The sequence below is a fragment of the Ptychodera flava genome, chromosome 15, assembly GCF_041260155.1.
Source record: "Ptychodera flava strain L36383 chromosome 15, AS_Pfla_20210202, whole genome shotgun sequence".
NCBI lineage: Eukaryota > Metazoa > Hemichordata > Enteropneusta > Ptychoderidae > Ptychodera > Ptychodera flava.
In genome coordinates, this window is record NC_091942.1 from 23,077,769 (window position 1) to 23,149,857 (window position 72,089).

A 72,089-nucleotide genomic window follows, 5' to 3' on the forward strand; every position below is an offset into this window, starting at 1 on the left:
CACTCACAACATTCCTTTCGATTAGTTAGTTGGTGAGTGTTACAAAAAAATGGAAGGGGATGGGGCAATGGGCGACCAAGTCAATTGAAATACAATTCACACTGTTTGTCATCCAACTATCCTCAAATCGATCAATACAATACAAAGACGAAAAGCAATGCCTTGATCAACGTTACGGAGATAAATCTAATACGCGCAAGACACTTTACAACCAAATTTTCGTGTTCCGCCGGAAGCAATGGGTAAATTGACACTGGCTGTTCCGAGCTCGGACTCACCTGGCGGAGGCGGGGCGAGCACGGCTAGGGAAAAAACCCGTCAGGATGATAAATCGTGTACTGCGCGATCAAGAATAAGGTAACACACCGATCTGTACACAATTTGCATCCGTGAGTTGTTGGCTCTTGCAGAAGCTCGCAAATCCCTTCCTTGATAGTCTTAATGCGTCCAGACGCATTTTCCAGCTACACAGGTTATGAATAAAATGCATTTTCTTTCCTCTGCCCGCCCCTTTTCGGTGAACTTCCATCGAAATGTTCGCCGACAAAATCACTCCAGTTGTTAAAACGGTTCGCGCCTTACCCATGTGAGAGATTAAACTAATGATAGCCGTCAGCAACGGTGACGCAGAAAAGTGTTGAGAAGATGAAAAAAACCTTTCGGAGGATTGAAGTCGCCGAGAATCTCTTTCAGGGAGACATTCTTTCTTTTCCTTTATGCAACACCGTGCACCAGAGATTGTTTAGTCCGTTTGCCTTCGGTAGAATGTAATGCATTATTCGCCATCTTATTTTGTCCAAAAAATCACGTGACAGGAACAGAAGTAAATCCAGTCCCGGACTAACGTTCAGTCACGTAGACTGAAAATCAACCTGTAACTCTAGGTGTAAGCGGGATAACATTTCGTCTGATTGATAGACTCTTGTAGCATATTTGTGCCCATTAAATCTCGACGATTTTCCATATAAGACACATTTATGAGATTTGCTTCAGTAACGATGTCGTTATTTCTTAAACGCTATGCCGGTGCACATTCTCACCATGGTGCGACCGTTTGAAATTTGTACGTCTTTGAAAGCGATTTTCTCAAAACCAGGCCTGGCGAATTTTGAGTTTTCATCGACGTCACGTTTCTACCAAACTATGACAGATTTTGACATTTAAAAAATCTGGAAGTCAATTCCATAGTCACTGTACAGCTGCATGGTATAACCAGAATTAAGTACTTGAATATTCGTTACCTGCGTTTAAATAATTGTTTCCAATGGTGTTAGCGCATGGTTACGAACTGAAACCCAAAACCAATTTCGTACGGCGAAGACCGTTCGGGGGGGGGGGGATTGGTCGTCATGGAAACTAGAGCGGGCTTGGCAATATGACACCTTGAACGTGACTGTGAATCTAGAAGGTCAAGCTGTGGGGAACAGATGATTGCATTGCACTTATGAAATTCAAGAATGTAATCACCAGTCCTGTTCTTCACCGACAATCTCAACTACGGATGACTAAATGTATATTGTCGCCCACATACCACAGGAAAACATTTATTGGTCGCATTATAAATTTGGTTTCAAAGAACACACCATCAAATAGAAAATCGAACATGGATCAACAATTGTAAATATCCTTACTTTGTCGATTTGTTACATTAAACAATGTCTTTTTACAGGCTGTCGGCGTTCAAATAAATCGATTCGTGTCACGACCTTTGTAGCATATAGTTAAACTCATATCCGTTCGTCTGAGAGGCATTGTAAGCGTGACACTTGTGGGATTCCCTCTGCCCTCGCCACATTCACCCACTGTGCGTAGTCTAAAGTACATGTGGGTATTAAAAGCAAGTTGCTTAATTGCCTGACTCGTGAACAAGAGAAACACGTGTGGGAGGGCTATGTACCTGTACAATTTTGACTGAAAATGCGTGGTATAGTGGTTTAAAATAAACGCACAAGATGAACAGTGAAAATTTTCACAATCGCTGAATCTTTGCTTTTGTATGTATGTATCATCCGAGCTTTCTGTTGCCATGGCAACACCACGCATACACTTGGTAAGTCTCTCTCTCTCTCTCTCTCTCTCTCTCTCTCTCTCTCTCTCTCTCTCTCTCTCTCTCTCTCTCTCTCTCTCTCTCTCTCTCTCTCCGTATATGGGCTCTCTTTGTCATAAAACTTCTGCGTCGAAGTGTAATGAAAAGGAAAATAAAGGTCGGCTTTCATATTCGTGTTCCTTCTCGAGGGCTCCTTGGAGACAGAGTGAAGTACATATACAACAATGTCAATGATGAAATAAATAAATAATACCTCGTGTTCTTCTTCTTTGAAATGCACTTCACTACGATGACTTCAAGTAAAACAGTATTTCAATAGCTGAACTAATAAATAAATAAATAAATAAATAAATAAATAAATAAATAAAAAAAAAACCAGCAGCATTATCTTGACGAAAATCTGTTTTCTTGTAATATGAAAATTGTTCAGCGGATTTCGATACTTACGACGGGGAAGGTTGACAATTCAACAGCAGGTACTTAATTAGCCAGCATTAGGTTTTATGACATTGAATATGTAATATAATATGATATATCGCAGGGTGAAGCGAACCCAGATATAATGTAGCGACTTGGTACTAACAACTTAAAAAAACATGACGCGTTTATCAAATACTACGTGGTCTATATATCCAGTACATAACTTATCTGAACGTACAAGGCGATGAAACGTAGACACTACGCCAAACGTACACACGTGGCCTTTTTTCTGACGTCATAACAAAGGCAGTTTTTTTAAAACAAAAAATGTATTGCGATAAACATGCTTCACTAAGCTCGACGAAAAGCACGGCACATTAGGCCGAACAAAAAAAATATGCTGTTCCGATAAACCGACCTACCCTATTTTTTACCTGCCGACGCTAAACTTTTAGAGCTACGTAAACATGGAAGTAAATGTAAGAAAGAAAAAAAAACCGAAAAATCACTTATTCGTTACTTGGCATTTGATTTTTGCTTTGATTTTTGCTTGATTTGCTTGAACGAGGATGTATTTTATGGGTTTTTTTCCTTTATGTGTAAGATACATTTTTCTGGAAATGTTGTGGCCAGTGTTTCACCCTGAAACCCTGAAAATGCATATTTAAAAATAAAAAAAATTGAAAAAAAAATTCCTGTCGACCTACCTACCCTATTTTTGAAAACCACAATTTATTTATTTTTCCCTTATGACGACACACAGATTTCGCGATTGAATGTTTAGTGTGTCAGAGTCAAGAGCACAGGCTATAACAACATTTTATCTTTGTCGTGCACAGAGAACGGGACGTTTTGTTGTTCTGGTTCTTGAAACATTTTCACAAACCTCCATTTCTAGGATGACCCAAACGTGTTAGGATGTACTAAACCTGAAAACTTCAAATTCAGCCATGAATTCGAATAACGTTCATATGTGATATATCGCATATAAAACACAGCACTGCTACACTGAAAGCAACATTTTAAAGTTTGCAAGGATAACCATTGCCTCATCAGCGTATTTTTGGTAGATACCAGAAAATAATTTAGGTATGGACGATCAGATCTTTTGTTAAAGGGAGTAGTCAGTACACTGACATAATATTTATTCATGCTTTATGTAGTATGCGTGCTACCTTTTGCCAAATTGACACTCTTTTAAATAGGCCCAATCTCTTTTTTTCAAATATTAGCATGTTTGCAAAAACTCTTGAAAAGCAATTTTCGCTTCACTTTTTTTCTAGCTTTGATCATCCCCCGTGATCTAATGATCCGTCCCTTACTGCTCTCATTAAGTCATCCGTATATTAGTGGGGCTGAATAAATGTTTCGTCAACCACTCTTCAAGTATGGTTAAGATGCTGAAAAACACGATCAACCTCTCATGTAACACTCAGCTGGTGAGACAGCAATTTTTTCCTGTCAATATCCAAGCTATCACAGTAGCTGTTTCAATGTGAAGTCCCACGACTTTATAGGTGTTCTGAACTTGAAAACTGAAACTAAATGAGATTGCATAATTTGTGCCACTGTCAGTGGAATATTGATGTTAAATGTCAATTTCAAACGTCTTTTAGACTCATTTGTGCCACTTTATTGCAATCTGTACACTCCATTACCTTTGCATATGCGATTAAAGATTAATATGTATGCTACATACATATTCAGGTATGTATGAAAACACGTGTGTATGTACGTGTACGTTAGCATATACATAATATAGATAGGTAGATAGATAGATAGATAGATAGATATACATATATGTACGCACACACAAACACACACACACACATATATCTTTATCTTAGATATAGATATATAGATATATTTATATATATATATGTCAGTGGCATATATATATATATATATATATATATATATATATATATATATATATATATATATATATATATATATATATATATATATATATATATATATATATATGATCAGTGGCTTGGTGTCAATTCAGGCAATGTATAGTGCTCGATGCGTTTCGAAGGGCATAGGTATTGCTAGACGTGGAACTTGTCGTGATTACTCTACAGACTGTTTCATGCGCTTGGCAACTCCTGACGATTGCCAAGTGCATGAAACAGACTATAGAGTAATCACGACAAGTTCCACGTCTAGCAATATATATATATATATATATATATATATATATATATATATATATATATATATATATATATATATATATATATATATATATCTTTACCTGTCATAATTACACAAAAGTCAGGGAAACGTTTATCGCGTGCATTATACACACTAAATACTACTCAAGTGGTTGGTTGTAGGCCTACTTGTGGTCGGCAACGAACGAGGTACATTTAAGTTTGTTTAAATTTTACACAATTTGTCGTCCTTTTTGAGCACATGAATATAAGAGGATCGGGTTATGATGTGAAAGCATGGATTGCATCAATTATTCCTTTGCCGAGAACCAATTTCAAGCGTTTCCGTCAACGAACTACCTGAGGAGCTTTGCGCAGGTATTGGAGTTTGACGTCAGACGAGTTCTATTTTTAGTGAGGCCATATCCGGCGACTGTGCCTCAGACAGTCGGAGTGCTCTCTTTTGTGTGACCTTCTCTTCTGGTTGCTGTTGACGTGATCAAGGTACACACTTGTAATCACTCTACATTTCCATATATGGCAAAACGATAAAACAACGCACATCAGCTGGGCTACAGCGTTGAAGTAACCCTTGCCATGGCAACTTCACCCTTTCATTTTAATAAATGAATTTCAATTAAAGTAGAACGCGCCTAGAAATACAAAGACTTAAACTTTTGCTCAAACTTTCCACAGGGAAACTTTCAACTATTCTCTTTCGAAATCGCGAATAAAAATCAGGGGGTCGCCCTGCAAAATATCGTACTAGGGAAATTAATTACCCAATGTTTAAATTAATTTTTCGACTTTAGCAAACGTTAGAACGAAAAGTGTATTAACTCTGAGAACAATTGCACGAACCCCCACAAGTGGTAGACCGAAAAAGTATTGCAAAAGTTTGAGAGTCTGAATATCTGTCCCCTAGGCGCGTTCTACCTCAACCAATAAAGAGACTGTCCTGGGCGAATAAAATCAACGCAGATGGAAATCTTGCAAAGCGGTCAATGCTGATACGGGAGTAGCATGAGAACAAAGTGAGATTGTTTGAGATCCGTCGTACACTAGCAAGAGATTCTAGATCTTAACAGGCGTAGAAAAGAAAACCAACATTATACATTCTTATTGATTAAATAACATTGAACATTATTCTGTAAAGTTAACACAGAAAAAAACAGTGGCAGAATTCCAAGATTTTGATTGCTCGTTTATCATTATCATCATCATCATCATCATCATCATCATCATCATCTCATCATTAGCATTCTAATGACTATTTTACGACTAATATTTCGGCTCATTTTAAATCTTGCGGCAAACTTCGTATCTGTTAATCAACGATGACAAATGTCAAATGAATTCCTTGTAAATCACGTGACAGAGTCAGCACGAAAAGACCACATGTGTGGGATACAAGCAGTTGTCAACCCTGGTCAGTGCCCCCCTCCCCATCCCCCACCTGTGTATCGTAGTCACTCAGTCATATTGAGACAGCAGAGGAATATCGCCGACGAGTTAGCAGTTCGATTCAATTATTCCACCAAGAATGTTTCTAGATAAAGTGCTTGCGGTTGTAACACAGATCAAAGAGACAGTGTCGAGACAAGCTATCTAGCTGTTTTGTCTTGAGTCGTATGCTCTCCGACTCGGACTGATTTAAAATTTATTGTATCCGTCAAGACGTGAGATTAACAATCTGAAATCGACACAGACGGGCATTTTATCTCCTCCTACAGTCTGGTATTTTTAACAACCCAGGGGAATACAGCTTTTTCGTTTTTTTTCTTTCCCCCAGACAGGCTAGAGATGTCATTTTTTACATTGTTTTGGCCAAGGAACAATCAGTTATATTTCGATCGAGGTAGTGATTGAAACCTTGAATCGATACGCCTACATCATCGATGTGCCTTACAACGACCCACGAGCTCCGAGGCGCCCATGCAACAGCCGTGTGGTCTCGTCACCCTCTATTGGCGATGGGTTTTCACTTCGTGTTTGAGCACACCGAAACAATGACCGGCTTTTCGTGTCATACAGTGTATCAGAGCACCGAATGTGCGTAATTCACTATCTCAGTATCATTTGCCGTATCAAAATATAAACACTTTATTTATTTATTTATTTTGGCAAAACTAGGCTATTGTGGATCTGGCTCTAGCACCTGCATACTGCGGTCATCTGACCTCGAACCCGTACCAACCTCCCAAGTTGAAATCCAGCAGCTTAACTTTCATGTTGCGCTTACAGAGACTATAAGATTTTGCGCGCTGGACATAGCCGAGACGAAAAAACTGTCGAGTGATGACGAAAATTTGTGATTCCAGTCATGCAAAGATATCTTGCGTATCGATATCTGTATAAAAATAACCACCGAACCACTGTGTGTGTGCAGTATCTATCTAACCTGATGGTTATGTTGATAATTTATAAATTATGTTTCCTGTTTTTTTGAAAAGGTTAAAGGCGGTGACAATAAGTCGATGAAATAATGTTTCAGAGCGGGAACGCAACGTGGGAGTAAATTTGTCGACTAAGGGATGGACAATAGGTCAATGCTCAGGGTTGAGCAGAGACCTATGGTTCGTTCCTTATTCGACAACGGAAAAATCGACCCAGCTCAGCTGTATTTTCTGTTAATTAAGTTGACGTACCTATGACGGAGCCCATGGTCCGAGTACTCGGTCTGTAGATGATCTGTGTCTAGTTCTTTCATAATTTGCAATTATTATTTTGTCGAGCTATCGTGTCTGTCGATTTGCTAACCTCGAGTTTAATTTAAACTTAATTCCCACACTTGATTAAGGAATCATTACAGAGGTTTATTTGGCAAGTTTTAGGATTAAAAATGTGATGCTCTTACAAAATTACATAATTGTATATGCAAAATGCAACTAGCTCTAACTCCTGGCTGTTGTTGTTGTTTTTCAATTACCCTAGTTAAAGTTTGTAAAATACAGTCTCTTGTTCTGCGACACTACCAACAAAATCGTGACGAAATACCCATGCTTTAACCTGTCATCACAACCTGCGTGTGTAGTGTTCACCGTTATCGTTGACAACTGAATTCTAGGCCAAAATCCAAGTCATTTGCCAACAATGAGAATGCATATCGTACACACTGGGCCATATCATTTGTATTTCAGCATGGAGACGAAGAAAGAAAATATCATACAAAGAAACAAAATCCCCTTTGTCTCGGACCCTGACCATGACAAAAAGTGCTATATATATAATCCTAATTTGGCCCCACGAGAGATGAAGTCTGAATAGTGCCGATTTAATGATCCTATTTCTATTGTGCGGAGGAAATGAAATAATCTGTAAAACAGATGATAATACAGAAAATTGACCACTTTGGAAAAGCACTTGTTGTTTCCGGGAAACTCCGTGAAATTGACACGGCATGGAAGAGTGATCATTAGGAGATATAGCAATCCGTGACGTAAGACGTGGAACCGTGAATACAATTAGCGTTTAGTATATGCCGTGTGATTACCCGAAAAAAAGTGATCGCTTCCAGAGATTGACTAGGAAAACACGTTTTTTTTAGGATGAAAATTAGCACAGTGTTGGTTTTCGAGTGCGGTAAATGCAATGACGGGTTCCACGGCCAGTAATCGCGATAATTGCCTTTTAAAATTCGAACCATATTTCATACAGAGGGGATGAATGGCAGGTGATTAAATTACGTCGGCGTAACTCCCGCTGCTCTGAAAAAAATGATTTAGTATCCGCTATCCCGTCGACACAAAGAAATGACGGCTATGGCGGAGCTGATTGATTCTGCTTTTTCTTCCGATGAAATCTGGTCGTCTGCCAGTCTGACATGGCGCGCGAAATTCATCAAATGTCCATTAGGGAACAGGCACAGTTATTGTGGGACGTCTAGGAGAGCCCACAAATACAGACGCTGTAGAACTGTCTGCCCGAAAGGAACCAGTCGTGGGGCAAACCGGTCACGGCGAACGTTTTCTCCAGGTCGTGTTCGTGCAATGACAAGAACCTCCGGAAAGGGGGAGGGGGGGGAATCACCGGCGTTCGTCAACTGAAATCCAGCGGAAGTGTCTTCTGTCGGATAACCGAGTTCAAAGATCATGTTTGTCGTCAAACGCTTCTCCTTTGTGATCTGTAGTTTCCATGAGAGACCAAAAGGTTTAATCCTCTTGCTTTCATTTCATATTTCAAAAGTTTTGTGGACGTCACCCGTTACGGTATAATTGACCTCCTTTTTTTTCAAGGAGCTCGCCCACGTTTCTCTTTCCACAGCATAGGTGCACTCAATAATGATCCATTAGGACAATGGCAAATTCGCGTCAACTGTTTCTAGGGAAATGGATATAATTTTGATTACGGGGAGATGGAGACAATACAAGTTTTTGTTAGTGTTTTTGTTTTGTTTTTGTCTTTGTTTGTTTTTTCAGACGACCGGATCAATTAGAGGGTTGAAATTTTCAGTGTTTGGTGCTGAATGTAACGATCATATTATTAAGTAAGTCTAGTCTGTACGTGTGTGAGGGTGCCTTCATTTGTCACGTGATGAGCTTCGTCAATAAAGCGTTGAAAGAATCACTGGCAGAGTACAAGAAAGTGTATTTGAAGTTGACAAATGGGCTGTACCCCCCTGGCAGTTTGACACACGATCAAATTCGCAACCCATTACCGCTACGAATGCCCGGGGTGCTCATTAACTTTCGAGCTGTCCACACACACATGCCTGCTTTCTGTGCGGTCAACTTAAAATGTATAATGATAAATTGTGCAAATGGTTATCATTTTATCAAAGGTCGAAAAGCGAGAATAATATTCATTTCCTCAAAACTAATGGTTTCCACTGTGTCGCGGTTTGCCAATCGCATTTATGCTGTGTCGTCCTTATCTTCGTAACCTCCCGGTGAAAGAAAAAAGCGCGCCTAAAACCCCGACAGTCAGAGAGAGACAGAGTTTTTCTTCTTCTTCGCTATTTACCGAGCGCAGCATTTCTCAATTATGTAAAAGTCTAAGGTACACACTTTGTGTTACCCCTATTTTTTCATGTCTATTTTACACCTCTATTATTCTTATTTATCTACAGAATTCCCACAGTAGAACAAAAGTATGCCGAGTTTTCCCCCCAATTATGGCGTCTTTATTTGCATTACCATACAACTGTAATATTATGGTCGAGTTTTAAAGGCGGGCTTCCGATTACAACACGATTGAGAAATGGCCGAATGGCGTGCGTGCGGCGTCTCGCGAGAATCTCATTCACTTGCAAGCTTGCTCACGACCTATCTGGAACATCGTGAGAGAGAGAGAGAGAGAGGACACAAACAATCAACAAAACACACATGCGCATATTGCGGCAGTACTTCAACCGGTAGGAATTCTAAAATTAAAACACGTGAAAGAAAACTGAACAAAGGGAAATATGTTTTGCTGCTTGTCGAGAAGGGGTTTTAAACTGGGCTATACAATAGATTCATCGACAGCAGCATTACGCAGACTGTGTCTATATATTACTCAAAAGCATAAAACTGTGTGCGTCACGCGCTGTGAAAACTGAATATGAAGTAATTTTGGTTGCGTATGGTCACTGAGACGACAAAACGAAATGCTGGTTCTTTTGAGAGGACACTGTGACCCCTTACGTGTCTACCGTTTAATGTTCCGACAATGCTGTCGCCGGGTTGTGGAATGGCGAACAAACATCCAAACGGAAAACCAATTAACCCTAATTGAAGCAGGTTTTACCGAGAGGAAACGAAAGCAGACATGTTTTAAGTTGTCATGTAAAAAGACGGTCCGACATTATTTATTTCAGCGGACCGGGTGGCCAACATGTGGTCAATAAAATCCGTTAAAATTCTGAAAGCATTATAAAATGTCATACCGCATTCTAGGTTTTTGAATCATTAAAAGACAGCTCGACTACCGAATTTTTTTTTGCCATAAGAATTGCCCATTAAATCATAACAGACAGGTATTTTTCTTGTCTTCGATTTCTATAAATAGGTATTTAATGACTGGCAGATTTATAGTTTGAATATCCAACGAACAATGACGAGCAGGCATAACACTTGTTTCAAGGGGCCAAGGTAATTGAAATCTGAAGAATACACTGGGATCGGTTTGCTTACTCCGATTCATTTATATGGAGATAGTACTTTAATATTTTATGGCACGTCCATAAAGATTTACATTCTCTGTCGTACAAAATGCATAAATTCAAGTAATCGAGTTGTTCTCTGACACCTAGAAGTAAATAACATAGATACTAACTTCAGTTTAAATTGATGTTTATTCAAAACGAGCATATCGCTTTGCCCGTAGACAGACGTAGTGGTCGTAACGTTTTCTGTGTAAAACAACTTCCAACCGAGAAAAGACAAGAAAAGTAGTGAAATGGGAATTCAGACTGGGCGTCAATAATTCTATCTCGTGAATTAACATTTGCATAAATCACTCTCTTTCCTATCTAACATTAATACAAGACACTTTTCATACTAAAACATACAAATCCACAATAACCGATTTTCCACTTGTAGGATTCTCTTTAAGAATTTTACAGCTTTATAAAATCGAAATTACTATTTTGTGCACTTTTCTTCAACTGTTGTCATATGCAAGCGTGATAGAACGTGAAGAAGCAGCAGTGTCGAAATTTTGGCGGGAAAATGCAGACGATAGAAGAACCGACATTTCCGTGTCGCTTAAAATTCATCAATTTCACATCAGTTGGCGGGAAATGCCGCATAATATCGACATCACTGGGCTCGGTGTACGACCGGAAATCAATCATCACTTAATATGCTCCAACTGAACGCCGTAAGCTCACATGAATAGATCCGTATGTCGGGTTTTCTGAGGAGAACTGCCATTGGCATGCGGCCTTTACTTTGCGACGTCGATCAGTCCGCCGCGCTGATGACCAGGAAGAAAACAGAAGTAACAGAGGTCACTGACATCGCACTGAGAGACAGGTGGAAATTGGACAATTGATCGATCTCTGTGTTTAGCCATATTTAGCTGCAGTAAAACAAATTCAAACGTTTCAGCACGTTGGTGAACCATGCTATCTGTAAATCTGTAAAAACAGTGCCATAGAAGGTCACTTTATCCTGTTCAAATTTTAACGTGACTCGACAAGCTAGGTAAACATGTCTGCAATGATGTTGACGCTTCCATAATTTGTGTAAAAATCATGCCTGCCTACACTGTGATTTTTTTCACTTTTTTCGACATTACGCTAAATGTTTTCCAAACAATATTGTACCGTGTATTCATGATAATGGTATCAAATGTAAATAACATGAGCGAGCAGGCACGGAAATGATAATGATTGCCTGGTAAAATATAACCAAACAGTTTTTTAAAATGTGAAATCAAGAGGGAGACAGATAGACAGACAGATATATGATGGAGGAAATATCGTAACAACCTCAAAGGGAAATGGGAAACGTTTCTCTAATATTTCAGTCATGAAAAGGGCAACATGCGCAGCGTGGGTCCATCGGTCAAAGGTCATCGTGTGAACAACGCATGAGTACATAGTAAATTAATTTCCAACACAAATTTTCAAGAATTGCAGATGTTATTACTGTAACTTATAGTCGACTTACAACTAGTATTTTATGAGAAACATTGCCAATTTACTTAATAACGACAAACAAACAAACACATGAACCTGTCGATGTGCTGTTATTGTGGTTAGAGTATTACAGAGTGATGGACAGTAGAAACGGGCTTTATGCCAGAAAAATTAAAATAATCAATTAAACATTGGTTCCGAACTCAAAACATAACATTCACGTCAATGCCCACGTTAAAGGGACAAAGTCGGCCATTTTTCATGGATTTTGTTTGATACGAGATACTACGTATATTGTTTGACATGTTGGACTATACTGGATCAATTGGTGACCATGCATATATTCGACCCCGGTTTTACACACGATACATGAAACCATCGCGAAAGTGATGGTCTCAGCACAGGGTTTTCCTTGCTATGGTTTATTTTATTTTAATACATTTGACTATGATATGTTTTGTCAATAAAGAATACTGCCAACCTTTGGTTTCTTGGTCTTACGTTAGCACTGGTTTTGTAACAATTTCTTTTTCTTCTTCGCTGTGTCACGTATTTGTACTTTCACAATCTTATGGCAAGTTTTGTCACTGTGTTGCGTCTATTATCTGATGCGTTTGCGCCAAAGCAAGCAAGGGTAAATTACTAATCTGTGGACGCTGTCACCAGATTATCGCCGGATTAACTCCGGCAAAGTCGACAACGAACATACCTGCAAGGTATAATAGAAGATACCTTGCCGGTGCGTTCGTTATTGACGGACAGATACGCTGTGAGAGTCATGTCGCTCGCAACACCTGTTGACATCATATGGGGTATAAACAAGCAAAGTGTCGCCTCTCTCCGCCATGCCATCGAAATGGGGAGGGTTTTGACGTAGGGAATAGCTTTTCAGTGATGACTATGTAATATCATATTGTATCATAAACAGTTCTTCCCTTGGATGGTGTACATTGAAATGTCGCACATGGCATTGACTTCTGTGGAAACGTTGTCTAGTCACTCGAGTGAGACCTGTTTACATGATGATGATGATGATGATGATGATGATGATGATGATGATGATGATGATCGTGATGATGATGACAATGATGATTACTATTGTCGTTATTGTTGTTGTTGTTGTTGTCGTTTTTTTCTTTTATCAGCCGTGATTATCCTTTGTTTTCTCATGATGACTCTAGAGACATCGAGTTTGACGACATCGTAATAACCTTACACGAAAAGAGCCTTCGTTCCTCAGAGCGCAAGGAAGATTATCCGCTGCTTGAGTGGGGACGTTGCTTCGATGCATGTATTAATAAATGATTTTACCTCGCACCTATACGTATGGCCCTACTCCTAGTCTCTGATCTAGTTGGTGTCCTCTGGAGCCAAAATTACTTGACAAATAGCATTTTTGTTTCGAAAATGTAACTTTGAAACAAAAGCAGTAAAATTCGATGTAAAATGCTGTCCTAGCAGAATCCGTCACATTTTGCGGCCAAATATATATATATATATATATAATATATATATATATATATATATATATATATATAATATATATATATATATTATATATATATATATCCATTGAATAGATTTTGTTAGCGCTCGTACCTCGTTATTTACCTTAATGGGGTCACTAGACTAGGCGAGCTATGGTCTACATAATCATTGCCATCGAAATCACACACACAACACACACACACACACACACACCACACACACACACACACATATACATACATACATATATATACATACATACATACAGACAGACAGACAGACAGACAGACAGACAGACAGACAGACAGACATACATACATACATACATACATACATACATACATACATACATACATACATACATACATACATACATACATACATACATACATACAGGTTACCTTGACAAACATCGTTGTTTGTCCCCACAACAGTGATGGCGTGCTTGGGCGGCCATTTTCACAAAGAACAATAAGAACAAACAAACACTTCAAAATTTAGGGGTGCGTCAGCTTGTCTTGTGGTCCAATTTAGATTAAGTTCATTTGATGTCGATTATTTATGATATTGAGGTGACCGACGCATGCAAAATAGGGAGTTTCAACTGGGCTCTACTGACATCGTAGAACTCGGAGCTGGAACACTGTGACGTGAATACTTGGATTGCGTGTCATCGTTTAATTTCTGATTGTGAATGACATCAAATTATAGCGTTTTTATATGCTTTATTTATTTACTAGCTGCTGGGTCGTACTAATGGTGTTCTTTCGGCCGATGGTTCAGTGCGTTCTAAATTGATAAATCAGTCGGATGGCTGCCTGCAAAAAATAAACAAGTGGTCAAACTTAACGCTAAAATCGTTATGGTGTCGTCCAAAATGGCGTAATCTTATCCATTAAGATCAGTCAGCGAGCGTCGTGTGTAACGACAACCGGCGCATACTATTTTTGTGATATCAGCAAAACTGTCGTATCTTTACATGTCTGTACACGCAATGAAGACCTTTGTAAACATCCGATGTTTGTGACCTTATATTTTTGCCCAACCATTGTACATTGTTTCCACGCAGCATGACACGTAAAAAGGGTATATTACCCCTGAACACGCGAAGAAAACATGATCCACGCAGGTGAGTAAAAACGAATAAATGGGGACTTTCATAGTAGCAGTGTGAAAATGATGCGAAATTCTGTTAATTCTGAATCGCCTTGCACTTTTGCTGCCGGCTACAGTTCAATGAAACTTTGAACTCGACGAGGAATGAAATACAGCAATAGAATGAGTCCCGTTAAAGCGTTCTTAAACACATTTATGACAGGTACGGCACGCATTCAAGATATACACCGTGGCGAGTCCAAGAGCAGGTTCAACAATGAACAGTTTTTTTCTCTACTGTCTATGGTTCAACAGCGTCGGTTGTTATTTCATTGTCGACCGCCAGCTTTGAATATGAAAACAAAGGTTATTGAGTATGTGTTTCGACAGGGCGACAGCCTATCGACACAAAATGCACAATAGAGGGGGGGGGGCTCATTTTTGTTTAATTACGTATTCAACAGCACATCATAAGCGAATTTTTTCATGGACAAACGAACAACATCCGATTCGACGAAAAATTATTCTGTTAAAACGCAGTATAAAGTCACAAAGGGATTTTTAACTGGGAGGTTTTTTTATCAGACTAATTCATCGTCTGACCCCATGAGACGATACTAGGTAAAACAGAATGACTATTTATCCTAGAGAAACACACAAAGGAAATACGGCTGGTAAAAATAACCTTAAATTGCATCGGCAATAATTCATTTGGGAGAAGGATATAGAAAAATAGAAAATAAAAATAACTTTAAAATAAGATATACCGGCAGTGTGTAGAGTAAAAGCGCCCCAATAATTCTGAACGTTTATGTGAACGAAACGTATTACAACAAAAACGGCAATTGAGACGTTGTTCTGACTGGCGGCAAAATACAACCACGGGCCACATATAAGAACGAAAGTCCGCATGGCGCCTTTTTTACATGATGGTAGAAGAACCGGCGTTGGTCTTGCTATAGGTCCCACACACAGAACGACAAAACGTAGTATGTGGCATAAAAAATATCTGGGCTTGTAAACATAAAGAGAAAGCGAACTTCGAAAGCGATACGCAAGTCTGTATCGTCCATACATGAGTCCGAAAATGAACAAGTTCGCTCGAACTCGAGTAAGTAGGAGGTCTCGCAGACGGATTCTCACGATTTATACCATCGATTTGACAGTTAAAGGGGTCGTCGGGCCAGGGGTCAGAGCCGCAGAGGTCATCTGCATCATCATCCAGACCGACGAGTTCATTCAGGCTCTCCGACTTTTCGTCGTGGTAAATGTGTGTACAGCAAATTCTATCCCACACATTGCTACCTGTGTAAAAGTAAAAGTCGAATTTTAAAATAGTCACGTGTCTTTTTTTTTCTCAAAGTCTCATGACAACGGCAACCATGCGAAGAGAAAACTCACACGCGTTGCACGTGACAATGCGCGGTGGTCATGTGTCTGAATCCATGCTACCCGTGCTAAAAATAACGGCCAGACTCGACTCGCGCGCTACACCAGGTTGAATATCTTGTCCGCTGCCCAAGATATACATTCACGCCAATCTATCAGATTATAGTCATATGACATGGCGATAGTCTCAGCCAAAAAAAACCAAACACATACAACAGATAACGATGAAACTTATGCTGTACATTTAATCTTCTTCAATTATAGCTTACGATAGATACAAGCCACCTGTTGATATCAACAAGCAGAACGGACAATATCAGGCATACAAAGACGGGTGATTATAAAAAGGACACTAAAAGCAACCTGCGTTTCGCGGCTGCTGTTTTAACACCTCTCGCAATGCTAGCTGCTGATAGGTCGAATATGTCAGCAGCTTGTATGGTTATTTTACAGCGACATTTGACCCGAGAACGCGTGGTAGCCATGCTGCGTAAAAAAACACCTGTTGACACCCGTTCAATGGATTAAACACAATTGGTAATCGTAAATTAGCCACAAGTGTCAAGGCAAAAACCTGTTAGAGGTCTCTAAACTTTGACTAGCTCCAAAGCCTTATTTCTCGGGTTAGCACCAGTTTGATTTTTTTTTCTCAAACGCCTTCAAAACCCAACAATCCTTTCGAGCACGATTGCTCAGTCTGAGAATGGGCCCCAGTCTATACTTACGAATTTACTCCCAAGCTAAGCAGGTTATAATTTACATATACCTCAGATACCCGTAAAGCCATTCCCCGACGATGAACCACAGATAATGTACTTTTGTCTGCGGATGGAATTACCCCTGAGAATATTTGCCAATGTCATTCACTGAATGCCTTATTCGTTTAATCTCGCTCTACAAGTGCGCCCAGTGATATTTTTCCCACACGTACTTAAATGAGCTAAATAATTGATCGTATCAGATATATGTCAAGGTATGTATGAGTGTATTTGACGAGTGTGTGTTATATAAAATCATGTAAAATGTTTACTATTATTATCAACTGTATTTATTTCTTATTTGATCCAGGTGAATGGTGTCCTTTTGCGCTCAGTAACGCCGGGTGTTCTAAATCGACCACCCCTATCCAAAAACGGAAACGACTATCTTGTAAATTTATCTTATTTTTAGCTTCTTCGATGGCGGCGAGCGACTGACCCAGCCTCCTTCTGACTGCCGGGCGCCTCAGGTGCGCAGTTCTCACGAGATAGCCTTTCAGGCTGTGTGCATAGGTGATTCCGATATTGAGATCTACAGGGGTCACCGGGCGGGTCAAGCTTCATCAATTCCGACGGGGGACAGATGCTACAACTCCCCTTAACGTCCAAACAATGGAATATTAATGCGGGGAAGCATATGTGCCTTTTGCATAGACTGTAGTCTCCCCTTTTTTAACAGCCACAGAACATATGTGTTAGCGTGGCATTTCTGATGAAGCTCATCTTGGAGTCCCCTGATCGAACAAAAAACCCATTTCCGCGTCAATCCGACATTCGCTGTCAAGCTGCTTGAAAATGATACATCCGCCCCGCCACTCAATCGATTCCCATGCCGCTTACGCTATTTTCTGCTCCAACCGGGCGGATTATAATTTGACCAGGTACTCGCTTCTAGCAGGCCGGTTAAAATTACAACCGAGGTATGCAAATCATTGGTTTAACACGCGTCCAATGTGAGTTTACTGGTGGATGAGTTACCTGCCACGCACACACGCTTACAGGACCCGTGCGATCATTGTCTCACCCCCCCCCCCATGTTCATGCATAGCGTATTACAATAACTTATTGTCAGATTATGCTAACAAAGCGGGATAAAACGTCAATTTTGTGAAGGCATGTCCCATTTGATCCCTTTCCACAATGAATAACAAATTATGCCCCAAGTGACGACGAAATTATCAAAGACAATTGCACCGTAGAAAAATTGAATCATCAAAAATGCAATTAAAATTGCATGTCTTTTCACACGGATCGAACAGAAATTATCATACTACTCTTAATGTAATCTGTTTGTTCTGAAATTGTCTGAAGTAATAACTATCTGTGTCATTTGGCCCTTTGAGACCAATTGGGCTATTTAATGATTGGCGGGCCTAGTTGACCATATTATGGCATGCGTGTACAGACCGCTTGACGAGAGAGAGCGGGGGGGGGGGGGGGCAGGGCCGAAATAAAGAGCCCCCGGTTTTGAGTAAGCGGGGAATAAAATGGCACGAATAATATAAAAATGCATTAACGCATAAGTGTGACAAAGCGTGCGTATTTGCTTTATTACAGGAAAATGCTCAAATAATTTCGTGATAAATACAGGCGCTTTTAAGTGCATTAACTAGCACATTACGTTGTGTTAAAACATGTTTAGGGACGTCGGATCATGTGTTATTTCGCGCCTCAGCCTTTTTGTGTCCTTTATTTGCCTACATCGCTCACATTCAGGTATATTTCCTTTTTGCACAATTCAGCTCTGTGATAAAACTACTATTCGTTCTACTTTTGTGTTTTTTCCCCTCCAAAATAGAAACGGAACAACACATTTGTGGGTACCCGCGACGTTCTGCGTCTAAATTACCGGCAACTTCGTCACGTGACCTTCTTTTCCCACGTTAATTCGCTCTCGCTGAGACCCGCAGTCGAGTTTGAGAAGGGGGAGTTTCCCTTTAAAGTGAATGAAATGTGTTTACAACCGAAAGCGGAATTCCGCGGTCAAGCCTCAGCTCGTGACTGATTTTTATGTCAAGGCTGTCAAACTGGACATGGTCGAATGAAGAACATTAAAGCATCGGTTTTGAATCATGAGAACACTCTTCACTGCATGCCTTTTACTAAAAAAAAATTAAGCGAGCAATTAGAAAGATAGCGTGTGGTGCAGTGCTGTGTATATTATGTAATTTAAAATGAAGCTCCAGCTTTTTGTAATTTAACATGATCCCTGCTCACGCAAGATGAATGATTGTATGGCCTCTGTCACCTATCCTCGCGTAGTTCACGGTTCTACAACACACACTTTCCTTTCACATCCTCGGCGATTCCGGTCAAAATCTTTGACAGTGCATCAATTAGAGAAATGTTTCCCTCAGCCGGTATTAGTGGTCAGTCATAAAAAAAGAACATTCATAAAAATCTCTGCTTTTCTGCCAGAATTTCAAGAATGTCTCAAATTTTGCCCCATTAACTTAGTATATATACCGCTTTAATAGGACACATTATAAAATATTTTCAAGATTGAAATATTTGAATGTTTAAGCAACTTAACTCACCTACGGCTAGTTCACCCCGGTTGATTCTATTACTCGGAGACTGTGAATTCCACTAAGTTTGGTGTGAAAAGTCTGGTTCGCTAATTCACGATCATTCAAAGTCAATCAAAAGCGCCTTCTTAACAAAAAAACGTAGTGTTTGACGTCATCATGGAGTATGGACCCAGTTAGCATGTCCATCCACGATGAATACAAACGAACGCTTCGATTAAAACCACTAGAGTATTTTTAGATCAACGTGAATCAAATTAGAGAGAGGATTTAAAAAAATATATTTAAAAAACAGCAGTTTGCATCTCTGCCACCTGTGCCCCATTTCCTCTTTATTCATAAACCCGACATCGACCATGGTTTATCATTTTATGAATATTTTGAACAAAAAAAGGGTGATCAGTTAGAGACTAGGCAGACTGGGTAATTAGATGCCAATATTATTAAAATTGCCTCGTTTTGGTTATCCAAAGAGAAGACCACACACTGTATTAACGTATGTCACGTGACTACGCTCCGTCAATGGGATTGGTGGAATTAATAGATATCAATGGGATATGAATATTTTTCCGTTCGATCGGTAGAGTGGTTTATTTACGTCCATCAGGCCGCTGGCTTACGTAGACGACACACGCCTACCCCACCTACACATGGCATTTTCGTCTCATTTAGTGCTCTTTTCCCATTCCGCCTAGAATTCCCCTGTTCTTTCAGCGTTGCGAACACTGCCCTGTCTGCTTCGCCCTGACTGCGTCGGACGACACAAACTGAGCTCCGCCGCCGTGGACAAAAGATACTAACATCGCTAAAAAAAGGTAGGTTGCCCTAGCCAGGCACACTTTCGAAAAAAACGCTCTTCTGCTAGTCTCACAGTTCTGTAGGAAACGCGTCTTACTGCGATTTGCAAGAGCTGGAGAGGCCGTTTTACGAAGCGGAAAAGCCATGAATTTCTAAAACACCGCAAACCGACGTCACGGAAGGCCCGATATTGCGTCATTCGGGTTTTTTATTTTCTTTCCATTGGATGATATTAGAATATCCTCAAGCAGTCCAGCTTTCCTTATGACAGCGTAAAACTGCCTCAGTATACAACAACGCCTTTTGCGCCTATTTATAAACTCGTTTTGGTACGATTGACACTTAGAATTATTGCTGCCGAAAAGTTGTATTCCATCACACCATTACTTGGCACAGAAGACATAACTACCCGAACAGATCGTTATTTAAGCAACTCAGAAAGAAGCGAATTGTTTTGTCGAGAATTTCAAGGTAAATTTTGTTCATCTACTTCTGTGTTACACTCTGACACGGGGATACCTTTTGCACTTTCGACACAGGTCACTTTGAAATGGTTAGCGCTATGAAATCCAAGGCCGACATGATGGATCATAATTTAGAGGAAAGCCTTTACGACGTCGCCGACAACGATGTCTGGGAAGCGCTCATGGAAGACGAGATGCCGGCCAAGCGGCGTCGCACCTCGCGCCGGCAGCAGATACAACGATCAAACTCTACCGAAGACGCCGCTTTTGACAGTTCCGTGGACCGAGCTAGCTCGACGGCCAGCTCGGAGTCGGTCAGCGGCGATATACAAGACACGAAGAGCGCCAGGTCGACGAGAAAGCACACGAGAAGACGCCGCCCTGTCAACGCGCGGGAGAGAAACCTGAGGCGGCTTGAGAGTAACGAGCGAGAAAGGATGCGGATGCACTCGCTGAATGACGCGTTCCAGAGTCTACGGAATGTGATTCCTCACGTGAAGTGCGAAAGGAAATTATCCAAAATTGAAACACTGACACTAGCGAAGAACTACATCACGGCCCTGACCGATGTCATCACGGACATGAAATCCGAGTTGGAAAAACTGAAGGGGCACTTTGGAATCCCCTGCTCGCCCGACGGCGCCGATAACAACAACAGTATTGTGGAGAGTGTACTCAACGACATGCCCCGCATGGCATGGCAAGAAGCGGAAGCAGATGACAATGCGCGCAAGGTGCCGACGAATTCACACCTTGAAAGACATATCGAAACACTACAGTGAATGTGACTTTGTGATTTCGCAGTGCCAAGACAATAAAGTCCTGTGAAATCAACATATCGCCTGAAGCAAAGTAAAAAAAAACAGGAACTATGTACATTATAATCAGCACTGTGAAAAACGGACTGGACAGTCAGCTGTTCAGCTGAGATGATAGCGTTCTGCGATAGCTCATCGGCAACTCGGCTTTCAAAGTATATGAATAGGAACACTTATCGGAGCACTCAAGAGGAAACAATGGTTCCCATAGAAACCACACCTGCCCAATTAGATCCCTGAAGATAGACTCGCGCTGAGAAACCCCGACGTAGTCACGTGACCATCGAAATGTACAATTTTGACAGGTTCATCAATTACACCCACACCCATCGCCTGTTTCAAACAGTCGAATTTCTTGGCTTCCAAGATATGTAATTTAACTTAAATTTTTCAGGTTCATCTCTACAGGTAGTTTTCGGTCCAACTGCACAGGATAGTGCCCTATTTAGGCACGCTGACAAAAAAACAACTATTTCCTATCCCCATCAATGAAACAACCGCATTTGTTGCAGGTATATGCAACAGCAGGAAAAAGATGTTATTAATATTACATTACAGAAACCCCCTGTTTTTCACTTGCCATGCGAAACCCGCATGTATGCTAAGCTTACTAAATATAATGCTAGAGTCTCGCTTCCATAATGCAATTTTTCCCCATTCAGGTCAGTGAATTCTCCGCGCCCCGAAAGTTTCCCCCTTGGGGTTTGAATGACCTGTTACGTCAATAGCTGTCTTCCGTGGCAAGACATAATATAACCTAGTCAAGTGCATCGTAGGTACGGAATATTTGTACGTAACAATTAGATAGGTAGATCTTCTACGGATTTACGCGCAGTGCAGATGGACCGTCACTTTTAGTTGCCATTGTCAAGGTCGTTTTCTTTTCATCATCAATCTTCTAAATGCCATAGAATGGAGGGGGGGCAAAAATTACATTGAAAGCATAATTTTTCCCAAAGTCGTCATATCAAGTGCATCCCGGGCACTTTGTTTACTCCTTTTTCGTTGGAGTCTGAAATATCGGCGTACAGTCTTACGTTTTTGTTTGTTTGTTTGTTTTTAATTTCACCAAAATGTCAGGGCTACCTGTTTGAATACATGATCGCGTGTCTTCCATTTGACCCTTCAGGAATAAGTCAGTCTTTATATCATCGCGTATCAAGATCGAGCGTGACCGTTCAGACAACAAGGACTCGACTAAGAGTAAAAAGCCACCGTTCTCCATAGGGTTAGGCAGCAAAACTATGTACGGGCGTATCTTATCATGAACTTATGGTCTTGCGACGAACAGCGAGATCAATTTTAAAGAAGATACGTACAGATATTTATAAAAAAATAAGTTTAGACTAAATAGGGGTCGAACTCTCCACAATTCCAGTACCGTCACTGAAATGAGTTCACGTGAACGCCAAAATGGGCAAATACTGCTTGTAATTTTATCATCCAAAGAGCCAAAGACAGGGAGACACTCCGGATTTCCTATTACTGTGAATAGATGAACATATTGATAACCTAAAATGCCAGCCGACGTGCCTTCCAGTTTTTATGTTATCACCATACAGAGCCAAGGTTCAAAGAAAAAAAGTGCCTTCTTAAGCAATGAGCATTTCCAATTTTGTACAATACCCAAAATTTAGCTGATGTCTTCCACCGTCAAATTAAAAAAGAAATTGCCTTCCAAATTTTTAAGAAAGGTATTTTGTATATAAAATATAAAGAAGCCAAAATAAATATACAATCCATATCGACACCGTTACTGCAAATATTATATATTTCTCACGTCTAGGCGTTATGTGGTCGTCGGAGACAGATGCGACTTCCTTTTTTTTCAAAGTTCAATTTACTGTTTTGTGAATCTAATTTTTGGTCAATGAAAGTAACCATGGTGATTGTAAATTACATATAGGGGATCTTTTGGGTATTGTGTCCTTATGGTTTGGTGAATAATGTCGTGGTATATTTACGGTATTTTCCTCCTATAGATTTAGAAAATTTTAACGTTAAAAATTCAGAGAGAGAAAATTTGTAAAGTATGTGTGTGAGAGAGAGATAGTAGGTGTGTATATATAATATATATATTGAAATATATCACGATAAAAAACGTCACGTGTTGATTTCGAGAATAGTTCCATTACAGAGGACTATGAATAGAAATTGACACACTTTCAGCGGAAATGAATGTATGTAATTAACAATAGCGTGTAATTAACCGGCACTAGACCTTGTTCACATGTGTGCCAATCATCTTCAGACAGTGTTTTCAATTGGACTAGGGACGTGCCGGTGCCGCGGTTTTGATGTTCATTTGTGTAATTCGTATCACAATCAAACGGTTCTTGCATTTGGCGTTTTGAATAATTCAAGCGGAGTCTTTTTTTATTTTGGTTAAAATCAGCTCCAATTCTTTTCAGTTATCATCAGCAAAGTTAGAAATTGATAAACAGATTGTACAGAAGTCTATTTTGGCAGGAACAGAACGTCATTATTCACACGGCGAGCCACAATTTTGTGTAATACGACAGTGTCCAGAAGCGTTGCCCATTACCGCTCCTAATTTACTTTTGTCAAAATTCTCTATCTTTCTTTTACTGGCTAAAATTTTCTAATTCTCGACTGGTATGTCAAATTTATCTCGGTCGAATGTGATATTCTTTATTCCTGCCGACAATGCCATATGTACGTAAGCTATTTTTTCAAATAATCTTTAGCTTGTTTCTTCGCTCATGCGTAGTTGACTGTATATTTGAGACATGCTGGGCGCATTATTAATTCCCCATAAAAGATAAATATTCTGCGATCGCTCTCTCGCATACTATAGTAATGGGCTGCGTGTACGGACATGCGACGAGATAATTTTCTGATTTTCTTTTTGTATATATAACATTTAATAGCCTTACACTTTACATTATTCCGATGTTAAATGCCTTTAGCTCGATATTGTTGTACAAATTATAGTCTAGCCTAAGTGTTTAAGGAAATATGTGTTTGTTCATATGTTTAAAATGTAATTATGAATATAATGCTCTTCAAAGGCTTACTTCCTCTGTCACTTCACACTCAGACACTTTCAAGTATCTTTAGAGGGCGCTACGGCACTTTGCTTTCGATTTCATATCTAGCACTGCAGGAGCAACAGAATATTATAAATCTTTTGATGAGCTCAATAAAATTTCAATTTTTTCTTGAACTTGGCTTTTCCATGTGATGTTCATTTGCTATTTGTAAAGTCTGGTTATCATGTAGATGCGCTTTGTCAAAGTTGCTGGTATGGGAGATTCAGAACGATACGCCCACTGCTGTCTGATCCGTGACGATTTTTTGAGCTTGCGAGGTTTACCGAGGGATTTAATGACATCGTTATTCTTTTATCGTGAGCTGGCTTTTTGCCCTATATATTCACCATATCGCCTGAAATCCCTCATCGCACATGCGCAGTCCTCCCCGTGCCATCCAACCTCCAAATTATGAAGCTGGTGATGTCTGATATTTGTCTTGATGTTCAAGTTGGTGTTACTGTATATTTAGACCACTGTGTTTTCCTGACTTTCTCTCTGAGTGAGTGCACGGGGAGAGAGGACACGGTGCCCTGTGAATTGAACTTTCGAGTACGGCGTTCAGAGACAGCGCGTACTTCATTCCCAAGCTTCACAGCGTATGCGTGATCGAATACCACCGGGAATTAGTTTTTATATCGCTTCGAGAAATATTTGCCGACTCATATTATATTTTTAATTTATTGACGGAAACTCTCTCTCTCTCTCTCTCTCTCTCTCTCTCTCTCTCTCTCTCTCTCTCTCTCTCTCTCTCTCTCTCAGCTTTGCCTCGATCCATATACCCAAATGTAAGCTTATCTCCGTCAAAATAAGTCTGTGCTCACGTTCCACATGATTTCGTTTCAATCATTAATTTTGAAGAATTTACCGGCACCATGTCTGCTATTCACGTCCAACTGATTTTGTCGGTTTTGAGGATCTTGTTAGGGAATAAACCCATTATACGCAGTATCGGTGTGGCACCGCTCCAGCCTTTATGCGTAAGTGGTACTCGAATCCGGCGTGTGCGTTCGCCATAACCGTTTACAATTTACGCTATAGAATACACGGCGCACAACAAGGTATTCACACGTGAATAAGCCCCACAGTTTTATAATCGAAGGAAGGCGATTGTGACGTTTTCCATTTCCGTCGTACGTGTGTGGCTTCACCTAGCTCCTACCGACGTATAGTTAACGTCACGGAATATACATGTGGATGGCTGAACCTCGGATGAGGAGACTTTCAGAGCGTCGGTTGTCCCGACAACAGCACACGGCACGCAGTGATGCTGTGTAATTAAAGGAAAGAGTGTACACTCCCATCGAAAATTTTCATCGAACGCTGAACAGTCAAGCCCGCATTGCTCCATTGGAGATGACTTCGTAGTTGCCATGGTAATCGTCGCAGAGCGGACAAGATACGGCCATTACGATCGGCTGGCACAGAATAAATTTATCAAAACTTTTAAATTAAATGTGTTTCCGAAGCTTCATCCGTCTTTCCGGTTGTCCTCGATTTCAGAAAAAAAAACCTCATGATAATGCACACATCGTGCTCGATATTATCGCTGTAGCAATCATGAATGACCATGAACTCTATCGTTGCCATGGTTATTTGTCATCACAGTCGTCGTCGTTGTCAACCTCATCGTCGTGTGTTATCAGGAATATTGCCTTTGTTATTGTCCCCGTCTTTTGTCTTCGTCATCTTCATTCAATTGTTACATTCACTGTCATTGTATCTCTGGTTGTATAATCCCTGATGCATAAACCGGTACTGCCAAACAACATCTATAACAACAACAACAACAACAACAACAACAATGGATACATTGTCATCATCATCATCGTCATGGTCTACGTCTTCGTCGTAGTCGTTATCATCATCACCATCATCATCATCATAATCATCATCATCGCCACCACCACCACCACCACCATCATCATCATCATCATCATCATCATCGCCACCACCACCACCACCACCACCACCATGATCATCATCATAATCATAATCATCATCATTATCATCTTCATCATCATCACCACCAACACCACCACCCCCACCACCATCATCATCATCATCGTCGTTGTCGTCGTCTTCGCCGTCATCAACACACCAACACCACCTCCAGCTCTTGCAGATTTTGAAGCTCAACGAGAGATGAGTCAAAGATTATTAGGACCGATACGCTATCTCAAGTCATTTATTGATTACTTGTTGCACTCGGAGCAAAGAGCAAAAAGTATATAGGAATTGATTTACGTCGCGGGTAGACATATTGTCGGACTTTTATAATATATTTGTTTGGCTCCATATTAGCACTCGCCAAACAGTCCGCCAGCCAGTCACTTTAGTAGGGAAATTGTTTGAAAAGGATCCACGGCCTCAAGTAAAGTTTCTCAGCTGAATACTCGGTATCCTTGCGCTGTTCTCCTCTATTTTACAATACATGGAGGAAATAATTTCCCACTCCCCCTATTAATTGTTTATCTCTTCTCCCCTACTGTCTATCGCTATAATGTCTATGGCTGTCTGCATGATGACAGAGTTTAAGCCCGGCCCTCGTGTTCCTTGTTCCGATTGCCAGAAAATTAACCTGTTTTGACATAGGTTTGATTCTTAAGACAGGTGGTTTCATTGTGTTAGATTGTACCATCTTACATGCATCAGCATATTATAAATGCGGAGGTCTGAGAATTTATTTTTTATGTTATTTGCGGAGTTTTTCTGGTATTTTGCGTAAAATATAGAAACGGCACGGCGGGTAGTGAGAGGCGCTGGCCAGCTAGGGGAATTAAAATGTTTGTTCATGAGTATTTATGGGGGTCGGGGTAACGCGGCGTAATGGAATGCTGATTATTAACAGTGTGTTGCTCCGACACGAACGGAAATGAGACTCGGTTATGCGCCGACGGAAACTTTGACTCCGTAAAATGTCACGCCAAGATTGCGACGGCAGCTTGTTCATCGTATTTAGTTGTCGCATTTTTGTCTCAGAAGCGTAAATCATGTAGGCAAACTTCAAGTCTCTCGCTCGTTTCTACCGCCTCCTGACTTCTATCAAACAGTTAACTTTTCTTGAGAGCAATCGGAGACGATCGACTGTAACGTACGAGATTGTGTCATCATCTAAATTACTGACTTACTTTTCTCTTGCAATATTACCGTATACTGGCTGATGTTTTGTTTGTTTGTTTGTTTTTTAAGTATGTTATTTTCAGATTCACTGTATAAGTCAATTCTGCAGTGATGAGGAATTTGACATGCACTGTGTAGGGCCTATAGCAAAACTGGCTGCTAGGCATGCTGGGTGAAATGATCTCGCAAAATGCTGGCAAAATATACTTCAGCACTCCGAAGGATTTGCGCAATGATTGCTCCCGGCATTTACGTCGAATACGAAGGCTGGAAATGCAGTGTCAGTTTTCGTTCTTCTGTCCTAAAGTAGGTGTATTTTTTTTTTTTTTTTTTTTTTTTGCAATCACGGCCCCCTTGGGTAGAGGGGCCGCGCGGCGGCCATGTTGCACTCATCGAATAAGGCTTTAAATCACATAAACACACCTCGTGGGTGTATTTCCTCCCAATCTCAATCACACTGTCTTGTTTTGAAGCTCTATAAAATTTGAAGAGACAATTGCTGTAACTTTTGATCACAGTCAGTGGAGCTCCGCCGCCAACGTTTTGATAAAATTTTCATCAAGAAAACTAGCTCACATTCTTTTCTTCTCCCCATAGTATATATGTCGAAGTCTACGAAGCGCTCCACTCGTTGTGGACAACGCATGCGTTATTCTTGGCAAAGTAATTCTTTAGTGCGGACAGAACTCTACGTTAATTGTTGACGATAACACTGTACATGTACAGTAAACACGTACATTTATAGGTCTGTGTTTGGAAGCTGGGTACTGCGTATTTCGATGTGATTTTGTTAGTTGTACGATAAACTTTGTTTTACAAACAGAGACTGCAAAAAATTAATATATCGTCGGTCACGCCATCAAGTACATCTAATGTAGTTTCTAGCTTCTTAACAGAGAGCCTGCGGAAATTCCAGCAGACAGTCCGCAACATTACTTTCCACAATATTTTCGGGGGAGGAGGAGGGGGCACAACAAAGTCCTGCTTATAAGCTTAATAGCCAGGGAAATGTAATTTACTGTTTTAAAGCAACGTGTCGGAGTTTTGCCCACCTGGCGTGTACTGAGTACGGTACATAATTGCCAGGCCGGGTAGATTTATTGCTTTGGAACGACAGATCTGGAGCTGCAATACATCAAATCGTTATTTCCGACGGCTGTTCGGTGTTAACAAGCACACCCAGGACAACCGAATTGATCTGCCGAGACACTCTGAGCAGTCATTAAAATCAGCTGCACTCGGCGAGTTCCTCTTTCTTTATTTCTCTGTCCGTGACCTAAACCCGCATGGTGACACGGGAAGGTCAGGCCACTAGTGAAATCGTTCTTCCACGAACCTGCCTCGAGAGTCAAAGCCCTTTCATCTACTATATCAATATCGTGGGGTTAGCTACAATAAAATGCAATTTGCAATACAAAGGGGCAAAATAACACAGACCATTTTCTTAGTATCCAACACCTTCGAGTACGAATATGTCCACGCCACAATGCAGTTTGTTACCCTCAGGCTAAATTACCCGGCGTTTCAAAGGCGGAAAACCTCTTCCCTAATTACGTGTAATATTGATATACTGTCAAATTTATCCGTCAATTAGTGAATTTTATGACTGTGTCGTGGATTATCTGTCCCACTGACTTCGAATTCTCTGGTTATGATCAGATGTACCGCAGTATTTAGAGCGATTGTCCTCGAACCCTTGTGTTGGTATCATAGCTTGTTGGCATGGACTATTTACGTGATGTCGCTACATCTGAGTTTCTTCGAAAGTTGTGCACAGTTAATCAATTTGTCTAGAGATAAAGCTGAATAAAAAAATTGTCCCATTAAATGTGAAACTTGGAACGGGCATGGAAATGGCTGAACTGGTAGCTTGAAGACGGGATAGAAGGGCGATGAAGGCCAAGTACAAGAAATGATTTCAGATTTTAAAAACTAATAACCAGCAACACGTGAATAATATGTTTCGCCCTGAAAAAAACATTGAAATTGAATAGGTAAAGCAAACCTGATGACGAGTAGTGATCCAGAAGGGATAAAACGGAGCTATTAAATCGACCGCTGAATGTGGAAGGATAAAACATAAGTGTTCATATTGTAAAAGTAGGGTAATAGTGCGCTCTAAAAGCACAATGGACAAGGGCGTGCAAGCACGGGCGGCAAAGAACACAGTATGGACGATGGAAAATCCTTTTTACATGCGATATCCTTTTGTGAGATTTTAATGACAACTTATTCGAGCAACCAGACCAGTTGTACGAGTTTTTAAAAGTGAAACTCGGTTATTCATATTTCATCACCGGATATTGAATCAGGGAATACGGCCCTTTATTCAGAACCAATCACCCGATAACATGTTGACCGGAATCGCTCGTCATTATGTGACAGGCATGTCGTGTGTGGCGAGATGCATCTTTGTCCGGTGAGGACACCTCACCTTTTCGACTCGGATGGGTGTGCGATAAACAGTTTAAAAACTGTCGGAAATGAAGACGGCACACTAAGTATCGTCAGTTGCGTCGTCTTCTCAAACAACTTTGAACGACAGCAAGATTCATGTGCCTGTATAAGTACACTGGCATTTGCGCTTTCTTCATAATGCATGGCTTGCCTACATAAATTATAAGAAATTTATAAATGTTGATGTTGAAAACGATAGAATATCAGGCTTATTTCCGTGTTCAATTTTGGAAGCTCCTCAAATACTTTATACTTTCTGCAGCCCATGCCCCACTCCTGAACCCTCACGGTTTAAATTATAACATCCATGTCTCCAGTAACAGGGCTGATCACTCATGAACTCATACAAATGCTCATACATTTTCATTAGCATTATTGTAACCCGAAACAAAAACAGATTTCCAATGTAACTCTTTCATTTGAACGGTTCGCAGGGCCTTGTGCAACCTCAGTTCCTCGGCCTTTTTAAATACCAGAGATGATATCATGACGAGAGACACCAGAAAGAGTAAAGCGTTCATCAGTCCATCAGAAAAACAGTTCAATCGTGGTGCTTTGGTTAAGTGCGTGAGGGATGAAACATAACTCCACACATCGCCGCGTCTATTAACAAACTTAATGGGCTTATCACTCATGCGTGTGCAGTAGTGCGTTTCCACATTCTGTTATTTCGAGATCACAGGTAACTGCTACGACTGTTGATGCGTTTTTAATAGCAGAATCCTCTCTGTCTGTCTCCGTCTGTCTTTCTCTGTCCCCGTGCATGCGTGCATACATACATACTACAAACATACATACATACATACATACATACATACATACATACATACATACATACATACATACATACATACATACATACATCGACAGACAGACAGACAGACAGACAGACAGACAGACAGATAGACAGGCAGACAGACAGACAGACAAAAAGACAGACAGGAAGACAAACAGACATACAGACATACAGAAACCTGTATCCTCTCTGGGGAGTGCAATGTTCGATGCAGTAACATATCGTATCATATTATGAATGAGACGTGTCCGAAGATAGCATATATATATATATATATATATATATATATAATATATATATATATATATATATATATATATATATATATATATATATATATATATATATTACAGATGTCCTTGTGGGAAATTGCAGCGCTCGATTCTAAAAGCAGAGCATTATAAATAATAACACAAATTACTTCAAGTACAGACTGAAGTGATTATATCTGTTATACAGTTATACAGATATAATTATTTTGTACTTGAAGTAATTTGTGTGATATATATTCTGTATATATATATATATATATATATATATATATATATATATATATATAATATATATATATATATATATATTGGCGGTGATTTTTTTGGGTAGATTTCGTCCTGTCAACCTGTTGATGTTCTTGTTTCGGAAAAGGCGTCCTTTTGCTGTGCTATTTATTTCGTTTATTTCAACGAAGCGACCGTACAATACCGACGCGACAAACGAGACTCACTTGGTATTCCCGGACGACCCATTTTAATAATTTACCGGAACCCCTTAGTGACTAGTGTTTGAGGCAGTTGGGGAACCAAGAACAGTAACCATCCAGCGCTGATAATTCCTATGAAATCATAGTAACTCAACTAGTTGAACCGTGAAAGTATTGGTGCAACCAGGAAAAATTAAAGACCTGCCAGGCAGGGGTTCTATCGTATATTTTCTTCTAATATTTGATGTCACAGGTTCCACTTTACGGCGCAAACATCACCGTATTAGCTTGGTATACATCACTTAGGTAGCCTGCAGTGAACGGCCCGAGAACGACGTAAGTGTACCGAAAGGGGAGTGAGAGAAACGAAAGATTTTATTTTAATAGGAGACAAAAATTTCAGAAGCTGATTCAGACAGTGTGAAATCGTAGATCGTCTGCGTTGTACAGTTTGAGACAAACATAAAATTGTCAAGGTACAAAGACGGATATTGGAACCTCATCTTTTTGCATGGAACTTTATTTCAAACATTCGTGACGAACATCTTAGATTTTAACAACCAAATAATTTTCGAGTTGCAATCCAAATACGGCAACAGCAAATAGACGTGCAATTGCATGCGCCTGAATTCGACCAAATCCATCACCAGGGATTCAAATAGTGACATTTTCAAAGACAATGTGGCTTAACGTGAATCAAAGACATCTCTCAGAAGATTTGATGGTATTTTTTAGCTAATAAACTGCAGAAAGACACATCCAATGGACTTTAAATGTTTTTTTGTTTTTTTCGCAGATTTCTTGTCCGCCTCCTTGATATCTTTATGGATCTTGTTGGGATAATTCTGTATGGAGAAAGCCTCGGGATGGAATCTTCGCCAAACCCTGCTGATTTCTTCCATCGGCATTTTAATAGCGACAAGTCGAAAACTCAAACGAAGGGAGTTATTGATATTTCTCTGACGTGCTCTGAAACGTAGGTTTCATTAAACAGTTGCGGTGGACGAAAATGACAGTTGATTAGCTTCGTTTCGACGACATTGCTGGGGATTCCTAAGGTGTTAATTTTCTTGTAAACCCACAGCTACACGTTTGTGCCGCTCATAATAAAGGCGAGCCGCCCACAATGCCGTGACTCGCAACCAATGTTTGTAATTTAAGGCAACATAGACTCGCCGGTTTCAAACCCCGTGACGTCATCTGTGACGTCATGGGCTCCACCGCCGTGAATTTGAATGCACGCAATCTCCAATTTGTTTATCTTTTTATGTGCTCTACCTCTTTCAGTGCCGCCTAGAGATATACGTCACGAGGATGACGATTTCAAATCATTCACTCGTCTGTTGTCATGCCAACGAAGCTTTTTGAACTCTGTGCTGATCTTCAATGGCTTCTATCATTAGGGAATCGTTCACTGAAGTACACCTAATGTCGTATACTTATTGATTTATTCTGATTAAGACTTGACCGAATTTTCATAGAAACGGTAATTGCCTTTGTTTTATTGCCTATTAACAGAACAGGCTTTGGAGTGACAAGCTATGTCCATTATGTTTGTTCAGCACGAAAAATATAATACAAACCCCCTTGCGTATCTCTTGGTCTCAATCTACCTGACGATGGCACGTGTGGGAGTTCTCACGTAAAAGGAGTGCGCCGGGTTAGGTTTGCGATGCTATCTCACTGTTTGCGGTGAATTATTGGGCTTTCAGCTTGGAGAATATCGGGAGATGTTTTGTAAAGATTAATCGATTAATCATGTGTACGTATATGCGTGTGGCCGCGTGTGTATGATACGTCTCTCGGGAGGACCTAGGCGTGTTACTTTTATGAATGAAAGGCTCGTGAGCTGCGGATTGAACGCGGTGCTCTAAATCCTCAAGCGCGCCCACTTGGGTTAGGGCCCAGACAGCTCTATGGAAGCTCGATTGATCCCCGACGACAGACGAGAAGTGCTAAAGCAACTGATCGAACGCATGGGAAAAAGAACGACTGACACTTAAAAATATTAGTCGTGTGGAGTACAAGCAATGCCACTTATGGAAATGAATGGTATTCTGTCAGACAAAACGAATTATAAATTCCGATGAAGGTTTGTTTTATCCAACTCTGTTTTCAATGGACAAAACCAACTGATCTCAGTACGATATTAGCGAGTGGTGTTTGCAACGAAGGCTCCCGACCCTATAGCTGCGCGAGGCTCTCACATTCCCAAACATCATAATTACTAAATATGCCGGAAATTAAACGGTGACCAGATCTCTAAGGAATCGAACTAGTAATCGATGGAGAATTTGATATGCCAGCTTGTTTCATTCAGACCAATTTGTACACACAATAATGGCCAATTTTCCATATTAATCCAAGGTTATTCTGCCATCAAGGGTGTGTTAATTGCTTTGTTTCACGACATAAGCCTCCTATATCTAGCCGAATGATCCCTTCTGGGGAAAATGGTATATTTTGTCTCTGTTATTTTTATTCTAGGATCTATTTTCGGATAACTGAACTCGGTTGAATATTCTATAGATTTCAAAAACTGCGAAAAATCAAGATCATACATGTTCCGTGCAGTTTTACTTATCTGGTTGTGAATACACATATCGACATGAGCCATGCAGGCTTAATTGCACAGACAGTCCTACAATAGAGCTGGCCAGGGACATATGGTCTTCTTTTGATACCTTGATCACGCTGCATAATCAGTGACAATATTTTTCGAGCTGGAAACACTACTGCAGTTTGAAATATTGTGTTGTCATGTTTTGGGATGAAACTACAAGAATGGCACAAAAAAAATCGGTTTTATCTATCCTTGTTCATAATTGGCTGTTAAGTGTGCAACAATGAGGGCGCTAGTCAGCAACACATTCGCTGAGAAGGCATTTGATATCACTGCAGTAATCTTCCTTGGGTATTGCTCATATTTCCCCTGTGGCAATCTGCAGAAGCACACAGGGATTTAATTTGTGGTTGAAATTTGGTAAAGCCGCGCATGTCACAGCCAACCACTAATTATCGAGATCTAATGTAGCGGATGGCTGGGAAGGACGTTGACTGGTCTTTACTGACCATCACATATCATACCAGTTTCACCACACTGATTGTGCCGCCAGCTTCAGATATGATATAAGCAAACTGTAAAAAGTGATGTGATGCACGAAGGAATTTATCTATCCATTATGTAACGGAGCTTTGTGCTCTTCCCCCTTTTCGACGGTCGCTATGATGGCCACTACATTTTGTTTGATTACGCGCAGCCGCTAGTTCCCTAGACATTTTCTACAGAATAAAGCACGTATTAAAAACATGCTCGTCTTTCCCGTCTAATGGCGAGGTCGAATACAGGTCTTCTGGGGCGAGTAACCATTTAGCTGTTCTGTGGCGTAGAATCTTTGAAGTGCCAGCCTACGTTTTAACAGTAACCGGGTTATGAAATTATTTCAATGTTTGATGGGAAAACCATGCATTTATACTTTCTGACCTACTTACAGTAAACCTAAATGTGGCGACCAGACGAAATGAATGATGTCGTTCGCGTTATTTTTGCCCTGGTAGGTATTTAAAAGAGCAAACTCGGTTTTCAAGATTTGCTGTATTCTCTAGCTATATAGTCTGGGTGTTTTCTCAGAAGACAATCGTTTGAATGGTGGGATGGCTGAGGGGAAAAAGTACACCTTGCACGATTGAATGAGGTTCGATCGAGGTAAAACTGTCACCTGTCAGATAAGGAAGGCGGTAAACAGTGAATTTAACTGTATTATTCACGTGTGAGAACCATAGATATATTTTGTTAAACAGTCAATCCGCGACACTAAATAAACAATGTAAAGCAAATAAAAAATAACAATCCGTGTAGTCTGTCGCTTGTTATCAAACTTGCTCTAGGCCTATAGCAACCTTATTAATTTTCCCAAGCATACCATGGTAGCCGTTGTGATGTAGATCTACGCCTGTATGTGGTCTAACAATTATTTGCTTTTTGATGTTGTTAGGTTTTTCCATTAATGGTTTTCTACCTGTGGTCCTTGGTCTACCACGGTACAGTTTCTACTACACGATGTACTAGCGTGTGTTCAGTGAGCAAATAATGAAGATTGATTTCTTTCACGCCCTTATCATATATGACCTATTTGTTGATATCGTAAGCCTTTGTGGAGATTCCGACGGTTTTAATTTAAAGCTTCAATAACTGTAATTCCAGTCTTCTAGAGTTCTGTCGGTTCAATAGATTGTCTTGTTGTAATTTTGGTTCAATAGATTGTCTTGTTATACTCCCAAAATGACGTCGAAGAGCCAAGTTATATGTCAACTCTTAAAAGATTCTTGATACATGATATTGACTTTAACCCTTTTAGCGTTGTAATTTTCTCCCGCCAAAATTTTAGCACAAAATTTTACCAATTTTTATGAATTTTTCTGTTATTGTTTTATAATTTTGGAACCAAATGGACATCACATTTCATTTGCTACAGTTTTTCCTCAAAATTTTCGCAAAAATCTGAGAAAAATTGACTGGAGTTCATTTTATACAGGGGACAAAAATAGACATTTAGCGCTCAAAGGGTTAATTGTTTACAAGTGAGTTCTAGTCTGGACTAGCATCCATTTCATAACATTATCACTATATTGTGAACAATAATTATGTTAAACTATGTTTGTTATGCTTTATGTATGCAACATAGGCTTGCTTTAATGAGAGGAGTATGAGAAAATGTATGTGCTTTTATACAGAACAAAATGACGAAACTATCACCAAACCTTACAGCAATTGCCCGTCTAAGATAAGAGTTAGACACTAGTACATGGTATATGTCGCTGCCATGGTAACTGTGTCTTTCTTGTCGGCCCCAAACGACACAAAGTTCCTCCCCGCTGCAGCGGTCATCAATGTTGCAGGTGGAGTTAAATGTGGGACAGTTTTAATAACTGTCAACCTCTCATATTTATTAGAAAATTGAGAAATTATTATTGTTCATAGATGGCCATTCATTTGCTGTTTTTAATTAAAGTTCTGACGAAAGTAACCGAAGCAGCGAGAACGTTGAAGCTTCCTGCTGGAATCAAACTCCGATATCTCCACTTTGTCTAGTTGATAAAAAGTAGTTTACTCTGATTAAAATATAAGACTACTACCTTTTTATATAACAACGGTGATAATAAAACCCACGCTTTCATATTTGCTTAAACACACTCTTTTATTTAGGGCTACATCTTACACCATACCACCTGTTCGAGTTCCACGGATAACAACTTTTCTATGCGTCTCTACCTCATTCCTTGTCCGGAAGTTCCCAGCATGCTTTGTACCATTACCTCATGGGATTGTCTTTTAGCTGCGGTCGCCATTTTGGCATCGAAAACACGACGTCGTCTCAAGCCATAAAAGCAATTTGAGACAGAAAAAGTCGGGAACATGTCGGCCCAGGCTCAAATGCGAGCTATGCTCGACGAACTTATGGGCACTATGAGAGATGGTGAGTAGAATATTAGGCGTTTGGGCGATATATTTTTGATTTCTTCACTGTATGTATGTGATGTTCGCAGTTTGACCCTTTTTCTCAAAATGTCTGCACGCAGCCAGTTGTCCATGCCATGGCTGGCGACGTAAAAGAATCATGTCCGTCTTTGTGTTAGAGGTAATCGACAGCCTGAGAGGAGGGTGGATGAAGGTTGAAATTTCTCCACAATTCGATATTATATTTATGTCGAATTCCAATGCCGAAAATTTGAATGAATTTGTACCATTTTCGTGCCATGTACATTTGAAATCGACGTTTGTTAGGGTGGCGCCATTGTCAATGATTGTGCCTCGCATATCTCCCAAATGACGCACTGGTCACGCGTGTTGACGACAAATATGTATTTTTAAGCCATGTAACGTTCGCAGAGATGACTGTGTCGCGGCACACTATCCAGCAGTTTCGCTCTGACCATTTTGTTGCAAGCCATGGTGGTTGATAGATACAAAAGGGGTGGGGTAAGATGGTGGTTCAGTACACTGCATACTAATTTACTATACATAGCCTGGGGAATTTGTGACTGAAAAGAAACTTGAAACAGTATAGTACTGATCTTTGTACCGGTACTGCTACTGGTACTATAGTATAGAATTTCCAGATTTATTACTTGTGTGTTCCATTGTTATATCAAGTCAGGTTCATTTTGGGTGTGGGGTGCCACTGCACCAGTGAAATAGTGGAATGCTGTGTACATGTATGATACAAATAATAGATTATTCCTAGGTACCGTATATGGCTTGTGGACATATGGAAGTTGGGAAGGTTATGATGTTGATTAGGGTCTTCAACCTGAGGAAAACAAAAAATATGACCCAACTTCTTCAATTTTGCAACATTTTGTATTTATTTATCGGGAATCTTTAACATTTTAGTTTCTATCTGGGTCGAATCTTTTGAAACATTTCAATCTGTTTTTGTTGACTGACTGAAACCATTACAGATATTCTTTCGAAGTACATTTCATCGGCTTGTTATGATGATAATCTTTGAAAACAAAACTCTAAATATAACGTGTATACATGTATATGTTTCTCATCCTGTAGTTTCATGGGCAATAACCTACGATTTTGTTATGACTTCTGGCAAAACCTTCCAAATAGAAAAGCGATATGGATGGAAACATTGTCGAAATTTCTAAATTTAAAACCTGTTTTGAGTTTTGTGAAATCACCAAAGAAAGAAATTTTCTCCAAGTTTGGGGATTTTTTTAAGGAATGTGCATTCTGATGTAGATGTCAGGGTATGAGTGAGTGTTACTGAATGTTGTGTGACGATCTCTCAAGCTTTATCAGTTATTGACAAAAACCTATTTGGCCCACTTCTATACTAAAGGGTTCTATAACTTGCAAGGTACTTCAGCCAGTGGCAAACATGTACAGTGTACGCTATGAAACCTTGTCCAAAGCAGCAGCCGTGAGTTATACATTGTCTTTTTCAGTAACATTTTTAGATCATTGATGTTTTCCAGTGATGTAATCAATGTGCTATCTTCATTTCACATGAATTTTGCTGTCCTCAATGGACAGAAAATCCAATTCTCTGGTTACTTGGTGTGGGACTTATGTTTAAAAAAATAAATTTAAAAAAACACCAGATATATTTCTTTACTTGACAATTGGGAAATTCGGGTGAGTTTGATAGTATGGTAATTTGTATAAAGTTTGGCTTACTCATAAAAAAGAAAAAGAAAACATGGTGATTGGGTATCATTTTCAAATTTTAAAAAATCATAAAGTTTGAACAAAATTTGAAAAAAAAAAATAAAAATGAACATTTCAAATACCAGATGCGATGTGATGGAAGTCAACTCCTGAGATTGGAATCACCCATTGTGTGTTGATGTGTGCCTCTTGCTGATTGTTTTTTTCCTAACATGATTGGCTTTATTTTAGGTGGATATCACACAGACCAGCTCTCCACTCACTGCCTCTAGATAAAACAAGAAGCCTGTCTGTGCTGCTGCTGTGGTTCGCAGTGTGTATATATAATATAGCATCTGTAACATTTTTTCCTGATTGAAAAAAAAAATCTTCCTGAACTTGTACCATTTTAGGAAATAAAGCTACACGTTATTTGACAGAAAATATCTGAAATTAGTGGTTAAGTGTTGCAGGACTCTGCCTGTTCTGAAGAATTGAGTACAGTACGAAATATTTTGACTGCTGTAGTTTTGTTTGAATTTCAATCTTAGCAGACCCAGTTAGCTGTCAGGTCATCTTTGACTTTCTTCAAGCTTTGTGAAACCAATGTTCTTGACAGAGCCTGAAGCCACACTACTGCACCCACTGATTAGTGCCAATGCTTTTTGTTTTTCTAGGCGAAAGCAAACTGAATGTAAAGTTCTCTGATCCAAAAGTATGCAAGTCGTTCCTCCTCAATTGCTGCCCTCATGACATCCTGGCAAGCACGGTAAGTATAGATCTACTGTAGTTCTGTGTCTGCTAAGTGTTTCTGCTTAGCATGCTAGCGACAAGGGGGTACCAGAGGGGCACCCAACCCAGTTTTGTTGTCTGCCCTGCAGGTCCGCAAATTTGTAACTAGATGTGTTTCGTGCATGATGCCACGTCATTGTATTTGTCAAAGAAACTTTTCAACATTTGATGAGCAAATTTTCACTTCAGAACCTCACTGGTGTTGCCAGCATGAAACCTTTTAAAAGTAAAGAAAATGTACTAAATTTAGTTGCTTTACTTTATCATGGAAGGGAAAATCAGATTTTCATGAATTCAATCATGTACCCCTCAAAATTCATTGCACCGAAATCAAGACTAGAATTCTTGCATAATTTCAAAACTAAAGTACCTTTTCATTTGACTTCATTCACAAGTAGGGTATAATTTTATTTATTCATAGTTAATCATGTTAAGTCATTTAGACAATGTCACATAGACTTGCCAAGAAATATTTGAAAATATAATTAGGAAACCTATACTGAAGTAATCTTAAAACAGTGCAGTAGACAAAAGGTATTTTCAACAAAAAATAAACTTAAGGATTTCACTTGTGACCCATTAGAAGATGGACTGAAAAGATCATAGGAAAAGATATTTGTAAAAGCTTGACAGAATGACTGCAGATATTTGCCAGTTGGACCATCCTGGGTGGTGAGTAAGTTGCCAACAAAGTCAATCGAAGTGCTGATTCCAAATCTAGCAACTTCTTTTATGTTGGCCCGTTGCATGGGTCCCTTTCCTAATAGAAAAAACATGATTACTTGTACCTGAATGTTTACCATAAAGCGCAAGTGTAGATGTAAAAACGTGTCCCTTTGGATTACCTTTGGCTTTAATACTTGTACATAAAACAGGTAGATATTTTCTGCATTATAGTTACAACTGATATGTTTTCTCACAAGAAGTTCCTCCAGCAAGAGTGACATAAAATGTATTCTGAGACAGAGGTAAAGGAATGGAAAAGTCGGTACTTATCCAAACTGGTTTTTCATATCAGATACATTAATTGGCTTCGATCCCAAATTTTACATGGTTTTGAGCAAAGTGAAGTTTTATAACGTTTCAGTTTCATGCACGTTTGTAAACTAACGGAATTTCCTCTGCACCTGCTACCATCATTTCTTCAGCGTATGGATCTGGGAGATTGCCCAAAAGTGCATGACTTGGCTTTGAGGGCTGACTATGAGAAAGCATCAAGGGACAGAGACTATGGTTATGACATTGATGTAAGTAATATGCCATAATAAATCCTCTACTTCTCAATAGAATTCTTTGAAGTTTCATGCGCAGCTTTGTTTTTGGAACATTAATGTTTATAAATCACTCTACGAAACAAATATACAGAATATTTGTTGATTTCTTATAAGAGAATTATTTTCTATGAGTATTCCCACTAAAACAGTTCTTCGGAAAGTGTGGTAATCAGATTGGAAAGAAGCTGAAATCTGCGTGTGGAAGCACTATTCCAATAAGCGTACCGGTAACAAAAAATATTCTTCCATGGTTGAGCTAATGCGTCAAAAGCATATCACATTATAGAAGGCAAATTGGATTATAATGCATTAGCTGTTATGTACATGTTATTTCTTACATAAACAACTTCTTCAGTAAGTGTTTTTCACCCCCAAATTTTAGAACAAGACTTCCTCTGGTCTAAAATTGTGTTCTCTCTTTCAAAACTTGTCTTTCAGGCCATGGAACACCTGAGTACCTTCATTGCAGATTGTGACAGGAGGACAGAATTAGCTAAGAAGAGACTAGCGGAAACCCAAGAAGAACTGAGTGCAGAAGCTGAAGCAAAGGTGTGTAGATCAGTGGAAATTTCAAGTCAGTTCATCATCGGAACTCCACAGTCTCAAGGCATAAGCATAATCATGATCAAAGCTCATAGTTTTTTCCAAAGATTTGCATCTCAAATATCAGTGTTTGAGATACCATTGTCATACCAGTGTGTGATAATGTGTAGGAACCATCATGTGTCACGTTTCATTAAACTTTCATTTCTTGAATACCTTTCCTCAAAATTTAGTCATTTGCAGTGATAATCAGGAGTGTCATGGTAGCATATGAGTTGAGTCATCAGGTATCTAATTCAACTTTTTGATTTGTAGGCCCAAGCTGTTCAGATACTAGCTGAAGATATAGGAAAGAAGGTTGCCAAAGCTGAGGAACTTGGTGCTGAAGGAAATGTGGAAGAGTCTATGAAGATGTTGCAGGAAGTTGAAGATACACGCAAAAAGAAACTTGAAGCTGAGGTTAGCTGTTTTTCATGTGTAGTAGTTTATCTTTTATGTACAGGTGTTTACTTCAAAATATATCCACTCTGGCTACCTTATTGGATTATATAGCAAAACAAAAGGATTTCCTTTTGCAAGCATTGATATGTGGTGTTGTATTCAGTGTTCTTCCCAGGCCGTTTAACAGGATCGGCCCCGATCCTTTATTTTTTTTGCCCGATCCTTTATTTTTTCGCCCGATCCTTTATTTTTCATGCCGACCCTGTTTCATGTCCGCTGATTCTCTTTAAATGTGGCTGAAGACCTATTGTTTCTCGGCGGCGATTTTGTCACTTTTATTTCAGTGAGCGTATCAAGTGTGAAACGGTTCTAATGTGGCGATAACATGACGTGCCAGATGATTAAAAGGTTTATTCCATCGCCAAAATGTGTGAAATGGTTAGACTGTTCTCCTTTCATGTCGATGCTTTAGGTATTTTACACACAATGAGGCGCTGAGGCAGGGTTATCGGGTGCAAAGCACCCAAAGTCGCGCTTGTCCGCTTGTCTGTGAGGAGAATAAATAGGCCGGCCGTATTGCAAATGAACATCGGCTAAGACAGATGAAACTTAAATTCAAAAAGCATGAAATGTGTTACGCTGACGATCGTACAGATAACGGCCATTTTATACAACGGACATGGCGTATACTCAACGAAAGGCTCGGTGTTGAATCTTTGCAGTCAAAGCATGGAGGTAGTTCGATGGTCAATGCATCGATATACTATAGGCAACTGGTTGAACTGCCGTTGCCACCAATGTCTCGCACTGGTAAGAATCTGAAGGTCAGGAAAAGCGATTTCGATCAGAAGTGGCTGAAATCGTACGATTGCAGGGTTCTGCCCAGAGTTCCAAGAGTGCTGGACGGCTCATTAATATTCATGAGCATTAATATTCATGAAAAACTGTAACATTTATATGCTTGTATTTTTACATTCTTAGGGCTTGATATCCAAATAGTAGCCAATTCCACTGTACCTTCAAAGTATTTTTTCAGTTTAACTGAACAAAACAGAAAGAAAACAATCTTTAGTAGTTGTAAAGGAATCTTTTGAAGCTTCTGAAAAATAATGTACCACTTTTTTGTCATCATTTTCCTGTGCTTATATCATCCCTCACCACTATGAAGTTTGGATTACCATTGCATTGTACCAGCTTCCAGTGTTTTTTCAAATGACCTAGGTGGTCTTGTTCCTGCTCATGCGCAGACTCTCTAGAGTTTAAACCAAGAACTTAGGGGTTGGCTAACCGGCCATAGTTTTGAAAGTGGAATTTCTCGATGTCAAATTCACTTCAATTGCTTCTTGATAGTCATTGTAGAATAGGAAAATTCACAAACAGAGAGGCTTGTTGCCACGGACAAGTAACTTTTGGCTTATTGACCTGAAAAATAAGTGAGTGTTCATTGATAATTCAAAGACTGGATTCGTTGACACCAAACTTGCTCGTGACTTTCATTGCATGCAGTTTTTCCACAATGCCACTCATTGAGTTTGAACTGAACATTGAAGAGTACGTTTTAGTTAGAAGTCCTGTTTTTTGTGCTCATTTTCGCTTCCGTACTTCATTTTTGTGGTGTTATAAACCTTGATACAAAGCAAAAAAACTTCAGTTTTTCTCCTTCTTCCGATCGTACAGAGATACTGTGTGACAGGAAAACCGTGTCTAGTTCATTAGGGCGATGATCTTGTGAACGTACGTTCAACAGCTGAACAGCTTTTCATATGCAAAATCAGCGTACGGTAATCAACCAGTGGTATTGTTTAAATAGCTTTTTATTGAAAGGCATTCTATAGTACCATTGTTTTCATCAACTCTTCATGCAATTTTATGAACTGCTTGACCTCAAAAGTGTCACTCATAGACATTCATGTTGATTGTTCAAAGCATTGAACTGCAAGTGCCGGTCGGTCACTTGTCAATGCTGGTCGGAAATTCTGAGTGCCGGACGGGCCCGTCCAGCGCCGTCCGGCGTGGGCAGAACCCTGGATTGATTGAGACAAAAATCAGATGCAAAAATGTATGGTACTGCCGCGTGTTCAGATCGTGTCCCCGAGTTAGCCATTTCAAGATCTGTGTAGCAGTACGTCATGACGTTGAAGCCATGTGTGTCACCTCGTGTCACGCATTCGTAAACTTGCATGGATTTGTTCGATTGACTTTATGAAACAGTTGCACTTGATCCAGTTTCAGAACCCATGACCCGTTTTACAATATTCAAGGCACCATGAAATGAAATAAAAAGGAACTACATAAGCTAAAATAATCATTCGTGTGATCATCTGAATACAGCAGCTATGTACGTACGGTTAGGGTATACAGTATAGGTTCAAAGGTCGCGTGTGTTCAAGAGTACTCCACACGATGCATGGCCGCGGCCGACGCCGCGCAGTTGTCAAAGTTTCGTACGTTTGTCGAAGTAGAAGTCGATGCAATTTCAAATCTTGTTCTGGAAAATACCTGGTATCAATATTTTCGGGCTTCTCTTTATTATGAATTGAGTTTTAAAGTCAACATATTTCTCTGCAGGCATATGGCATGCTCCACTGACTCTGAATTGTAAGTGCAATATTCAGTCCCGTATGAACTTGTCCGTGTAACCGTTTTGCCATGGACGTTTAAAAAAGACGTCAATGGTTTTTAGCAATCTGGCTAGAGACAAACATGTACCGGTAGTAACAGAGGATCACATAAAACGTCTGATTTTGAATGTTAATCTAGAAAGAACTGGAAGACTTTGAATGAAAATATGGATGTAATATATGAAATGCTTAAAGTGCATGAAAGATCTTACTTTATCCTTTTATTGTGGGATTTTGTCTGATGCTATGGAGTGACTTTTGTATTGCATAATTAACATAAAATTTACATAGTTATTGTTATGCAAATTAGCCGATCCTGTTTCAGAAATTTCTGGGGAGAACACTGGTATTATCATTGACCCTTAAAATTTATTCATTGCCATCTGTACATTCTGCCAACTCGCTGATTAGCTGTTTCTGCAATTTAATTTCATTTGCAATAAAATAAAAAGACCATCAGAAAAACATTCCCACTTTGGTAGAGTTTTGAAGTGTCCGTTTTCACCCTTGATGAATTCTTCAAAATCCAACAATAAATGTTTATCCTTCAACTTTTTCTACATAGGAGGATTACAGGAATTCCATGCCTGCTTCAAGCTTCCAACAGCAGAAGCTGCGAGTGTGCGACGTCTGCTCTGCCTACCTTGGACTGCATGACAACGATAGACGTCTGGCTGATCACTTTGGAGGGAAATTACACTTGGGTTTCATCACTATCAGGGATAAACTGAAAGATTTGAAGGTTAGTGGTCTCTGCACATACTATGTATCTCAAGGGATTGAAAAGGGCAAGCTTGTGCTGTTACTAGAGGCCCAAGGGCTACAACTTGTTGTATTGTTTATGTGAAGTTATTTTCAAGCATGGATTATTCAACATACAAAAAGAAAATAGGAAATTGAAAATGAACTGAAAACTTTCATTTCTTGCCTGCTCTGTCGCAAATGAATATTGTCACAATACAGCTAAAGGCAACCTCATGGAATTTTAATAATCAAATTAATAACTGCTTAGATAAGTAGATATTTTGAGGTGAAAAAAAACAATCAGGGGCAGCTCATTAGGCCTAGGCCATAATGGCTGAAGTGTATGTTTTATTTTGCTGTCTATGTCACTATAATTAGCAGGAAGAAATTCTAAATAACGGCTATGTCGGAGCATTTCTGCAACCCACAGCATGTCATGCTACCTCACTATTCACAATGGATAGGTCAAATACAGGCATACAAAGTGTTCAAGATTGTATTAGAAATATTCTGAGAACTTTCATTGCCATGGAGGGTTGTAATAACTAGACATTGTATGCTGGATGGTCATAAAAATGAATATGCAGTGCTATGTAAATACATAGTCAGCAACATCAATGTTAGGTGTGCCAGCGAAACTAATTTGATGTTGCATTGATGCAAGAGTGTTTTCTTTGATTCCGGAAAATTTCCCTAATTTCATATACCTAGTTCAGGGACAAGGGAATTTCAAGAAAACACAGGATAGATTTAGAGTTGAGGTATGTGGAAAAGTTGTACTGCACTGTAGTAATGTAGCAACTATATACAAATGCATGGCTTTGTGCCCATGCCATCATTTGACTCCTATTTAACTGTTTGTGATGACTTCGTGCTGGAACAGAAACTGGTGGCTGATAAGCGAGAGGCAAGAGAAGCGGAGAGAGCAAAACGAAGAGAAGAACGTGAACTAGAGAGAGAAAGAGACCGTGAAAAGAGGAGAAAGGCATATGAAGATAGGTACCAGAGCAGTAGATCAAGAAGGTAAGTAAAAAGCCATGTAAATTAAATGTGCTATTTGTGTGAGCAATGTCAGTGTTTTTGCTAAGGTTTGGGAACATTGGTAAATATTTTGGGAACCCCAGAAACATTTCTGCTATCCCTAAATCTGATTACGTTGATATACCAACGAGAACCCCAGTAAAATGCCTGGGGAACCCCAGTAACATTTACTGGGGTACTGGCCTTAACAAAAACAATGAATTTATTCACAGTGTAAGAAAAGCTTACCAATTTTTCTGAGAAGAAAAATCAAGATTTTCAGACATTGATAAATTTTTTGCCACAATCTTTCTCTTGGTCAAATACAATGTGAGACTTGAAGCATAATGATCATACATTCATGCTTGGACTGGAGAGATCTAAATGACGATTGTGTTAGTGTCCTGCATTCAGGGTGGTATTGCTAATGCACTTGTAAACCATTTCATGACTTCACAGATCCAGATCCAAGTCAAGGGAAAGGCGAAAGAGATCCCGATCCAGGTCTCCTGATAGGAGAAAAGACAGGAGACGAAGGTAAGCATTTCTTGCAATCAAACTCCTGTGCTGACATGGTTGATGCTTTTTCTTAGTGACAGGTATTTTAAGTATGTGTAATCCATGAAGTGATCAGAGGCTTTGGTGACTTGATTTTCAGCAAGGTTTACAGGCACTGTTATGGGTAATGAAATTCCACTAGCCAAAGCAGGAACTATGGTTTTGTCATAAACGGTTTGTGATAGACGACAAAATTACTCTGAAATGTTAACTTTGAATCGTGTTTCAGAGATGAAACCCCATTGTAAATAGAAGCGAGAAAGTAGTGTGTGTGTGTGTACAGGTGAAATTCCTCACTGTTAAAATTGTTAACCAATTTATGTGCTTTTATATATGCCTGTGTAGGTCAAGATCTCGGGAAAGACGTAGGAGGTCTCGTTCCAGGGAACGTCGTAGGTCCAGGGAAAGAAGCAGGGATCAAGAGAGAAGACGTCGCAGGTCAAGGTCAAGGTCACGAGAGAGGTCTCGTAGGTCCAGGTCAAGAGATCGGTCAAGATCTCGCGAGAGGAAACATGTATCAAAATCCAAGGAAAGGTCTCCATCTGATGACAGATACAGATCTCGTAACAAGGAACGGTCCAAGTCTAGTGAGCGATACCGAAGCTCCAAAGACCGGTCAAGGTCACGGGAGAGGTCGCGCTCCAGGGAAAGATCACGGTCGGGCAGGTCAAGTTCTAGAGACAGACATGCAAACAGGGACTCTTCAAAAGATAGACACCATGATAGGTCTCCGAAAAGATCACGCCAAGAAAACGGTGGTGATGACCTTGATTCTGATTCATCCAGAGATTAGCGGAAATTTTAAGCTGACCAATTCTTACAAATTTGCTTTTGAAGTTTTATTTCTAGTTGTGATAAAATGATGCAGATAGGATAGTGATAAACGTGCTTGCTGACAAATGATGAAATATTGTAACTCAGACTTTGCATGGTTAATTTTAGCTCAGGTGGTTGAGCTGCCATTTGAGTTGTATTTTCTTCTGAATTTTTGCAAAACAGACTTTAAGCAGTAGTAAAGTACTCATGAGGTTTTTGGTCAAACGTCATTAAGGTTAAATGCGCCTTGGGAACAGACATTCGCTATCAAATTTTTACATTTCTTTTCTAATCTACTCTGTTGGGGCTTATTTTACAGCTCTTGGAGTAAGAACGGTTTTCACTGTCACAGTTTTTCAAAAATGGAAACTTTAACATGGGATGATGGCCATTTTGAATTTTAGTTTATAAAAAATCAGTAAATGTTAAGTAATTTGTTTCTGTACCACCTAACTTTGCACAGTGACCCCTCTTTATTCCTAGTTTGGTAAGAGAATGGTTGAAAGATTTATCGAGGAAAGTTTGAGCAAACATGTCTCTCTCATTCGAGGCACATACTACCTTAAGAAGAAGGGTGTCTACCAAATTTTATTGATCTGTTGAAAACACAATTGCACCATGTGAAGTTCAAAGAGCAAGATTTTAATCTGGCATGCACATCATGCTTCTCTCTATCCTGTTTTCCGTGATCCTATTTTCACTTGCCTCCTGTACCACCTAAATTACTGATGCCAGCATTATGATGTACCTCACTGCGGCACCCTGCTTCAGTAAGTTTTCACAGGACCACATGTAGAAGAAGAAAATTCTTTAGCTGTTTTTTAGGTTTTTCATCCGTCAAAGTGCACGGTAGACTGAACTCTTGTCTATCACTTTGCATGCATTTTCTCTTCACAGTGTATTTCAGATGTTATGTACAGTACAACAAGCCAAAACTCCTAAGTACATCGTGCATGTAAATTAACTACATCATATAGTTGATTTTTCATATTAAAAATAAATAATTATGCTCTTTTTTGTGAATTTACCTTTAATGTTTGCATGTGTCCCATCCCACATTAAAGAGACGTAGTATGTAACCAGGACAAGTTTTTCACATTGAGTACAAACCAACTTCTGTGAAGTTCATATAATTATAAGATTGATGAATTTTCTTTTTCTGTAAGAAAAGAATATATTTAGCTGCTGTTGACAAAATAATGCCTGGTCAGATAAGACAGTGTTAAAAGTATTCAAATGGACATTTTCAAAGCGCAAGTTCTTTCACCCGTAGCAAATTCTAGAAGATGTATGTTGTTAGTTCAAGCATCTCCCCTTAATGAAGGCTGTTGGTGGTGATTTCATTTTACAATCCATCACCCAAGCCAACTTTACCCAAAAAAGAGAGCACAAAATAAAATACTTAGGCAGGGAAGTATCATAAACTGTAGCCATGCGTATCAGAATAACCATGCGTATCAGAATAACACTGGATGAGGAGGGGGTCAATATAGCTGTGAGTAATGTACCAGCAAGATCACAGACCAAAAGATAAACAGTATCACAATTACCAGAAAAAAATATCAAAGAGATTTATTTTGATCTTCTTTCTAGCCGGTTTATTGATTGCCTGTTGGTGCATTCTTTGTGGAAGTTGCCTGTACAATGCACAGATCATTGGTCCAAACACTGACATGACCTACCTTAGACAGTCACAAGGTGTCCTACCAATTGCTCACTGTCAGTTGCAAATTGATCAGTTGTATTATCAGTGCTCATTGACTGCAATACATGACCTTGTCACTGAATGCACAAAAGAACCCACGATGAATCTACGGACTAAACCACCAGTTTCCCATCCCTACCCTCACTATGAGGTCTATGCCAGATTGAGGAAAATGAATAGTTATCCAGAATCATCCGTGTTAGTTTAGTCTGTACTGAAATACAAGTAATATGCATTGACCATCAACATGAGTGTGCGTAATTCTATTTTCTGCATTGCTTTTGTATACTGTTCCCTTCCTTAACCACCCTATCAAGGTCCAAATGTATATTTCTATGGTTAATCTCGATACATTTTCTCTGCCGTTCGAAGAATAGCAGTGTAGCAGGGGGACAAGAGATAGCGTGTTTCCTGTAATTTGTCTCTCTGTGATGCTGTAGATGTTTTTCCTCCATTTGTTCATTGTACTACTGTTTTTTAATAAATCTTTAGAAATGCAATCCTTCGTCGTGACTTTTTTAGCTCTGCTGTCAGCAACGTGGAGCATATCAGATAGGCTGATTGTCTGTCGTCAGTCCGTTTGTCCACATTTGGCTTCTTGTCTGAAACTGCTGGTCTGATTACTTTGAAGTTCAACATGTACATTCCTGGGAGTAACCTTACGTAGGTTTGTTCAAATCATAGTGAAATTTGCATATTTGTATTTGTTTATGCATTCTTCAATGCTTCAAGTTGTACTGTTGCCCCTATTGTAGAAGCAATTGTATGTGTTACACATCAAAATGTTCCTTTGGTTTCGGTTTAAGACCTTTACATTGACAACCAAATTCATGTTTTACCTTGTAGAATTCTAAAAATTCGGTAGGGCTGGTAAACATCTGCATTACTGGTATTCCTCTCATCTAGCTCTTTTGAGCCTTGTTGATCTCAGACAATCTCCAATAAAGACAAGAATCTAGGAAATTTGAGGGCGTCTCCATTTTGGAAAAGTGAAGGAAAATATTCCTTGCAAAATATAGACCCTTTGTCCACCGCAATTATTCACAGGCTTGGTTGTGTTGCCATTAGTGCAAGATACCGGGGTAGATTAGTATTAATTTATGCAAATTATATTAATGAGAATTGTTTTGGTATTGAAATTTTATGCTAATGATTCATTATCAATGTGGAATATTCATTTGCTCTGAATTTTGCATAATATATTGTTGATAACCTACAATATGGATGTTGACTACAGTCACTCGAGTTGTCAAGTGAATTGAGTAGTATAGAGCTAGAAGATGGCATACTATTAAAGTATCATGTTAAACAATTGTGTTCAAACGAAAGAGACTTTAAGAAAGAATTAACCTTTGGGGATGATAATCAGACTGAAATTTTCACGCTTTATTGCTTGCTGCTTTTGTGAACACATCTTGCAGCCTGTGGAATACATTTTCACCGTTATGTTTTGTGAATATCAAGAATACTTAAATATCCTGGGTGAACCCAGAATTTTTTCTTGATTTTCAAAGAATGGTTCGAAAATTTAAAGGTGCACATCGTGCTAAAATGGACAACGTTGCCTCACCAAGAACAGTCCATATATTTGGAATCGGTTGAAATTTTCAACTTTTGGCGTTGTAGGTAGTGTCTCCTCTGTCTCTTTCATGAACTGCGGACAAGTTGAGCTAACTTGCCAGTGATATATTCCAGGCTCTCTTGATGAGGACAGAAGTTAATCTATGTAAAATTTTCAACTCACGTAATTTTGAAGGCTTGCGCGACTTTTAACCATAGAATTTTAATTCACCCAGACTGCATTATTTTATAGCACTCCATAAAGATGTTATTAAAAGAGATGGAAAATAAGTTATGAGCAACATTCATTGTGATGTCAAGATGAAAGCATTGATGTTAGCATGCGCACAATGTTGAATCGAAGGCAGTAAAATTGCTAGCAAGAATGGATCGTACTCTATCTGTCAATGCTGACATCCGCATTTTCACTCGTCGCTCGTTTGCTATGAGTAAGGGGATGACGGGAGAGATTTTGCATGATGCTGTCAGGGAGCAGCCATTTCTGTGACCTTCAAAATTTGCTCTGACATAGATTGATTATGTTTATATGACTGGTGACAGGTTTTGGCTCTCACACAGATGTCAACTCGGTTACCAAAATAACACACTTTACATGCAACAGTTGCAGCACTCTACTTTACGCACTAAGCCGAGAGAAGTGGAACATTTAGAAACAAATTAAATTTCAGGCTCCGATAAAATGAACAAGATTGTATCTTTCTGAAATGTCAACTGAAGTTTGTTGCAGAGTGTGTGTGTGAGAGAGAGAGAGAGAGAGAGAGAGAGAGAGAGCGCTTTAATGGATAAAATTCTAGACCTGGTCATGTCCCTTGGAAAATTTCTTTTGCAAAACTCAAATGCCCTAACTTTGACCACTCAAGGTCCAATTTGTGTTTTCAGGTTCATGTTGGTCAATTGTAATGCAGGGGAATTCACATCACTATGTTTAACTAGCAGAGTTGTCAAACGAAGCAGTTTGACAATATTTTCATTTCAAATTCCTCGTGCTTCTGTCGCTGTAATTGAGCAAAAAAGACACAAAATCTGTGACACTTTACAGCATACACAGCTAGAAACACCTAGGTGGCCTGAAGAAAATTCTTGGTGGGCAGTTGGTAAATGTCATTTCAATAACCAGGGATGGGGAATAGTTAGGTGGACAATATTTTTGATTTTGATCTGTGCGCATCTTGAAAGATCGAGGCAAGATGGTGGGCGGGGAATATAAAGGGCATGTTGTGAACGGCCTTCACTTTCCGCTTCAAATTTTAATTCTAAAATTATATCCGAATTGTATCATATTTCCATGGAAATTTTAAAACGCCTATACAATATATCCCAATATGTCAGCTGCTGGCAGCAGACCCTGTGTAATTTAAACCATAGAATGAATTTACTACATAAAGCCTGCCTGATCCCAAACTACAGCACTCACTGCTTCCTCCCAGCATTTTCTCTCCCAATGTCAAGTGGATAAGGGTATAGCCAGCATGAGACAGTATTCATCTTTTCAGGGTTACGAATAAAAAGTGTTCCCCAATGAGAATAAAATTAAAATGATCGTTTTGGTCATGCAGCTGTAGAGAGAGCTGCAGGAATTGTCATGGTATCGGACAAGGATAACAGGATTCATTAGTTTTATGGATTGAACTGTTCAAATGACCAGTTAAATGTCAACTGTGCATGCTGATCATTATCTTTGTTACACTCTATCAAATGTGATATTAAAAATGGCCCGTAGCTGTTTAACTTTTGACATTTTGGTCACTTTTTTGTTGTGCAAGTGAGTCAACTGCAAGTTCTTGTTCTATACTCCCTAAAGCATGTAAAAATATATACCCATTATTTAACTTGGCAACATAGCACAATATGTGAAAGACACTATTGATTACAGTTGAATTCTACTTTGAATTCACTTGGCCAACAATGCAATGCAGTTTACACATGTACAGGCACACTTGACAAGCTTTGTACTGTGTATCTCGATCAACACGCTGCAGGAGTACAACAGGAAACTGGAGCTGACATTAAAAACCAAAAAAAAGGAAAAAAATCATCAAAAATTAAAGCTTATATACTGAACCCTTTTAGGAAATTGAAAAGCTGATAAATGCAAAGACTGATAGGTCAATGGATCCAAAATCAGAACTAAATTGAAGTAGTTCAGTTTTTTATATGTGAAGCTGCCAACATATTAATGCAAAAATGTTAAAAAAATCCCACAGTACTGAAAACGGCATGTGCTGGCTGTGTAAATCTTTTCTGAAAAAATGGTGCACATTATACCTGCAGAAAGTTGCTGTTAAGCCAAATATCCATAAATATTAGGTATATAATAAACCTGTCAAAAACACCGTCTCATATGAGTTATTTTTTCTGTTTTTATAGTCGTATGCAATACTTGATATTGGCTCTGCAGAAAAAGCACCTAAAAATCATATATGATATCAGCAAATATATTTCATCTTGTGTGGTTTCATGTGATAGCATGCCTGCCTTGTGAAAACTGATTCCAGATAAGCGAGTTTAAGCTTCCATTTTATGGTTATGGGAAGTGTTATATCGGTTTGAGGGGAAAGTTTAACTAACGACAGGACATTTTGGAAATGGCTGAGGTATATGAAAATATCGTACAAACCACACAAGTGTGCCATAAGCATGTTTTCATATGTATGTCATGTGCACAAGGATGAAAACGTCTGTCAAAATATAAACAAAAGAAAACTCCAGAATGTAAATTCAGCAAATGACACAATAACTTGAGCAATATCGTATCTTTGGGTTAACATCAGCGAAAGTGACAATATTGATTCCACCTCAAGTATAACTGTTTCTGCAAATGAAAAATAAGCCTAAAAATAAAAAAAATGCTCATATTGGCAACATTTGAGAAATGTGAATCCCTGCCAACCAGAAATAAACAATTTCAGACCAATACTAAACCAGCTGTGTCTAACTTTTTTGAATATGAAAATGACAAAAAATAGCCTCAGAAATTGCATTTGCTTATTTCCTTTAGTGAACAGCAGCTGCAGGATATCATAGTCAAAATTGCCACACAGCAAAAATAACATAATATTGACAAAATCATCAAAATTTACTCTGGCTACAGGGATATGTCATATCAGATTGGTTTTCTGGTGGAAGGATTTGACACAGGCACAAGAAGAATTTGCTGGCTTGCTCCAGCCATAAAAATTTTGCCACTGCAGGTACATGCCTTCGATCATCACTACACTCCTTTGGTCACAACGTCTGCATGGCTCTGCAGTGTTCCAAGTGATGGTCCCATAGATGGCAGCTCAAGAAGTTTGAGATGCTTTCTTGAAATGATTTTCACCAATTCAGTGTCATGAGCTATCTGTTGTGGCATACATAGGTCTAGAATGGAGTATGAGTGTGACATTATTACATCACATCACACAATCAGGTTTTGGATCAAAAACTGGGGAAAGGAATATTTTTTAATACCTTCCTTGTATCAGATTATATATATATATATATATATATATATATATATATATATATATATATATATATATATATATATATATATATATATATATATATATATATATATATATATATATATATATAGACAACTCCTGGTGTACTATGTAGGATTTAAATGTCTTAGATTATTTAAGAAAGTTGCCCAGACACACAAAATAAAGGATAAATTTCATGCTCTGGTCACCACATGATACAGGCAACTGGCATACCACAGTCCAAACAAAGTGCAAAATGTTTAATGCTACCTCCAAACTGCACCCACTCATGTCAAAATTGATTTCCTGTGTCTTCATAGGACAGCCTGCTAGAAAAAACAAACAAACAAACTGAATATGAGCTGACTGTGAAAATCCTAAATTCCCAACACTATACTGATCGAACACTGGCAGCTATTAAACCTGATCTATTATTTCTATACTTTGTCCAGGAGTGGCGTAGTCTGCTGCTCCGGCATTTACCGAGAAATACTGATCACTAAAAAATGTAAAAACTAAAGTAAAATTACAGGAGATTAATGTAATTGATACTCAGTTACCACATTACTTGAAAACCGACAACTATTTCAAATTTAACGTTCTCTATCCAATCATGCAAATTTACATAGGTATGATGGTACACGTATTTGCCAAGTTGAAACAAAAAATAGACTCAATTAATTGCTGTGCTGTGCCAATACCATCAGTTTCATCTGGTTTGGTGCTGGTATTTTTATAGTATTATTAAAAAACAAAAATACCCTGACGTTGAATGATTGAAAGTTGCTGAGCAGACTTTATATGCTAAAAAGTTTATGAATGTCTAATGGAAAATTGTTCTAATCAATTAACATGTATATCCCGTATGGGTAGAGGAACTGCAAGGTGCGCTGGCTTGTGTTACTACAAAGGCAATTACTGACATCAGTCAAAACTTGTTTCAACTCAAGATAACTCTGTACTTCTGATGCAATGTAATATTCCCCAGAATTTGATCTATCCCCAATTACTCTCAATAATGGCTTGATATGCAGGGGAAGATTAGCCTCAAATTTAGCCACCAATTCAGACGTCAAAGTTTTTAAGTTACTTGACAGTAAAATACAGACTGTATTCTAAAACACTTTAAATGGTGTTGCACTTCAACATTCACCTGTAATCTAAATTTACCCATGTATCGTCAAAGGGGCGTTCCTTGGTATTCAAAATGTCCATGTGAGGGCGCTGTTTTTAAAAAGCTGCCACCCGCTTAAAATCTGTGATTGGTAAGATTTTCTTCTTTCCATGGTAACAGGTGACATTATACCTTTAACCAACACACTTTTTTTAAAGCAACATTTCTTATCTATCGGCATACCAATGGGTACAAATTGTGCACCCCTTCTTGCAGACTTATTTCTGTATTCATTTCATATGAAGCAGAGTTCCTACAATCTCTCTACAAAGCAGGGTCTAAAAAACTTGCAAGGCGTGGCACAGATATATTGATGATCTGATTAGTCTAGACAATCCAGACATATCAAATTACTTACATCATATTTACCCTGATGAGTTGGAAATCAAAGAAACAACAGAGGGTAGGAACTCTGCTTCATATCTTGATCTGTTCCTGCAAGTGGGTACTAATGGGCTAGCCACTAAGCTGTATGACAAAAGGGATGATTTCGATTTTGAAATCATAAATTATCCCCACTTGTCAAGTAATATTCCATCTGCACCTGCTTATGGTGTGTATATGTCTCAACTTCTCAGGTATTGTAGGGCTTGTGATTCCTATGCTGATTTTCAAATGAGACACGTACTCATTGGCATCAAAATTACTGAGCTAGGATACACAACAAAAAGACTCGTTAGGACTTTCAAAAAGTTCTACGGTCGATATGACGACATTGTGGCCAAATATGACACCTCGGTCACTCAAATGATTAACGACAGCATTCCCGGCTTTGACCTATTACAGTGATTCATATCCTGTATCTTTTCATACAATATTTAGACAATTTTGGGACCAATCCTGACACCTGGTACCACCACTAACTATCAGTGGTTCAGGATGGTCCTACTTAAATTTGTAAATCACAATTGTCCCATGGACCTGGTAATGTATTACCTTGAATGGAAATGATTTATTGGACCAGTTTAATGTCATATTCTTATGGAGGATGACATAAACCCCCTTATCCTGTATATTTTCAAAAAGCAGAGAATCAAAATTTTACTTGAAAGAGGAAGGGATATGTGGAGTAGAAAACCTCAATCGTGGTATCAATGATTAATATAAATACTTTGAGCGCCAAAGTCACTTTTTGCCACCTTCACAAAATATACCCCTGTCAATTTTTTTTTTTCAGATTTTTTGCTGGAATTTTGATAAAACATTGTAGCCAATGAAATATGGTGTCCATTTGGTTCAAATTACCAAACAAACTACAGAAAAATTTCATAAAAATTTGTTAAATGTTGCACTAAAATTTTTGTGGGAAAAATTACAGCACTCAAAGGGTTAAGTCAAAAATATGATACTACTTGATGAATTTTAATATCTCATTTGAAGTAGAGTATGCACAGAAAAAATCAGATTTTGTTTTGCACTATCTATTCTTATTCTTAAATTGCACAGGTTGAAAGAACTTTACTGCTAAACAAAATTGTCGTTTGTAATATACTATTATAAGAATATGAAAATTTCTAAAAATTTGACCCAGCCACAGTGGAGTTAAATTTTTTTAAATGTTGTGAACTGGCAAAACAAGAAGCCACGATATCGGGTAATTTGCATAAATTTACACTTCTTTCTCACTCAACTTACGACTGCTTGTTATGCCAAAATGTGAACCCAACCAATATTTAATCTTTGGTTTCATGAAAATTCAATGAATCTTTCTAAAAAAAGTTACTTCGACCAAAATACGCAAGGGTTCCAATAGCACCTTAATTCCCTCTACCATATACCTTTCCAATCTAAAATTTAAAAAAAACTAATTGAACAGGACTAGACATACCAGCAAAGTTTGCAAGCTTTCCCAAATTTTAATACCATTAACAACACTGGTTAAATGGGCATATTTTTTGACGTGGTACACCCACTGTGTTCTATTTCTGTACCTATCTAATCCAAAACCTGCTAACTTTTTGTTTCCGATGAATTTTTTATCGGTTCAAACGATATTCCTTTTTAAATTTCATCAGGAATATGTAGTTTTAAAATAAAGTAGTTTTAATCACGTGACAGAATCAATATACAAAAGGATACAACTTTCATGCACTGTAATCTAAAATCAGGACTCACAGAACAAAAACGGTGCATGCAGAGACTATGTGTAACCTTGTATGTTTTATGCTGGAATGTAGGTAGCTGCTGTCAGCTTTCAATAACATTACAGTATTGCTGATCTTATAATAAAACGTTAGGAAGCCCTGGGGGTTCTTTCAATACTCTGGCTAGCCATACGCACACTGCTTATAATCGGTATGATGTATGCTAGCTGGCACCTTATACAATACTTTTGATTGGCCGACCATTCTCTCTGCTGTAGTGTTTATTAAGTTTTCTTTGACTGGCAGAAATTAGTTAGGTAACAGTCACCCATTCATAGACACACCAATGCAAGTACCTTGATCAAACACACTATGCTGTACATAATACCGATAGTAAAATAAAGACTGGTTTTTATTCATGGTATTCCATATATCTACAGGTTTCCTTGGAAAACTGGCATGTATGGAGTGGGAACACAGGGCACTGAGAGTGACATTCACATCTTGCACACAATTCATGTATTGTCAAAGCAAACAAGTATGGCAGCTAAGACTGGTTCCCTTTGTTTATGAATATTTAAGGTCTTGCTCAATATGCAAATTAGATGCAAACATACTCATCCAGATTTTATTAGAATATCATTTCATTTCTTGAATCAACAAGTCATCGTGGATGACACAGTCCCCACTTGTTAATGGGTATTTTGATTACAAGTCCTCAGAGAGGATAGAGTCCTCTTCATTAATTAGGTCTGTGATAAAAATACTTTCATACAGATGGGGCTCAATGGCCAAGAATGAGTTCCATGGTGATGAAAACATAAAACCAATGTAGGCTACCATCCTAAAGGTCATTAAATGAGTCAACTAGGAATTAATGGACAGGATGTTGCAAAACATTTTTGCATACTATCCTTACACTAACAGATTATCACTGGTACCATATTTCATAAAGTTTGATGCAGTATTTACAACTTTATGAGATCAACATCTGTATGAAGTTTCATCAAATTTGACGCTGTATTTGTGGATATATCACTCTAATTAGGAAAGTTCATTACATCTGCAATTACAAATTAATTTCTTGACATATCAGCCTAATTACGAAACTTCAATAATTGACATGATACTGCTATATGACGTGAAACAAATTGACATACATATGTATGAGATAGGTCAATGTCCTTGTACCAACTTTGAATGATACTGGTGGAATTATGTCTGAGTTATGGCTCTGTACATGACAAAATCATTACAAAATCGCTGCCACGCAGCAATATTTGATCTTACTTTTTAAAAAATCAACTCCTATGTATGACATAAGTCAGCGTCAATGTACCAACTTTGAATAAAATCAGTTGAGACTTGCCAGAGTTATGGCTCTCGACATGAAAAAAACCATAACAAAATTGCCACCATGTGGCCATATTGGACCATATCGTCAAACAAATCGACGTACATATGTATAACATAAGTAAATGTCCTTGTACCAACTTTGAATAAATTCGCTTGATACATGTCTGAGTTATGGTTCCGGACATGAAAAAATCGTAAAAAAATGGCCACACAGCGGCCATATTGGATCATATCACAAAAGATATCAATGTACATATGTATGACATAGGTCAATGTCCTTGTACTAAGTTTGAATAAAATCGGTGAATAAAATCGGTTGAGACGTGCCCGAGTTTTGGCTAAGGACACAAAAAAGTTGTAACAAAATGGATGCCATGCAGCCATATTGGATCATATCATGAAACAAATTGATGTACATATGAATGACATAGGTCAATGTCGTTGTACCAACTTTAAATAAAATCAGTTGACATATGCCTGAGTTATGGCTCTGTACATGAAAATATCCTAACAAAATGGCCGCATGGCAGCCATATTGGATAGTATCACAAAATAAATTGACGTGCATATCTATGACATTGGTCAATGTCCTTGTACCAACTTTGAATAAAATTGGTTGAGATATGACTGAGTTATGGCTCTGTACATTAAAAATTCGAAACAAATTGGCCGCACGGCAGCCATATTGGATCGTATCACAAACCAAATTGACATGCATATCTATGACATTGGTCAATGACCTTGTACCAACTTTGAATAAAATCGGTTGACATATGCCCGAGTTATGGCTCTGTACATGAAAAAATCCTAACAAAATGGCCGCACGGCAGCCATATTGGATCGTATCACAATACAAATTGACATGCATATCTATGACACTGGTCAATGTCCTTGTACCTACTTTGAATAAAATCGTTTGAAACATGTCTGAGTTATGGCTTTGTACATGAAAAAATCATAATAAAATGGCCGCCAGGCGGCCACATCTGATTGTATCACAAAACAAATCGGTGTGCATATGTACCGGTATGACATATGAAGTAATCCTTGTACCAAGTTTGAATGAAATCGCTCCAGGCATCTCTGAGATATCTGTGTGAACAGGCGGATGCATGCACGGACGGATGGACAGATGCACGGACATGACCAAACCTATAAGTCCCCACGGACACCAACAACAAGCACTTCCGATTCTAACTACAATTGGGTGTTTTTGCAAATTGCTGCAGTTTTAACAAAATGACCTTTAATATTGTTGCTGTGTAATTTGAGAAAATGCCTAGAAAAAAACAAACAACCCCAACCACCTCACAATTAGCATTCATGAGTAATAAATGGCAATTACTGTTCTGATCCTGTTTTTCTTTAAATATTGATAACTGAATAATGTCTCTAATCAGTAGAAAGCATGCACATGGTATCTCAGCTGATTTTGAAAATTTAAATATAGAGATCTCCAGCGTACTTGTAAAAAATAGATTGTGCTGAAAACGGAACTGTATCAACTTTGAGACACATTCGTTACTGAAGTATGAACTTTGATACTTTTTCGTTTTGATCAAAATCTTTGTGACGTGACTGTTTTTCATATCACTTAAACATTTCATCACTGTCCTTCCACCCATTGTGACCTTGTAGATTGTGCACATATTACACTGATGGCGTTCAGAATTAATCAATTAGCAAAGGTGCCCTTCTGGCAACCAGATAGCTTATGTGGTGGACGTGTAAAACAAAATTAGGTGCTTTAAATAAAATGCTATGTTTGCCGTCCTTGTGCCGGTAGGTTTTCAGAGAAAATTAAGAAAACAAACACAATGTTAACACTATTACAAAAAAAATTATTATTTTCTGAAAAGAAACCAAATAAAATTGAGCTTATAGTAATCCACTTGTGTTTTTTGTCGGTGTTTGTTTTATTTTCCCTGGCTGGCTGATAGGTTTTTCAAAATTCTAACGACGGCAAACAAAGAATTTTCTTTAAATGGCCTTATGGAGTTGGCACAGAACAAAGGCACATAAACTGTGTAAAAAGGGCAAGAAAGGGGAATTGATTGTCACACCATGCCCCTTTCTTGATCAACAGTGAGATTTGAGAAACTCCATATAATCACATGCTAGTATCAGCATGAAATCTTCATTTACATCACCTTGAATGCACTCTATCAGGAAAGATACACTAATTATACATGCAAATGAAGTATGCTCAGATATGAGTGATCCCACATCTGATATCAAAATTTGGTCTAAATCTAAAATGTTCTGAAAATGGTATTTTCCGGCCTATAGTATACAACGAAAGGAAAAAAGGGCTTATACTGGGATGAATGTATTTTACTGGAAAAAATGAACCACTTTCAAATATCACAAAATAAATAGGAAGTGACCTACTTTGAAAAGCAGAAGTAATGAGCAATATAATTTCTGACAAAACTATGTTCTTTGGTGAGTCATGTATTATTGACATTTCATGCATTACTATCATCACCTGTATAAGCATACAACTGTTGATGCAACACAGTTGTACATTTTTTGTTGACGTTATTCTCAGACAGCCTGTTTCCACTCATGACTGGTGAGAGAAACCGGGGTCAACTGACCACATTGCGATTTGAGGACATCTCCAAACAGAAAGAGTATGATTGCGTGAAAAAGTGTGAATATGCAGCAAGATTCAGATTCTTGCTAAAATTTTTACGATGAAATAACAGATTGAAGTTTTCTTTTAAACAATAATTTACAGCATTTACTTTTAAACAATAATTTAATTTTCATTATTTTCATAATTTCACTGTCATGCAAGCAAGAGGCTTTTTCATGCTACTGTGACGTTTATCTGTTCCTCTTTACAACTTCACACAAACATTTGCATCGGCATATTTGACAGTACCAATATCTGGATGTACACTCAAAAAAAAAAAGACTGCTTTCAATTTTTATACAGATTTACTCAATCTATGAATCTTAAATCCAAGGCTGACCTAAAAACAACACCAGAGAAAGGTGAATGGGGCCAACATGTATCAAGTGATAAACATTGATGTGAAAATATTCTATACAAAAACAGACAATTCAAGATTTGGACAAGACCTTTTAAAAATGGCAGACAAAAGTTTGAAGTCGAGCAGATATTTGCTGTTCTGGTAAACTGGAGAAGTATACATATATGCTGTTTTAATCGAAGTTACTCAAGCAGGAGACAGATTGGACAAGATTTTTTGAGAAAATATCAAATGATGCAGTTGTTTGGTTTATGAACAGGCATACCCCGAGAGTCAGTCTTATTCAGTTTTATAGTGTCTATGCAAACCCTTTTACCAGAAGCATTGGAATGTCTTATTAGGTCATCATATTGAATCTTGCTATTGTATTGACATATCGAATACACTCACTTGCTTTTAAGCGGTGATTTTTCACCGATGGTGCACCGTGATTGGAAAACAAAACAACATATCGCATCATAAAGGCTATGGAAATTGATTTGACAGAGTGGCAATCACGGGGCAGTATATTAGACTCTGTGACCTATGGCTTTGTATCAATATCGTTACATGTATCATCATAACGCTATGAAATTAATTCGAAAGAGTGGCAGTCTGGAATTATTTCATTAACACACAATAAACTTTGGCTTTATATCAACAACGTAACACATCTCTTCATAGCACTAAGAAAATTAATTCGAAAGAGTGGCAATTTGGGATCATCACATTAGACACTGTAAACTTTGGCTTCATAACTCTGTATCACATGATAACAAATGACACTAACAAGGATTACTCTAATAAGCAAATTTCATTTATTATTCAAGTGATAATAAAATAACAATTTAATGTTTCAAACTGCTTCTGACTTTTGAATAATGTAAGAAATATTCCGAATGCCATAAATGATAACACATATTACCTTACTGTTTACCACACTGCGTCATATTTGTATCACTTGAAAAAGAATGGGTAAGACGGATTATCCAGTCAGACCTGATGCAAATGATCATACATATGAACACATGGGGTATGCTTCAGTCCAACAAGAATTCTAGACCCATCACTGGGTAGATGTACGCTACTGGCTGACTGGTTGGGCAAATCTGCCACCAACTGTCCGGAGAACATGTTCCATGAGTTAACAGTACCATCTTCAAGAACACAGACGATGTAAGGTTCTCTTACACAACATGAAAGAACACCGCTTAAAAAAAAGAAAAAGATACAGAAAGCTGAATTTCATTTCATATTCAAAGATGTTACTTTACACAGTTATTTACTCTCTACAGAAATATATCATTTAAGGTAGAATACACTTCAGGGACAGACATTAACACTAAAAAATTTTAAAAAAATTATTTTGATCTACCACCAGTGTTGGACCTCATGTTAAAGCTCCTTGAGTAAGAAAATTTTCACAGTCTTAGTTTTGCTAAAATTGAAAATTATATTTTTCCCCATAGAGTTAAAACAGGGATGGTGGCCATTTTGAATTTCAAATATCAGTAAAAGTCAGCTAATTTGTTTTTCTAGTACCAAACTTTGCACGGTGACCCCTGATTTCTATTGTTGATTTGGTAAGAGAATGGTTGAAACTTTCATTGATGAAAGTTTTGGCCAAAGTTTAGGGCTTTCATTTTCAAGGTGTGTATTACCTTAACCCTTTGAGCACCAAAGTCAATTTTTGTCACCTTTAGAAAATATACTCCAGTCAATTTTTTTCAGATTTTTGTCTAAATTTTGATATCAAACTGTAGGCAATGAAATTTGATGTCCATTTGGTCCAAAGTTATCAAAAAATTACAGAAAAATTCATAAAAATTGGTAAAATTTTGACAGGAGAAAATTATAGTGCTCAAAGGGTTAAGACAAAGTCCTGATAGTGATTGCAGGTAAGGTAATAATATACAGCCAACTCTGGCTGCTGCCAACCAATGTGTCTCAATTTTGATGGTTTCTACTCCTGTGTTTACTTCTGCAGCTGGTAGTTAGTTCGATAGCCAAGTGACTTTCAAGATTCATGTCAGAATACTACTACCCACAAAGTACCATTTTCAACATTCTTGTGCACATGTCCTGAACTCTTTGTAAAAAAAAATTGGACAAATATTTCTTCTCGTATATAAATTAATTATTATCGTTGCTTCTTTTTAAACTAAGCAGTATGAATAAGGTCAACTATTTCTTCTGTAATTACTTTTAAAGTTAAGCTGTAAATATCAAGGGCAGTGGGAATCCAAACCAAGCAGTATACTGATCAAATTAATTCACTTCCAGATACAATCATTTTATGAAGATAGTACAATTATTCTTAATTTGTCCTACTTCCAATTGCTAAATTATGAGAGCTCGTAATTGCACCTCAGCTGAGCAGTAATTGCTCTAATGACAGATGTTTTTGGCATTGATGTTTCGGCATTGAACATTTGAAAACAATAACTTCGATGCTTTCACTTTTTCCATTCATTGATAAATGCACCAAATTATTTTGGACTGAGACACAGGTGGCTCTTCTCAATAGATTGTAAAATATTCTGAATGTTAAACGGTTGGATGACATGCAGATGTGGCAGTTTTCAATTGTAAGCAATCATCCAGAGGGCTCTATCCAACTGAGGGGGTTTTTCAAAATGCCATAAAAAGACTGACATTTTGCGGCATCCAGTGATCAAATTTAGTGCACTCAACCATGAATGAGGCTTACGATGTATTAGCAATTTATGAATTATCAAATTTATGACGCCAGTGAAAAGGTCAGTTCAGTTTAATATTACCACTCTATTAGCTGTAACGTTTGATAGATTTTCCAATAATCTTGTGTCTTTTTTTAGCTTCTTGTTCCTTTCCTAAAAATTGTGCCAAATTTCCCAGTCTTCAACTTGCCAATGAACCATATCTGTATGATGTCCAATGGTACTGTTGAAGACTGATTTCTCATGAGTGTATTTGGTTTTTAAGAACAGGTGATAAAAAGAAAATATTATCAAAATTTACAGCTACGGTCATTTTTTGAGCATAGAGCCTACCTCCTACTGGTTGACTGGAGTCCATGATACTGCAAGACTGTGGACACTTTTTGAGTTGCTGGATTTACCGCTAACATTTTGCATCTACTCAGGGTACTAGCTGCCCCTGGACTTGAACTGTCAGAGATGTCATGTTTTGGCTTTTCTCCCAACACCACGAACAAAAGTCCCTTTTTTTTTAAATGAATAAATATAAATAAACATCTGTTAAACATCACCTAAAACTAAAAACACAATGAAAAAGAACATTTTTTCCTTTTTCAGGGATTAACTCCATTCACAGAAAACATTTCTGATAATTTGTAATTACTGCTTGTCAATAACACACAGACAGTTATGCAAATGAGCAAAATGGAAGTACATCATGTGACTGTGCTGGGCCAATAAGGATCAAGCATTTCAGCACTCCAGAAACATATGTTTTTCCTTTACTCAACACAAAAGCAGTTTCAGATAGATTTCCATTTAAAAGGACTGGCATCCTGAAAGCAATATTGCAATCATATGCTTTGAGGGAGTTAAAACGCTCAAAGAAATATCATTTGCTGGATTGATAGCATTTTTTAAACAAAGTAACCATCTGTTGTTAGTGATGCTGTTCAAAAGAAAGAGGGTTCCCGAACTTTTCACAGTATGATTAACATGTCAATTATTTCTTTTCTAACGCATTTCCGGGCAGGAGTTTTTGAACAGCCCTGTTGTGATTGTCACCCAGATGAAGTTCAAAGAAGAAGCATGAGAATCTCACTTCTGTTATGTTGATAAATAAATGGAAATTCAATTTCTACAGTGCCCATGGGAATGATCAATGGCTGGGAAGAATTGCTGAAACACTGCAGGCAGACACAAAGAATCCAATCCATGGTCACCCTGGCATAGATACTTGGAATAGCACAAGAATAAATTAAATCATTTAATGAATTGCTATATAATCCTGTGATAAACAATCATCAAAGAAAATATTAACCCTTTGAGCACCAAAGTCAATTTTTGTGGCCTATATCAAAATACACTGACACCAGTCAACTTTTTTCTAAATTTTGCTTGAATTTTGATAAAAATCTGAAGCCAATAACATGTGATGTTTACTTGATCCAAAATTGTCAAAAAAATTACAGAAAAATTCACAACATTGGAAAATTTTGCACACAAGAATTTTGGTGGGAAAAATTGCAGCGCTCAAAGGGTTAAAATGCTCAGATAGATTTTTTTTGGTGAAAATTTCCATCAGGGTCACTGTGTTGTCACATACTTACTGATTCAACGGCTGAATACAAACACAATGGTGTTGTGAATCCTGCGTCTGCTATATCCACGTCAATCAGCTTGAGACACTCTTCCATGCACCTGGGAGAGAGGTCAAGGGTGAACTATGACTACAGTGAATGATAACACACAATTCATTGTACATGTGACAATCACTTTTTAAAGTCAGGTGAAATCAAACCCCCCCCCCCCCCCCCTCACAATGTGTGAAGAGTTACTGCAAATTTTCTATTCCTTGGTACTCTCAGGGGAAAATTAACCCTTTCACCACCATAGTTTGGCCCAATGCTATTGCTGTCAACAGTGATTGTGGACCTGTTTACTCACAATGGGGGGATCGTACTTGGGTTAATTCATTTTTTTTCTCACAAAAAATGAAGAAATTATCAATATGATGGACAGAGGTGATAATTTCACACGTGACTTCCAAGACCTTACTGAGATAACTCATGGCAGACTGATAAAAAGGCTAAACATTAATGACAAATGCATCTAAAAATAAATTTACAATACAGCAATAATGTTATGATAACTGCAGTCATTTCGCAATCCAATAAATTATACAGAAACAGAATTACTTCCATGTCACTAAACCTGCCATTTTTAAATATCATTAAGTTTAATGGATTGCTTTCATATTTTCCCTGTGGCGCTGTCCTGCTAATTTCATACTGTTTTACGGGGCTGCTTAAAGTAAAAAAACAAAACAGAAAAAACATTAAATGTATGTCAGTCTGCAGACACGTATATATACTTGATACTACGGTAATAAATGTCAACAAAATACAGCGTACATTACTTCCTGAATACACAATGGAGTGGCAATTATTGCTGGCTATGAACTATTAATTCAATTTGAAGCTGATTTTGTTTCTTTCATCCTGTTAAAGGCATGGTTCAGGCGTCAGATTGTCTTGCCAGGAAATATACCGGTACTAAATAGATTACAATTTCAATGGAAAACAAAAGGCTATGAAACCTTCATAATCCTCTTCCAGACTAGAACAAACTTGATCCCTGGGATCGATTCCTCTACCTTTAAACCCTCAATTTTTTTAGGTTTGAATGTTCTGTGACATACTATTAAGTAATAAACAAGGAGTATTGAATTGAACAAGGTATATTAAAGTGGGGTGGGGGTGAAACCAAAGGTTCAGTAGTAATCTACACCTTTCATTTTCATCTCCTTTTCTTGAAAATGGATGTTTCCATATTAAACACCCCTTGCAAGACTGAATGAGACTTGATTAAATTGTGTTTCAAAAAACATCCGATCAGTAGTCTAATCAGCAACAAAGATGTAAAACATTCCTCAATCGAGTAGATAAACAGCATTGCTGCGCTACAAGTACCTGGTACATAGGTTGATGTAAATTAATTGGTTGATGTAAATTAATAAAGTGGGGTGGGGGTGAAACCAAAGGTTCAGTAGTAATCTACACCTTTCATTTTCATCTCCTTTTCTTGAAAATGAATGTTGAGGGTTTAAAGGTAGAGGAATCGATCCCAAAATACCAGGGTTTTATGTCCGAGTACATCGTGCAGCAGAGGTATTGTCCAAGATGCGTAGCGTCAAGGACAATAGCAAAGCATACGATGTACGAGTACATAAATCCTGGTATTTTGGGAATAACCTTATTATTATACACCTTTTTAGTCCAACTTTACAAGAAAAAAGTCGAAATTTGGATGCTCATCGGGCACTGTACTGAGTGATTGTGAGCAGACTGGGAACGCATATAGTGCATCCGCTAAGCGCGCAGAACAAAATTTCAACCCACACTGCACAGTGCACGTGGTAGAAATTGTACGTCAGCAGCATAATTTCACTTGAATTCACAGGTTTAGGACTGACCACGATTTGATTTGGGAAGTACTAAATGCTAAGAAGTATACATTTTTGTAAAAGTATGAATTTTTCTCTTCTTTTTCTCCGTGTTGACGTAAAGGTGTTTTGAGGTCAAAGGTCAAATAGCGTCCAATAACACCTAAAGTTATGTACTCTGCGTCAGAGTTATTGGACTCCGCATCTTCTGATACTGAAATTGACTGTATGACAAAACTCCATAGGTTACAGACACAGGTGAATAATAATTAAACTTATGTAGCGTGAGAAGGAAATGTGTCCGGTCGATCAGGCCTCACAGTTATTCCTTTCCATAATTAAAGTTATCATTTACATTTGAATTCCAATCTGGACTGGAATTCATTTGTCAACAACAACAACAATGTAGTTCATACATGTACAGGTTGTGTTGACAAGCTGAATACCATGTATCTCAACATGCTTTGGGAGTAGAACAAGAAAGTGTAGTTGGCATTGGAAAACAGAGACAAAATCATTCAGAAGTTACAGGTACCAGCCATTTAACTGGTATCATTGTTCATGACTCCGCTTTTGGTACTGTATGTTAGTTAGAGTGAAAATTTATTTGTGTGTTTAAAGGTACAAACAGACACCATGGCCATTGTAAAGTAACTGACTTTCTGCTGGCACAATGACAACCACAGTGTCTCATATAAGATTTCATCACCTTAAGTAAACAGGTCGGCCATAAGGGCAGAAGTATACGTTTGCTTCCCTAAGGCCTAGCTGAGAGCCATTCCAAAGACAATCTGTTTCACAGGCCTGTAGGCAAATGGTAACATACTGGTTTTGGCGACTAACAGCCTGGGGGAAATAAATATGCCCTTATCAAAATATGGCCATCCTATATGCTTTGTCAAACACTTCGTCTTCATTTTTGATGAAAATAGAAAATTTCTCCTATGGTCTCTGTCACATGCAATGTTACCTTCTCAGTTTACATTTTCAAGAATGCATACTTCATATCAAACTTACATGTATCAAGGAAACAATTGTTTGAACTATTACCTGGTCAGGTAGCAGTTTCATAACTATGAAATGGCAAACTGACAATTTGCATCTATCAGCTCTGAAATGGACACACGAGTTGAGAGCAATTGATGAACCAGTCAAGAGAGTTTTGATAATGTGTGTTACTATCTCTATAATATGTGTTATAGGGTAAAAATTACATCTCAAAAAGGTAAACAGCGACGAATTTACATAAAACAACTATGTTTCAGGTGACTTAACTTATTCCATAATATGCCTTCCTTTCCATACCCCAGTGTTTTTTCCAATATGCAACCATAAGCTTGTGAAATTTTACAAAATGTGTGTACTCATCCCTGCTTCTCTATTATCTTAACTATAATCTAGAATACTATGAGAAACAAATACTGATTTAATTCACTTCTTCATCTACTCATGAGTAATTGCTTGTTTGTTTATTTATCGTATGTTTTTAAGGTGGCGGTAAAGGCTAGAGCGTCAGTTATAAACTTCAATAAAACTATTAAACATAAAAGTAGTCAACATTCTCTGTGGAATAAAAAAAACTAGACATTTGGGGTCATAGGCATTGCAGAGTTATAGCCCGTTGAAACTTCTGAAAAACTGACCAAATAAGAGGAAGTTGGGGAGTCCTTAGTGTATTAACTATGGTAGAGGTCCCCTAGCTTTTAAAAAATGTTTGAAAAGGGAAAGTCATTTTTTACTGTTTTTCAGGAAAGTTTGACAAGGCAGTGCTTGCATTCAGAATGCGTGACTGCTATTGTAAATGCATTTTTAGATTCTTTGAGTGTCAAAGAGGTGTCAAAAGTGAGATTAACCAAAAAGACTGCTCTGTGACTTCAAAAGAGGGGTGCAAATATGGCTTGTTTTCAACATTTTAGACAGAATAACAGTATTCCTACATAATTTTATACCAATTTAATCCAATTTTTGAAATGAGATATGGACATGGAATTTTTACAGCCTATTAACAAGGTTACAGATAAGATTTGTACGGCACAATTTTCGTGTATTTGAAGTACTTTTTGAAAAATCACATTTTGAAATTTGAAAGAATTTTTAATAATTTTTTGATATGTAAACCCATGTAAAATCATAAAAACAAATTTTATTTACAAATCCTGCCGTAAAAATCTTACAATTAATAGTGTCAACATATTTATAACTAATTTGGTAGTATTAATACTATCCAATTATTATTAAATTCAAATATGTAAAAAAAATATGAAAAATTAAATTTTAATATTGATTGGTGTCATATTTCAAAATCATGGCTGCAAATATACAATTTTTATATCCTTTGGAGAAAGTATTAACTAAGGGAGTTATCCTGAAAATTTGAACTAAATATCTTGATTCTAACACTTGAAATTTGACATTAACTCTGAGAAAAGAATTGGTGCAAAAATAGCCTTTACCGCTACCTTAACATTACACACGTACTCAATGAGAGCACCTTTTTTCTTCAGTAGGCACATATGATGAAGACATCGATTCACATGAAGGAACATAAAATGATGTTTCTATATTTGTGGTTTGATTTTAACAAATATTTCATTTGGTGTATCGCCGTTCAAAGACCGTGCACTGGGACTGTGTACTACAGAGAGAACGCACTCCCAAATATTTAACTGGAACACTGTAATACATCATCAGCAATTCCATCGTTTGACCCATAACAGTTGTAGAAATTACTTGACAGTAGCTTACCAAATAACGACAGTGCGTTGTGTCGTTCCAAGCAACAAGTTGTCTCCATCTTTGACCAGGGACAATGAGAAGACTGGCTGGCAGTCTGATGAATGAAGAGTCCTTGATTGGACACTGTCACTGTCAATAATAAAATAAACACACAAGAGTATTAAAATTCACAACAATTTTGGGTTTTTATTCTTCTTCATATTCAGAGTCATTTAATTTTCTATTTTACAATCAATCTAACAAAAGTCTATTATTTTGAAACAGATAAACAGAAACAATACCCTAAAAAGTACATTATCTTGTAAATATAGATAGCTGAAAAAAATATAGGTGCTGGTTCTGTCTAAATATAGAATTCATTTTTATAAAAATAATACATCGAATACAATTTTAAAAACATTATTCAGAGCAAGTATTGAGCAATATGAATCTATTTTTCAGAGGGACATGTCTAACTACTCAATTCATGAGATACAATGAGGAACAAACAGCATGCATTTCCAGCTCAATATGGTAGTTATATGCCAGAGGGCAGGTACATTCAAATCATTCGTCTCTCATCACAGGTCAACTGTCTCACACTGTGTGGGCTGATTTCCCCATATTGTGCTGCCAATGTTTTGATGAAAATCCACTCCATCTGATCAAATATGGTACACAAAAGCCAGGGAAATTAGTAAATTACTAATCAGAATAGCAGATCTGGAAATGCAAACATGGGAATTTTGGGGATGATGCTGTGTACTCTGCCAAATACAGACTTTTTCACATTGCAGATTTTCTTATCAGTGTCAGTGATATCGCTGTTTCATGGCACAGTGTATATTGCTGTCCTGCTGTGCAGTACAATTATCTACTTGCTGTGACAGTTTCCAATCATTCAATGTCATCTGGAAAATTTACTTGTTCACAGAAAAAAGTTGTAAAAGTTACTTGTTATATATTTTGTCTTGCAAAGCAAAGCTAGGGAGCATTTTTTTCTCTCTCCTGTTTCTATCTGCGCTTGGGGCTCATTATCTTTATAAACCTCAAAATGTATATTCATTTCATTTCCATCTTATGATCAATATTTCAGGCATATTCATTTTTTACTGGAAAAGTAGCTTATATTCGACAAGGTCGGCCACGGTCCAGACCGTGGGTCGACAAATTGCTGACTACCGTTGTAAGTGCTGTGTATAAATGAAAAAGCAGTGAGTGCGTCTCTGTAATTTTAAATGATCTGAACACAGGGAAAAATGACCCAGAACTTGA

At 38.3% G+C, this 72,089-nt stretch overlaps 3 protein-coding genes across 7 annotated transcripts in view; 2 read left to right on the forward strand and 1 right to left on the reverse strand.

Annotated features, from left to right (window-relative positions):
- The first annotated feature begins 20,016 nt into the window (after positions 1-20,016).
- On the forward strand, positions 20,017-24,715 carry LOC139151577 (class A basic helix-loop-helix protein 15-like). Its single transcript, XM_070724472.1, has 2 exons — positions 20,017-20,263; positions 20,786-24,715. Exon 2 carries the CDS (start codon positions 20,797-20,799, stop codon positions 21,490-21,492), a length of 696 nt encoding a protein of 231 aa, XP_070580573.1. The 5' UTR covers positions 20,017-20,263; positions 20,786-20,796; the 3' UTR covers positions 21,493-24,715.
- A 12,246-nt stretch (positions 24,716-36,961) lies between these two features.
- LOC139151578 (putative RNA-binding protein Luc7-like 2) lies at positions 36,962-49,833 on the forward strand. Of its 5 annotated transcripts, XM_070724475.1 has the most exons (10): positions 36,998-37,134; positions 39,072-39,153; positions 39,497-39,588; positions 40,760-40,858; positions 41,324-41,434; positions 41,744-41,887; positions 45,056-45,232; positions 46,118-46,257; positions 46,714-46,791; positions 47,158-49,833. In XM_070724475.1, the coding sequence occupies exons 4-10, from the start codon at positions 40,763-40,765 to the stop codon at positions 47,603-47,605; spliced, it is 1,194 nt and encodes a 397-aa protein (XP_070580576.1). In that variant the 5' UTR covers positions 36,998-37,134; positions 39,072-39,153; positions 39,497-39,588; positions 40,760-40,762; the 3' UTR covers positions 47,606-49,833. The 5 variants fall into 5 exon arrangements, with proteins under 5 accessions (XP_070580574.1, XP_070580576.1, XP_070580577.1 ...); XM_070724473.1 differs by lacking the exon at positions 39,072-39,153 and having other exon boundaries at positions 36,962-37,134; XM_070724476.1 differs by lacking the exon at positions 36,998-37,134 and having other exon boundaries at positions 39,031-39,153.
- Positions 49,834-62,771: 12,938 nt separating this feature from the next.
- The window catches only part of LOC139151579 (uncharacterized), a 19,117-nt gene continuing 9,799 nt past the window's right edge, over positions 62,772-72,089 (reverse strand). Inside the window, exons 8-11 of the mRNA XM_070724479.1 lie at positions 70,845-70,964; positions 66,265-66,355; positions 65,009-65,178; positions 62,772-63,186 (exon numbers count right to left, since the gene is read on the reverse strand). Of these exons, the coding sequence (XP_070580580.1) occupies positions 62,970-63,186; positions 65,009-65,178; positions 66,265-66,355; positions 70,845-70,964 (598 nt within the window). The 3' untranslated portion in view covers positions 62,772-62,969. The remainder of the gene's footprint in view (positions 63,187-65,008; positions 65,179-66,264; positions 66,356-70,844; positions 70,965-72,089) is intronic.

What these genes read in the sequence shown, in the direction of transcription:
- LOC139151577 (XM_070724472.1), top strand. Translation starts at nt 20,797, where the DNA reads ATGGTTAGCGCTATGAAATCCAAGGCCGACATGATGGATCATAATTTA.
- LOC139151578 (XM_070724473.1), top strand. Translation starts at nt 37,074, where the DNA reads ATGTCGGCCCAGGCTCAAATGCGAGCTATGCTCGACGAACTTATGGGC. An exon ending in ATGACATCCTGGCAAGCACG is followed by an intron (nt 39,589 to 40,759) that starts GTAAGTATAGAT and finishes TCATTTCTTCAG; the next exon opens with CGTATGGATCTGGGAGATTG. An exon ending in CAGAGCAGTAGATCAAGAAG is followed by an intron (nt 46,258 to 46,713) that starts GTAAGTAAAAAG and finishes ATGACTTCACAG; the next exon opens with ATCCAGATCCAAGTCAAGGG.